Source organism: Crinia signifera, chromosome 2, assembly GCF_055691185.1.
Source record: "Crinia signifera chromosome 2, ASM5569118v1, whole genome shotgun sequence".
Classification (NCBI taxonomy): Eukaryota; Metazoa; Chordata; class Amphibia; order Anura; family Myobatrachidae; genus Crinia; species Crinia signifera.
The window spans coordinates 141,985,181-142,057,269 of NC_139218.1; the positions used below are offsets into that span (position 1 = coordinate 141,985,181).

General features: G+C 43.9%; 1 protein-coding gene across 1 annotated transcript; it reads left to right on the forward strand.

Moving 5' to 3' along the window:
- The first annotated feature begins 9,325 nt into the window (after positions 1–9,325).
- On the forward strand, positions 9,326–40,938 carry DYRK3 (dual specificity tyrosine phosphorylation regulated kinase 3). Its single transcript, XM_083173049.1, has 3 exons — positions 9,326–9,585; positions 14,809–14,924; positions 39,278–40,938. Exons 1-3 carry the CDS (start codon positions 9,543–9,545, stop codon positions 40,823–40,825), a joined length of 1,707 nt encoding a protein of 568 aa, XP_083029175.1. The 5' UTR covers positions 9,326–9,542; the 3' UTR covers positions 40,826–40,938.
- The last annotated feature ends 31,151 nt before the right edge of the window (positions 40,939–72,089 follow it).

A 72,089-nucleotide genomic window follows, 5' to 3' on the forward strand; every position in this document is an offset into this window, starting at 1 on the left:
ATCCTCCTCTTTTCGAATGCAGGGGGAGGAGGAGGTGCCGGGGAAAGCCTGCTTAGGCTTTCGGCGTTGGGGGGAGGAGGAGGCACCTAGTAATGTGCACACCACATCACACGTATCGCGGGGAAGCTCCGATACCGCATTGCGAGATGCTAGTCGAATATGTTAGTACATATGCACTAGCATCGCTGTGGAGGGGCGGCGTTGTATTTTAATACATCCCACACCGTGTATGGGCACCATTAGGAGCACCACAATTATGACAACAAACAGTAGAGCTGCTGATTGGCTATTATCGTTATGATGTCATTTGCAGGTAAAATACAGTTTACCTACAAATAACACAGTTATGGAAGTAGACATTTTCAGCAAGGGAAGTAGTCACTGAGTTTGAGTATTTCTGTGTACTGCTAATATTTACTGACTGGTATTTTTCTTCTTCATGGCAGACAAATAGTTCCCTACATGCCTAGGTCTATTTATAGACAGCTGCCAGTCCTGGTGTTTAGGGGTCACAGAGCAATGACATTGATGTAGTGTTCATGCTAGGTTGTTTATGCAGGGTGCCACGACCTGCTCGAACATTAAAGGAAAACTATCAGCGCCCCACTAAAACAGCCTTACCAGTGCCTCCTCCTTGCCAGAGCCACGTGAATAGATACCATGTACACTTGCACAGAATCTAGTCACATTAAAGAGAGAGCTTATGGGGAAACCCAGCACCTCTGTAAGTGCTGGGCACACCCCCAATAGTGATGTCACTGGCTGGATCACGCCCCAGTAGTGATGTAGAGGGAGGTGGACTGCCCAAATTGTGAAGTCAGCAGGGCCATGCACCGTCACCAGCAGGCCACACCCTGTTTTTACCAGACAATGCAGTGTCCCTGCACCCTAGCAGGAACACTAGAGGCCACAACTTATTAAAAGGTTACATATACAGGACTGTGACCAGAAGCCTGCCCTTACGCCCTGTCTATGCCCTTTGGGTCCACAGATGGCGGTTCCTGGTCTCACGGTACCTGGCCAATAGGGGATTCCCTGTTACCATCAGTAACCGCCTGTTACTGACTCCACCCACTGCGCAGTGGGTGGGGATATCGCTGCCACCACCATGCTCCTTCTATGTGGTGCCTTGAACCACTGTTACCTCCTCAGGCCCAAAGGCTGGCACCTGATTACTACCTGCTGGAGTGTGTGCGTCAACCCACTGCCGACACCCCCCCCCCCCGACTGGCGTTGGTTCCCCACTGGTCACAGACCAGACCTCTGCTTCGGTAGCTGGCAGAGCGGAACTGGGAGGAAGCTGGACCCTTGTACCCTGAACAGCCAGAGAACGGTGTTATTGTAGTAATTCTGTTAGTCGCAAGATGAAAGCGGTCATCTTGAGGCAAGAAGATGTTTTATTTGCTCAAATATAAGCCCTTAAAGGGACCCTCGCCTATCGCTAGGAGGCACAGCATACAGATGATGTTACAGCATTCAAGTCAGGCAGAAGTACAATTTTACACAGGGCAGCAGCCCTCCTTTTATGTTACTCCAATACACATTACCACAGGTAGTAAGCCCACCCTGTGGTCTCCAACCAATCATCTTAAGTGCCAGAGACGTGCATGTGTTGGGCCCATGCACACTCTGCACTGACCCCTATGGACAGAGGGGAGTGGTTACTCCTCTAAACCACAGCCCACCTGGGGGGCCAGGTACCACCCAGGTGCTGGTCTGTCTGGCTAGGGGGAAGTTTTCCCTCCAAAACATACTTCTAGGGGCCTGCCAGGGGACCATCTGAACACCTCTAGCACAGATGTGAGCTCCAGATGGGCAGCCATGATCCCCTGCCTGGGTCTCTTGCCCACTGACTAAGGGCCCCATGGAGCTCCAGGGAATCACTCAGCTTGTTGGAAAGCTGATGTTCCCTGCTACTATCCCTACAGCTCCCAGCTTGGAAAGTATTCGTTTTTTTAAATAAAAACTGGGGGGAATCCAGCAGCCCACACAGGACTCTCGATTCCCCTGGGACACAACAAGTACAGTAAGTGCATTTTACATTCACAATACATTTCATATCAGTGTTTCATATATTTGTAACACAGTACCATGTGTTTTTATACTGTGCCTAGTGCTAGGCTTCCTGAGCCCGGCAGCCCAGAAAAGCAATCCTGGCTGCAGGGTCTCCATTCCACCGAGCTGGCTGTGCAGGGGAGCCGGCTTTGGCTCGCTGGGGCTCCCCCTCCTTGGTTAAAAGGTTACATATACAGGACTGTGACCAGACGCCTGCCCTTACACCCTGTCTATGCCCTTTGGGTCCACAGATGGCGGTTCCTGGTCTCACGGTACCTGGCCAATAGGGGATTCCCTGTTACCATCAGTAACCGCCTGTTACTGACTCCACCCACTGCGCAGTGGGTGGGGATATCGCTGCCACCACCATGCTCCTTCTATGTGGTGCCTTGAACCACTGTTACCTCCTCAGGCCCAAAGGCTGGCACCTGATTACTACCTGCTGGAGTGTGTGCGTCAACCCACTGCCGACACCCCCCCCCCCCCCGACTGGCGTTGGTTGGTTCCCCACTGGTCACAGACCAGACCTCTGCTTCGGTAGCTGGCAGAGCGGAACTGGGAGGACGCTGGACCCTTGTACCCAGAACAGCCAGAGAACGGTGTTATTGTAGTAATTCTGTTAGTCGCAAGATGAAAGCGGTCATCTTGAGGCAAGAAGATGTTTTATTTGCTCAAATATAAGCCCTTAAAGGGACCCTCGCCTATCGCTAGGAGGCACAGCATACAGATGATGTTACAGCATTCAATTCAGGCAGAAGTACAATTGTACACAGGGCAGCAGCCCTCCTTTTATGTTACTCCAATACACATTACCACAGGTAGTAAGCCCACCCTGTGGTCTCCAACCAATCATCTTAAGTGCCAGAGACGTGCATGCGTTGGGCCCATGCACACTCTGCATTGACCCCTATGGACAGAGGGGAGTGGTTACTCCTCTAAACCACAGCCCACCTGGGGGGCCAGGTACCACCCAGGTGCTGGTCTGTCTGGCTAGGGGGAAGGTTTCCCTCCAAAACATACTTCCAGGGGCCTGCCAGGGGACCATCTGATCACCTCTAGCCCAGATGTGAGCTCCAGATGGGCAGCCATGATCCCCTGCCCGGGTCTCTTGCCCACTGACTAAGGGCCCCATGGAGCTCCAGGGAATCACTCAGCTTGTTGGAAAGCTGATGTTCCCTGCTACTATCCCTACAGCTCCCAGCTTGGAAAGTATTCAGTTTTTTAAATAAAAACTGGGGGGAATCCAGCAGCCCACACAGGACTCTCGATTCCCCTGGGACACAACAAGTACAGTAAGTGCATTTTACATTCACAATACATTTCATATCATACTTGCCGACTTTGGCATGCTCCTTTCCGGGAGAAGCCCGGAGAGGAGTGAAAGGGGGCGGGTAGAGGCTTCGTTTTGGGGGCGGGGCACGGGTGATGTCATCAAGCCCCGCCCCCATGATGGGCCGAAGCCTCAATTTGCGGGTCCGTGGGTGGGGGGAGGGGCTAAAAATGCTGCGAAATGCCGCGAATTGCGTCATTTAGCCCCGTCCTCTCCCGCGAAAGTCATAGTTTTTAGACCGCGGGGAGAGGGGGAGCCGGGGCTGTAGGGAAATGTGGGAGACTTGCCCCCCTTGCCGGGGGACCGGGAGGGGGACCCGATTTGCGGGACCCTCCCGGCCATTCCGGGAGGGTAGGCAAGTATGTTTCATATCAGTGTTTCATATATTTGTAACACAGTACCGTGTGTTTTTATACTGTGCCTAGTGCTGAGCTTCCTGAGCCCGGCAGCCCAGAAAAGCAATCCTGGCTGCAGGGTCTCCATTCCACCGAGCTGGCTGTGCTGGGGAGCCGGCTTTGGCTCGCTGGGGCTCCCCCTCCTTGGTGCCGGGAGGCTAGGAGGCACAGCCACTACCTCCTAGACCCCCAGCGCACAACATTATTGCTGCCTCGCCACAGCGTCCAGTCTGGGGCTGTGGCGCACCCAAGCCCCACTGGTGGCCGCTTCCCTTAGCCCCAGCGCACTGGGGGTTAATCTGGTGCTGCCTCACTGCAGCCTCCCACAGTGAGCTGGGGCTGCAGCACACCCACACCCCTGCTGCCGTCATCCTGTCTCCCCCCTGGCACCCGGAGGCAGCGTGGGGCAGTCACCGATTTCTACCCCCGGCACGCCAGGGGTTAACTAGGGATGGCCATCATTGCCATTGTCATCGATGGTTGCCATCGATGGCAATTCGGCAACTGGCCATCGATAGTGCTTAACTATGCAATGGATGACCATCGATATTTTTACATATCGATGGTCATCCATTGTGTTTGATTGATTGGCCTGTGGGCCAATCAAAACACGGGGGCGGGGCTTCGCGGGTGTCGGGGGCGGAGCTATGCTCCGTGTCCCAGCACTTTGAAAAATAAAAAGCAAAACATCGTTTTGCTATTCCATCGATGGAGGGAAACCATCTGGTACTCCCCCATCGATGGCAAAAGTATTCGACATCGGCCATGAACCATTGATTATTTTGAATGGTCGATGGCCATCCCTAGGGTTAACTGCAGCACCTCGCTGCAGCCGCCGGGGCTGCAGCGTAAGCGTGTCCCTGCTCCCCCATGCTAGCACCGCATGCCGGGAGCCAGAGTGTTCAGACTTCCAGCAGCAGTGCTTGTCAGCCTCCCGGCCTCTGACCCTCCGCAACTCCCGGTGGGGGATGCACACAGAGGATGTCCGCGGCCCTCGGAGTGGGATCGGTGCCGCAGCGCCCATGGAAAAAAAGCCTCAATACTTTTTACATTTGAATTTGGAATCAAGCAGCCTTTGTCCATTATGGTGCCATGCAGTGATAAAACAATACAAACAGTGGCGTAAGTTCTTCCATGATGCCCGGAGGCAAGAAAAAATTTGGTGCCCCCCCTACATAGATAGCTAGAGAGAAAGAATGTCAGAGGGGCGTAAGGTATGTGAGGAACTGAGAGGGGAGAGCAAGATAGCATCAGGGATAGATATAATGTCAGGGATAGAAAATGTGGGGAAAGCGAGAGTGTCATGAATAGAGAGAGAGTGTGGTAAGAGAGAGGGGGTCAGGTACAAAGAGAAAGGGGATGAGAGCAGAGGTCAAGCAGAGTTAGTGGGGTCAGGCAAAGAGAGATGGGTGAGAGTGGGGTCAGGCAGGGAAAGGGATAGGGTGAGGGGGGTCATTCAAAGAGAGGGAGAGAGAGAGAGAGGGGTGTCAGGCAGAGAGAGAGAGGGAGGGGTCAGAGAGAGAGGGGTCAGGCAGAGAGAGAGGGGGTGTCAGGCAGAGAGAGAGAGAGGGGGGGTCAGGCAGAGAGAGAGAGAGAGAGAGAGAGAGAGAGAGAGAGGTGTCAGGCAGAGAGATAGAGGGGTGTCAGGCAGAGAGAGAGAGAGAGAGAGAGAGGTCAGACAGAGAGAGAGAGAGAGAGAGAGAAAGAGAGAGGGGTGTCAGGCAAAGAGAGAGAGAGAGATAGAAAGGTGTTATGCAGAGACAGAGAGAGAGGGGTGTCAGGCAAAGAGAGAGAGAGGGGTGTTAGAGCGAGAAAGAGAGAGAGAGAGAGAGAGAGAGAGGGAGAGAGGGGTCAGACAGAGAAAGGGTTGTCAGGCAGAGAGAGAGAGAGAGAGAGAGGGGGGGGGTCAGGCAGAGAGAGAGAGAGAGAGGGTTGTCAGGGAGAGAGAGAGAAAGAGAGAGAGAGAGAGAGGATGGGGGCTGGGGGGGGGGGGGGGGGGGGTCAGGCAGAGAAATGAGAGTGGTGGGTACCAGCCTGGTGCTGCTACAGCCCGGATGCAGGCACCCAGAACTAGAGTGGGAGGATGGGCAGCACAAGGCCCCACGGTGCTGAGCCGTTCTGGGCCACAACGCAGGGGCTGTCTGGGTGTGAGGTGACGGGAGGGATGAGAGGGTGACCGGTACCTTCTCCTTGTCCTCGGCTTGCTACGCTGCAGCTCCCCGGGATTCTGATGATTGCGCTGCTGCGGGCTGGCTGAGCAGGAGCTTGGAGCGGCCCCGGCAGGCTGGGGCTTCCCCGTGGACGGTGGCGCTTCTGGTGGGGGCCGCTAACACCACGCATGGTTGTCGGCTGAGCCAGGTTGCCGGGAGTGGAGCAATACCTTTCTTCTGGGGCGGGGAGTCATCTTCTCCTTCATATCCATCTCTGAGCAGCACTGGCTGCGGAGTCTCCTGGTCGACTCCTATTGCGGCTGTCATTTGCTCAGGCGGCAGCTAATCAGGCGACAAAGAAGGGGGGGGCGGGGTGAACTGCATACGGTAAGGGTACTGCCAGGCAGCACCCTGACCTCTACATATGAGCATATTTAACATAGGGGGCAATGGAGTCAGTGCCCCCTTAAAGGCTGGCGCCCAGCGGCACATGACTCCATTGCCTCCAGGAGTTCCGCCACTGAATACAAACCTGGTTTTGGTGTCAAAATATCAACTAATGCTAAGGTGGGGTACTGTACACACCACACAATGTATTTTTTAGCTGGTGGCACGGTCAATGTACTGACATATCTTGCAGCTGTACACACTGCACGCTATAGCATTACTGTACAACCAACATTCACCTGTTTGCGGCTGTCAGAGTGGTTGTCCCGTCTGACAATGCATGTGCATGAGCAATTCAGCATACACATGGGGTCTGATTCTGGTTCACTCGAAAATGCAAACTCTCTCTAATGGACAAACCATGTGCACTGCAGGTGGGGCTGATGTAGCATGTGCAGAGAGAGTTAAGGTGCCCACAGACGCATCGATCCCGGCGTGCGTTCTGTGCTTAACTAGCACACATAGCAATACATTGTATGCCTTGTGCATACGATGTGCATGCGATGCGATGCGATAAAAAGCTAGTACAAGTATGTGCAGCACATACTTTTTGTACTGTGCGATGAGGTGCCGCGGGAGCGCGCACCCCATCGCATAGCATCGCACCACCGGGATCGGTGCGTGTGTGGGCACCATTAGATTTGAGTGTGGATTGAACTTCAAACTGATATCTATATTGCATTGTGAAAACAAAACTGTTAGTATTTACTCTGATACCCAAACATAACTCTCCCTGCACATGTTACACCAGCCCCATGTGTACTGCACATGGTTTTGTCCATAAGAGAGAGAATGTGCTTTTGCGAGTGAACCTGCCCTGTCCATAAAATTGCAAATGGATCGCTATTCGCTATTATCTGCAAATCCATACGCAATTCATTCACCATCAAATTATTTTTCCAGTCTGTGCAAATGTGAGCATGTCTGACCCTTCCACAACTGTGCGACAGATACAGGATGAGCGAAGCCGGAGCTAACGTCATACAAACTCTCTGTAAATGCTTGTACCCACACCGGTGTTTTTCCTGACACTTCCAGAAAACAGCAGGTTATCACCCAAAAACACTGGCTTCCTGTTTGCCAAATTGCAAGCGGATTGCGAATTCGGGTTGACTTGCAAAGCTGCGAATTTCGCAGCTTTGCGAGTCAAATTAACGTCTGCCCGACGATTTTCCCCACACACATCACTGACCATCAAATGATTTGTAAGACATTCGCAAATCTAAATCTTTCTGTGGTGATTTGCAGTGCTCTTGTATGGGTAGAGGGTGGGCAGCTGACATCCAATGACGTCAGTTGCTGGCCCCCACATCATGGCCAAATCACCATGGGAACTCCCATGAAACGCTGGGCGTTGCCATAGGCGTGACCCATGCCTGCCGCCCCATGCCCTCACTGCTCCGTGCGAACAAGCCGGCGACTACGCAAGGCACCATGTTCGTTCACACAGATGGCCTGCACATGCGCATTAGATAATATGCGCATGCCATCACCATCGCACCCCGTTGCAAATTCGAAACGGGGAGTATAAATTAGAATGACCTCCTGGATCCGATCGGATATCATACATTTGCGATTTGGGCAGATTTCTTGGCCTGATCCAAATGATCCGAAAAATCTGGCCCAAATCACGTAGTGTATGGGGCTTTTATGGTGATCGGTGGAGAGCTTGCCCATAGAAAACTGATTTCCAGGGGGCGGGGGGGGTTAAATAGTTTATCACTCTGGCTGCACGCCTGATGTACAATGAAGCACAATGCAGTTGGGTTTTCTACACATGTTGCAGTCCCGGACGACTCACCGACAGTCGGGATTCCGATAGTCATTACCCCAATGTCCGGATCCTGACTGCTCCCTCGTGGGGTCCACGAATAAAATAGGTGGCGAGCACAGCGAGCCACTTCATTGCGCTCCTTGGGATTCCGACATCGGGCTAATGACTATCATAATCCCGACTGTCGGTGTGTTATACCCAGGGCTATTTTTGTGCAGGCTCTAGCAGGAACTGTGGCCCTTATTCTAGTTTACTCTGACAAAATATTTCTTAGATGGACAAAACCATGTGCACTGCAGGTGAGGCAGGTGTAAAACCCCACCCGAATCTAATTATCTCTGCACAAGTAACACCTGCCTCACCTGCAGTGCTCATGGTTTTGTCCATCTAAGAAATATTTTGTCAGAAAGAGTGAACTAGAATAAGGGCCACAGTTCCTGCTAGAGCCTGCACAAAAATAGCCCTGGTTATACCACACCCGTTGCAGCCAAACAGTCCACATTTAGCCAACCAAGGTTCTGCGTGTGACGTGAAAAGTGACATCTGGGTACAAAAAATTGGGCACTGTGCTCTTTAGTATTAACACATCCAACACTAAAAGCTCATATATGTAGTACATTGTCATAAAAAGTGATACAGTATATATCATTACACAAGTAACCAACACTACTGCTACTTAGGCATCAAGAGCACCGCAACCTCATGCGCAAATGTACCGTATATGCGTGGCCCCGGTATAGTGCTGCACGGTACCGGGTATGGTAGTTGCTAAATTCAAGTGCATAGAGGTGCCAGCAGCAGATACTGTGTAAATAATAGTCTGGCCCCGTAGCTGTGTTGGCAGCTGGGACTCACGCAACATTCCTAGGGGGTCCTACCCTCTGATGTTTTAGCTGCCACACATACCCCCCAGGCATGACCACTCCCTGGCTGGAACTTCTGCCCAATTGTTCCGACTCCCACCACTCCCCCGGACCCCGGCCCCATTAACCACGCCCTCGGCATCCCCCTCATCATCACAGACAGTCACTCCGCCCTTCGAATGCCCCTTCCAAGTTCCATGTACCACCAAAGCTCCTCCCTATCTAGCGCCTCCCCGCAGCCAGTCCCGCCCCCGCTGCATATACACGCCTCTCCCTGTAGCGCTCCTTTACAACCGCTCCGATGTATCTATTGTACCAGCTTTTCCCCGCAGCCCCGCCCCCACCATCCCCTCACACCGCCTACTCCGGCCTCCCTCTCGGGATGTGCATCGCTCTGTAGTCTCCTTGTGTCCGGATACAGCGCTGGCTGCCGGTGAGGGCTGCCCCGTGTCCCGCTTATGATCCCGAGCCGCGCCCGGGGATGGATTGCACCGAGCCCTCACTCCTCTCCTCCCGCGGGCAGCAGCCATGATGCTCCTGACCAGGAAGCCTGAGGGCCCCATCACAGCAGGTATAGCATGCAGCGCATAGTATGTCCCGTGCTCTGCAGCAGAGCCTCTTTCTTCTCATGTACATCCGCTGTACCGAGCTTTCCTGATGTTCTGCCAGCTGCACATCTGTCTGTCTGTGTGTGTTACTGTGAACTCCTGCCTTCAGTTGTCAGCTCACACTCCTGTAATAGGCAGCATTCCTGTGCCCTTCCCTGGCCAGTCTCAGCCTCCATATACCATGTACAGCAGCCATGCTACAGCCTGACTGTAGCATCCTCCCTTACTGTATATTCCTGTGAGGGCAAGCACATGGGGGGGGACGACGACCAGTTAGGTTCCTATGTATGGCAGCCAATACAGTACAGCTGGTAATCCTTTGTTTTATGTATGGATAATTACAATTATCCTGTTATGTTCATTAGAAACAGTGTTTATTACCATAGGACTCTTCTTTTGTACTAACAAAGGGTGGTGATTATTGGATTCTGGAAATGCACTGCATGACTGAGATCTGATTTTAGTAATTTATGCCTTTTTGAAATTACTATTTTAATCTTCCATATAGCCCCTAAAAAGGCAAAGCACCTATTTATTCTTTCTGTAGCGTAATGCATTTTAATTCCAACTCCTATTAGATATACATGACTATACATGACTTGACCTATTAGCCCATATTTGTAGGTTGCATTTAGGCAATGAGATGTGTATAGAATGGTTGTTCTATATAATGCCTTCCTTTGTTTAGCAATACATCAGTTTTTCTTTGTACAGGAACCACTTTATTTTGTGAGATTGCTTTGAAAATGCATATTTTTTTTAAAATAAACTCCTTTAATATAGGAATACGCCCTCTGTTTATTATGATTGTACTATAGATATAATATACTGTCATCACTATCCTGCTTTGGCTGTTGCCCCATGCAAGCTGCTCTTCTGTAGCATTAATATTTTAGTGCTATTGTATTGAGTAGTTAGAAACCTCTTCAAATAATCTGACAGCATTAATTAATCTATGTGTTTCGTGAAACTGAGCTGTCATTTCAATTTACTTGTCACTTGAGCATGCCATTACCTGTATATCCTGTGCATTTTGCCCATTTGTTGCCATTTGCCCCTTCATATTCCTAGGTCAACAAAGTCTTAGACTAATCTGCTCTCATCCGCTCCTCTGAGATGTTCTGTTTTGTCACCTGGTCTTTAGTAATGTTTCCATGGATCATTGTGTTCTTGGATGGATTTGTTAAAGGAAAAGATCCATTTATAAATGTTTCGCCTTTTTAAGGACCGTTTCCAACAGAATTGTAGGCTTTGACTTTACAATACGTAGCATGTGTAGCTGTTGCAGGAACACTGCCAATCTTGTACATGTTAAATAGTTTCTTGAACAATCTGTTCATTAATAGGTTTTCAATATTGTCAACTGTATTGTCAAACTTCAGATACAGTGGGATGAGTACAGAAATAATACGGTTTTAGTCACCCACCACATATGCATTTCTTTCTAGTATTATGCATTACTTTCCCTGTACATCAAAGTAGCAAAAAACCCTATTGCAAAACTACTAGTAAGCCTGCTCAAAACAAAAGCTTTGAAAGCTTATCGGCTACCTTCTGTGTTTGTGCATGTGTGAGAAAGAGATGTAGTTTCACTCTCTGCCGGCAGATGGCACTGTTTCGGAGACTCACGGACAGTAGACATATATAGTACTGTAACAATTCCAGTGCAATATAAACAGTGTGTGTTCTTCCTTATGTTTTGACTGACTAGTTTTTTTTCTTATTTATGAGTGTGCTATCAAGACTCTTGTGTAACCCAATTAATTAAATTAAGTCAAGGTTGGTATTGCTTAAGCCTTGTATGTGAATATAGCATCATTCTCGGATTCCATGTAGTATCTATAAGGAAGTGTAATTCTTGCACTTGATTACAGCACATGACTCTTAAGCTGTGTATACACGGAGCAATATGATCGCTAGCAATATATTGCTCAGTGTTTTCCGGTCGCTAATTAAAATGACACCCTGCCGGGAGAAAAGGCAGGGGAAGTCGCCAGCGACCGTTAGGGGACTAAAAACGGGAGCGCGCACCTGGCGATTTATCGCCGGTGCGCACTCCAATCGCTGGCAATATGGTTGCTCAGCGAGCATATTGCCAGCGATTTTATGCCTGTGTGTACACACCGTGGGAAAGAAATGTGTTTTTCCTGTGTTTTTGTTGCTGACTAGTGAAGGCAAACGTGTTTAGAAAGGAAATACCATCATTAAATAAAAATAAAAAATCTTTGTGCTATGGAAGCCATCTGAAAGTTATATTTGATATATTCTCTTTGGAAACCTATCTATATTATTGGGTGCAGCAAGGTCACGTATGGTGCATGGAAAGTGAAGGATGTTGTCAATAATCCCATTCATTTCCTGGATCGCTGTAGTTTTGGTCACATGGAAAGATTTTATCTGCACCTTGGGGCAAACTTTTATGTAAGTCATGAGTGGGCAAAGTTCTGCTTGCTGCATGCAAGATAAATATCTGCTCCGACACAGTAAATGGGCAAATGGCTCATGTGTTTTTTTTTTTTTTTTTGTAATTCAAAGTACTACAAAAGCTTTGATGCTAGAGGCAAGCTCTTATGCCATCTAGTTCTTACTATTTTATGCCTTTTCCATGCCATCTGTTTTATTTAATATTAAGTCTGCATATGCAGCGCTGATATTTATAGCATGCGCTTAGGTTCAGACTAATGATTGTCCGCATGTTACCTTGACTGTATTGTGAGGGGAAAATTTACAAATATGGGAGTTCTCAGGATGAGATGTTTCCCATAGCAACCAATCGGTTTCTATCCATTATCTTTTAGAAGGTGCTAAATAAAGTAGAAGCTAATTGGCTGCTATGTGTAACATCCCTTCTACAATAGAACTTCCATCTCAGTAAATTTACCCATAAGTGGGCTATTCATTCTGGTCAGGGAAACCTATTCAATTCGGCCATTTAAGGCTATTTTTCACCGATGCTGATTCAACTTTTTTTTATGTCAAATCTGCCTCGATTAAAAAAACGGGCTAAAACTACAGCATTTTCGACTAAAACGCGCAAATCTGCGAGTTTATCACATAAGCACGTGTTTTTCGCCAATCCACGTGTTTTTCATCTATGAATTCAATCAATAATTGTCAGAAATATCAGGATGGATTTAATACCCCCTTAAGATCTGAGCCTTTGAAATACAGACCAGAGTGTGCTAGAACAGCAACAAGAGGAACTACTGTACATGGGTTTTCAGGGTGCTAGAATGAACACTGCTAATGGTTGCACTGAAACTAGAGGGAGGAAGATTTGGGGGAAATTTTAGGAAAAAATTCTTCAAAGAAAGGATAGTGGTTAAGTGGAATAGCCTCCTATCAGAGGTGGTAGAGTCAAATACAGTACTGCAATTTAAACATGCTTGGGATAGGCATATTGATATTAGGGATGGCCATCGTCATCGATGGTTCAATACTTTTGCCATCGACGGAACAGCAAAACGATGTTTGCTTCCCCCCCCCCAAAGTACCGAGACACGGAGCGAAGCCCCACCCCCCGCTGTGTTTTGATTGGCCCACAGGCCAATCGATCAAACACAATGGATGACCATCGATATGTAAAAATATCAATAGTCAGCCATTGTATAATTTAGCACTATCGATGGCCAGATGCAGAATTGGCAACGATGACCATCCCTAATTGATATCCTTACAAAGAAATAATGATCAAATATAGTTTGAGGTAATGTGTAAAAAAGGGGCAGACTAGATCGGCCAAGTGGTTCTTATCTGCCGTCAAATTCTATGTTTCTATGTTTTATATAGTCAAAAGAATGTCTAGCAAGTAGGGTAGACTCCCATTCAGAGAGCCTTAAGTTTGGGGTTAATACACAAAAAAACATCCAGCTACTGTGAAATTACATATACTAGTATGCCCTGCCACAGTTTTGCTATTAGAGCAGTGGTTCCCAAAACTTTTTTTAATCATGGCCCCCATAGTATCAGAATTTTCTTCATGACACCCCTAGACCAAGAGGTTATTTTCAACAATTTTGTTCATATGTCATCCTTAGGGTCAGTTATGTGATGAGGGACAGGATTCACTTCTGGTTGTCTATATATGTTTGGAAGCCATAAGCACTGGTTTTGCATATTTCATTGGCCATAAATAATTTGAATAGGTCCCGGACAATCAACTCAGGGCACCCCTGCAAGTGTCCCGAGGCACCCTACGGCGCACAGTTTGGGAACCACTGTATTAGACCATGCTTATACTGGTTCAGGGCATGTTGGGATTTGTTGTCCCCCAGTTGGTGTGGTACTACATGTTGAATACCCCTGTTTTAAGACCTACAGCATGAACAGTCTTGTGATCTGTCTACCAGGTCCATTTCTCTAGGAAAATATTTTTTCAACAGACTCTTTATATATTATGGTGTGTGTGTGTGTGTGTGTGTGTGTGTGTGTGTGTGTCGAGGGGGGGGGGGGGGTGGGGGGCTCAGGGAGGAGGGGGTCTGGGTGTGGGTGGATTGTTTTATGTTCCTCTTCCGTTTTGTGTTTTGACTTACAGCTGCCTTGACAGCCAGTGTGTATTGTGGATGAGTCTGCTTTAGCCTGGGGATCAGTTTTGGCTGAGAGCTAGTGTATCTATGACTTCATTCTTTGTTTTCAAGAAGACAAAAAGATATATACACAAAAAAAAAAAACCACACCATCCATATTATTATACTTGCGCATAAACATGTTGAGGAGAGCCGGATTAAATTACATAATGCCCTGGGATTGTGTATGGAAATATGTTTCAGCATAGACATTTGACACATAAATAGCAAATCCTTTATCATTTGTTGCCTTAATGGTGTGTGTCTTTCTGCACTGACATTTTCCTTTATCGAATTTATGTCTCCAAAAAAAATAAAATTTAAGGGGTTATTTATGGCTGTCCAGAGAGAGAGAGAGAGAGAGAGAGAGAGAGAAAGTCGTGAGAGATTAAGTACTAGTCAACCAGTATCGGTCTTCCATTTTACAGGCTGGGGTTGAAAAAGAACAGCTTTGAGCTGATTGGTTGGTATTTGCTCTCTCCAAGCATAGATAAATACCCCCCTAATGGCTGAAGTATGAAATGCTTAATTACACTCTCATAGACCTGCAAACTATAGTCCATGTGTGGGGTTCAATGTTTTTATGGCTCCACTGATTACCTGTGTGTTTGCTACTTGCAGTGAGATACGGAGATGGATTGTACGATTCCTACATGAGGCTCGACCAAGCAGCAGCACAGGATGCTGCAGCAGAAAAAGAGAGCCCCTCCACCCTGCCTTCAATTGGAAAATTATCTGTAAGTAACATGTCACTTTACCCTTGCTGTCCTATCATCACTGCCTGAGTTATTTATGTTGTCACTTGTTGGGTGGAGTTAAAGCTCTAACATTACAGGCTGGCATCTGATCTTAAAGTGACCTACAGAAACCATTGGTATTGTCGGCTCAAAACAAATGTCAAGTGAAAATCATGTCACCTTGATGCTTTAATTTTGTAAAAAGTATAAGCTAAAATATACAGTAGAACTATAAACCACTCTCTGCTCCCTTTGCACTTAAAAAACCTGTCAGACATGATCAGGAGTGGTTACATATTGGATTTTCCATCTATTGAAATATTTGTGTAATATAATAAGTTATTGGGGATGGGACTCAAAGCTAAACACCGTATACGTGGGGGATATATAAGGTGTACGCTGAGCCATCACAGAGCAAATGTGTTACTATCTTATTTGAAAAAGCAAGCGATGTGCCAGCGCTGGTGGAATAATTTACTAGATGGTATACTTAAAACAAAGATTTTTTTAAATTAATACTAAAAGAACAAATGTTCTTATTTAAATGTATCACAATACACCTATTACAACATAATACAGGTTGAGTATCCTGTATCCGGACATCCCTTATCCGAATTATTCCAAAAACCGTGGTTTTTGGAATCATTCGAAATTTTTTTTTTCTTTTTTTTTTAACCCCCCTAACCCTCTTTTCATACTTGCCAAGTCCCCGGGCGTTCACAGCAGGCCTCCGGCATCTTCTCCAGGGTCTCCAGCGGTCCCAGGAAAGCATTGCGCGAGTGTGCGCGTGCGCCGGTGACGTCACTGGTGCGCGCGCACACTCGCGCAATGCATTCCTGGGACCGCTGGAGACCCGGAGAAGATGCCGGAGGCCTGCTGTGGACGCCCAGGGACTGCGTGGACGCCGAGGGACCACCGGACACCATCAGGGGACAGGTAAGTATGCTTTAAAAAAAAATATTCCAAAAAACCACAAAATTCCCCTATCCGGAATGCTCGTGGTCCCGAGCATTTCGGATAGGGGATACTCAACCTGTATAAAAAATTAATTATATATAAGTGATCAATGTAAATTTAATTATCTGGAGCTATGTTTGCTAATTATCTGGAGCTATGTCAGCAAGTGGACAATGATGCCATTTGGGGGTGATTGGAAAAGGCTCAACGCGTTTCCCCGGATATTTCTGTCAAGTCTTTGTTTTTCTTAACACTCCCACTAAATGCACCGACCTCAGGGGCCAACTTCCTGTCAGTCACCTTGTGAACAGCTAGCGAAGGATAAAAATTAGCAGGATTTCTTCACTAGCAGGTGTCGAGTGCACATTGCGGCCCATTCGCATGTGAAGTATATCAATAGTTGGCTGCTGTATGTGTTAATTCGTACAGCAGTGATACGTCTGAATAGGTCCCTAGAATACGTCAGATCACTACTGTAGCAGGAGGCATCTGCTTGTAATAGAGGTGTCCTGTTGAGACATCATACAGCACTATCACTGATGTTTCCAGGGAAGCAGCAGTGATAGCTACTCCAAGTGCTCCGGAATGACCGCCACTGTTCCCCAAACAAAGTACTTTTCAGATGACTAGCTGCCAGTGAAATTTTATTTATATATATATATATATATATATATACCGGGACCCAAGGGTCCAGAGAAGAAGGCACCGGGTAACTACCACAAGAGATACTCCGTGGAGTGCCGGGCGACTTTGGAAATATATATATATATATATCCTGGTGACATTGTAGAAACATTGAAAAAACCTTTTAAGTGTCATTGTTTCTATTCCACCACGAGTGCCATGTTTTCTCCGCATATCTACAAACCCCAAGTCTAACGTAGGCGCCGGGTGCAGTATACTCAGTAGAGGGAGTGCCGGACCATTGCAGATATAAGGTTCTGATTTTGTTGTTTTTATCTGTACTTTGTGGAAATAATTTTAAAATGTAATAAAGTATTGAGGTTGATCATCTGCAGTACTGTATTGGTTCATCTGATGACTTGCATGGTTTGTTTTATTTATTTATTTTTTTTTTTTGCATCTTCTGGCACCCCCACCGCCTACTCTAATTCCAATATCCTGAGAAGTCGATTAACACAATGGTATTCTTCTTGTGTCTTTCGGTTTAGTTACGTAATGATGGTAGGGACATCTGGTTTGTATGAGCCAAAATAAAATATGTACGAAACCTGGTAATCGTCCCAGAGGCCATTTTACATCCAACATAAATAGCTCTTTCAGAGAGAAGAGTGGGAATCTTAGGGCATGTTTGTGTACATGTAACACATTAAAGTGCAGTTGCAGAATAAAGAATACATTATATGCATTTTGGCCTTGACTGTGTATGTACACTCATACTTAAGCATATACATAATTAGTTTGTCTATTTCATTGGGTGTTTTGTGGTGCAATGAACAGCTGCTCCCATGACCTCAGTGACCTCAGACCAGGTAGCCATGTCGGGTCACTTATAACTTTCAGTTTCTGCTACAAATTTTGTGCCTGGTATGCACACCTGAATGTGTGCATAGAGATAAACTTACTTGTATTTGGCCTCTCCATGGTCTCTTGACGTTTCTAGATGGTTAAATATGCAGCAATGTTAGCTATTTCACAGGCCATTAACAATAGAACTATGTAGCTGTAACTGACACCACAATGTGTATCTGTGTGCCCATGGAGAGATTGTTTTGTGCCAGAAGCCACATTGTCAAGAACTTCTGTTCAGCACATGTTCCAAGGCAACTCTTTGTGTGTTTGTAATGCAGTAAATTGACTGCAGGTCTAGTTTGTCACCATCTGGGTCCAGTGATGTCATACTGTATGTAGCAAAAACAACTTTCTTTACAAATACCAGTACTGAGTGTTCTCTACCACTGTATGCTACAATGGTTGCATCAATTTAAGGGGTGAAGAAAACCATACAGAATTCAGGACCCAGTCAGGCAAATCTAGAAGGCAGCAGAATTATTAGAGATTTCCTAATACGCTTATTTAATGATCGTAAAACACCCAGCATTGGTCAGACACTGAAAAGCATTGTATGAATGGTTATTTTCATGTGATTTCTGTGTCTTTCAACTGCCACAGTTCATTACTTTCACAACTCTTTTTTATTTTTTTTTTTTTTTTTTTTAAGGTGGGCATATCTTAGCATGCCATTTGTGCACAGCCAGCCATACGAAATGTTTTTAATTCCTCTGCTGCCAGAGGGAACAGAAGCTTACAGCTAATCACATTCCAAATTTGCATGACTTCAGTCTGTAGTAGGGCTTACTGCAGTGGGGCAGACTACTGAGACAGTTTGCACTGTAATGAATACCTGACTTATTTAAAACACGTGTGGGTTGTTCTATCTACGCCAGCTAGGTCGACAAGCATTGGGTCGACATGGGTCTAGGTCAGGCATGTCCAAACTCTGGCCCTCCAGTTGTTGTCAAACTACACACCCCAGCATGCCTTGCAATAGTTTTAGCATTCCTTAATAGCAAAACTGTGGCAAGACATGATGGGACTTGTAGTTTCACAACAGCTGGAGGGCCATAGTTTGGACATGCCTGGTCTAGGTCGACACAAGCATTAGGTCCACATCGCCGAGATCGACAGTCAAAAAGCCGACATGGGGTTTTTCACCGTTTTTTTTACCCGAATGTTGACCGTCGAAATGGACACAGTTTGAAGTGCACCGCATCCCCTCGCATTGCTCGCTTATGCTTCGGGCACGGTGCCTCGCTACGCTCTGCACACTGTTTCATTCTCCCATCATGCCCTAGTGCAGGCATTCCCAACCACGGTCCTCAAGGCACACCAACTGTGCAGGTTTTAGTGATATCCAGGCTTCAGCACAGATGGTTTCATCAGAATCCCTGAGATACTAATTAAGTCACCTGTGCTCAAGCTTGGATATCTAGTAAACCTGCACTGTTGGTGTGCCTTGAGGACCGTGGTTGGGAATGCCTGCCCTATTGGATGGTAGGGCATGAAATGTCGGCTCAAAAAACAGTGAAAAAACCCATGTTGACCTAGCCCAGGTCGACCTAATGCTTGTGTTGACTTAGACCCATGTCGACCTTGCTGCCTGTCGACCTAGTGTTTTCGACCCAATGCGTGTAGACCTAATGACCGTATCCCTTTAAAACTAAAGGTCGGTTACCAAGGAATTGCTTGCTTCCCTTTTTGTTTGCATTTGTAAGATATATTTGGTGGTTTAAAGTTTTTCTTTTGCGTCCTGAACCTAGAGCAGTAATTGCAGCAGCAAAAAATAAAAGTGGTCAGTCATGGGTGTTTCCGCTGTGTTACATGGCTGGGCTGTGATTCAGAATGTTATGTGGCAATAACCTAGATAAGGGTTGGCTGCTGGTATGAAGAGCAGATGTTACAATGAAGTGCAGACTTTGTATTAGAAATATTATGCTAAAGTTGAATACATTGTTCTCACAACAATTTTTATTGGCTTTTTTTTTTTTTTAAATGTAGTATTTCTGCTTAAATGCATATCGCAGCTTCTATCTTACAATTTACGGTTATTGATTGATTTAAAGGGTCGACCGCGTGTGTGTGTGTGTGTGTGTGTGTGTGTGTATATAGACAGTAAATAGGTCTGTATTGACAAAAAGATCGACACATTAAAAGGTCTACATGAGTAATTTTTTGTGTCTCGCTTCACTCAGCGCACTTTACCAGTCCCAGCTGTAGTCCACGTGGATGGTAATGTATGAAAATAATAAAGACTAGGAAATAAACACTGAAAAATTTCACATGTCAACCATTGCCTTGTGGACCTTTTGTCAATGTCAGCCTTGTGCATGTCGACTGTGGAACAAGACACCGTTAAACCGCAGTTTACAAGCTGACTATGAAAAATGACAGTTATGAAGTAATTGGTTGGTATTTTCAATCTCTGCAAGCTTTGATAAATCCCCCCTTGAGCTTAATGTTGCTTGGTGCCTTCTTCTTCATGTTTTTCTGTGTACATAATCATCCTGATACTGTCTGTTTTGTAATTACCCACAAATCTTCGGTTCTTTCAGTTAAATGTCCTCAAGTAACCCCTGAGAGACAACCAGCTGTGTATAACAGTAATATTGAGAGATTTTACTTCTAAACCAGTGTTTCACATCTTTGCGTGCGTGTTTGTGTATGTAAGCTGTTGCTATCTGTTTTCACATAGTTCAGACCGTAGAGAATTTGATGTATTTTTTGGGATTTGCTTACCGGTTTCTGTTTCTAAAATCTGTTTTTTTTTTTTTTCATCTTTGGCAGCATAGAGTATTAGTATTTATTCATGTATCCCCCTAGACCAAAAATCTCTTATTTAGAAGAAAATATAAAATTAAGTTGTGTTTATACAATATGCCATATATAGATTTAGTTCTGTAGCAATGGACAGTATTTGCTGCTGTTTGTCTACATATTTCATGATTGGTAGTCGCAAGCACTACTTTTTGCCTATTACATTTGCCATAAATATTTTCAATTGGTCCTAGACCACCAACCCAGGGTACCCCGAGGAACCCAAGGTTGCCATGTTGTATGTTGGCGAGGTCAGAAGATGATGGCACACAGGCTGATTGTAATATTTTTCTGCCACCTTTAATTGTAACCAGCAACCATTCTATTGTAGTTAGGATAATAATCATATATTGTGGAATATTTTTCATTAACTGGATAATTAATATATCATTTGTGATATTGAAGCTTATGGATAGTTTTGCATATGTATATAAATGTTATCAATGGCTGTTTTTTTTCGAAGACCGCTTCTATCCTTCTTTTCTGGTGTTATTTAAGTATGTATACGTGGCAGGATGTACTTCGCATCCATAGTGCTTCAATGCCTATAGTATTATAGGTGTGGTTCTATGTAGTGGCCATCTCTTTTAGCAGTCATTCGGTCAGTATGAATGAAGAACTAAGCATCTTTCTCCACATAGTCTATTGATTGTACTTGCCCTGCTGCACCTACCACTAACCTTTGTTTTCTGTGCTCTCTGCTTTTTTCACAGTACTATGGCTTTGCATTGTTTTTAAGCTAACATAATGAAATAAGTTTGCTTAAAGATGCTTATCCATTATTTATGTAGTGCTATACGAGAGTATATATACTACAAAACGTTTATTATCTAGTCTACATTGCATTGGCCAGACTGAGTTGGTTGTCCTAGTCTACGTGATTGAACAAGCTGGAGCTTGTCCCAATAGTCACATAAAACTCATACCTGCTTACATTTTGTAACCTGGAGAAGAGGTGGTGCAAACATGCATTGTGTTAAGATGGGTACACACCGAAAGATTTATCGGTACTTATGTATTATCTGGGCTCCCATGTTAAATGCACCCCATTTTTTAATATCCCTACTATCCAACTACGCATGGAGTTGATTTTATATAGTGTGGTGAGCGCAGCGAGCCACCGTACCCGAAGCGTGGCGAGCAGACGCGGTCTCATAAGAAAAACGGGAGCCCAGATATTACATAAGTACCGATTTATCTGTCTGATGGCAGCATATGAAAATCAACCATTTGCAACCAAATGGACAAAATTACTGTTCAACCAAGTTAGCCAATTTTTCTGTAAGACCATTGTCTGTTTTCCAGTATTTTGGAACACATGTTTGATACTTATGTTCTCCCATACAATACTAGATGTTTGCTCCCAACAAATAGATTGGAAAGATACCCAGGTTAAAGCGTTGAGGATGCCACTGACGACACACTGGAGCACACATCAGCAGCATAGCTGGTACACACTGGACGTTGTGTCGTTGTGTCTAGTGTGTAGTCTGCTCTAGAGTTTTCATATGATTACAGCAGACTAGATGGGCAAAGTTGTTGTTGTTGTTGTTTTCTGTGTTTTAATTCTACATTTCTATGTTGTACTTGTTGGAGGTTGGAAGTACAGTAAAGGTTCCCATACACTTATCCGATTTGGGATGATTTTTACCCGATTTCAACAGATAGGGCATAGAAATCGGGCCAAATCATGTGCATCGGGTCGGACCCATCAGTGGCACATTGCGGGTGCTTTTTAGCACCCATGATGTGTTGGTCTGATCCGTAGGTGTATACCAGCAGTGAAGGGGCGGGCAGCTTGGGCTACATGAATTGCTCACGTGCTGTGGGTGCAGCGTTGTGGCGGGGCAGGCAGTCCAACTCCTCTCTCTCAGCCAATTAGCAGCTGCGCTGCCTCACCGCTGATTGGTTGAGAGAGCTCTCATTATATGTGCTATAATGGAGTATATTGCTATAATGAAGTATATTTGTTCTACAAATGACTGTCTTCTGTTCTGCGGATCTGACTAATGTGGTGCTTTTACTGTACACTATTGTTTCAGTTTCCTTTGTTGCTATTGAAAGGTTAAACTAGATGTAATTCTCTTTCTGAAGCTCCTCAGACTTAACATTGCAAATGTTTCTTAATCCAGTTACATAATGTCCAACAATCACACTAATAAATATTGCTGAAGAAAGTACATTTTGTCCAATAGAAAGGGATTCCCAAGCTTCGCACAGTTTGACTGACAGTTTAGCCAAGTAAGTGGAGTGCAGTCAGCACTCCAACAAGGGCAAGAACCGGTTTGTCAGGTCCCATAGATCTGCTTACCTTTTATGTTAATGGTCGCCACCATCTTGCTTACCTATATAGAGTGCACCTGTTTATTGTGTTCCTCCCATACAGGTTTGCTTTTGGCTTATTAGCTTAGCCCATTTTACTAAATGAAACTACTATTGTACAATTTATTTTATACAGAATGTATGACTAAATAAAACGATGGCTGCAAAGATTTCTGTAGAGCCGGACTGGACATTTGGCCTCCCTACACCTGTTAGTTTAGCCCCAAAAGACAGACATTATGTGCAACTTTATCAATAATAACTTTTCATTTAAATCCCCCATTATTTAAAATGCACAATGCTCAACATACAGTACCAAGGACTTGAACTCACAACCTCATGTATTCTGTACTGTTAACACATCAATCATTTCTGCTACTAGCCTGCAGCCTATGTTTATAATTGACCAGGGGTTTGATTTAGATGGTTTTGCTATGCACGTGTGCAGTACATGTCCTGTGTGATTGTTCGCAGTCCCGTCCTCGCCTTTAACTACAGCATGACTGACCTGCTGTTGCATTTATGGGCAGTGACCAGGACTATTCTACAAACCCAAGGGTGTGCTGAGCCCAAGGTTGCATCATCTGATGCAGCCTTAGAAGAACTGGCGGAGAGGTTCCTATGGTCAGTCTGAGTAAGCTTACTCAGACTGACGCTGTGCTCACCACAAGTTCTATTCTCCCTCTATGGAGTTCATGGACCCCCATGAGAGAGAATAGCCCCTGTAAGTCAGGATGCCAACTGACGGGCATTTAACAGTCGGTATTCCAATGTCTGTATAGTGACTGTCAGGAGGTCATCCAGCGCCCAGCTCTCCTGTTAAATGTCTTACTATGACATGTGGTTTGGCGTTGGAATTACCTGCAGGATGAGCTGTGAGTATTTTAATAAATGTAATGTACATTCTTATGTTTTTAAAATGTATAACTGTATTTGTTTTATGAAAGTATAGATTAAGTAGGAGGGGAAGTCAGGAATACAAAGGCCTTGACAGGCTAATGCTGCTTTCCCACTGCCTACACGGGTAATGACCCGTTTTTTTTAAACGGGTCTTTAAACGGGTAAGAGCCATAAAGACTCTTTCCCACTGCAGCTTTTAAACGGTAAATTACCGTTTAAAAGCTGTTTTTGTCACATTCACACTTACCCGTTTAAAAACCCGTTTAAGCAGTGTAAAGATAAGGGGGGGGGGGGAGAATTTAAAAAAAAAAACGGCGTGGGGTCCCCCCCACTGCCGTAACCAGCACCAGGCTGAAAGAGCCGGGGCTGGTAATAAAAAATCAGGAAACCCGACAAATAGGGGATTCCTGATTTTTTACAACCAGCCCCAGGCTCCAGGTCTGGGGCTGGTTCCCAAAATACGGGGGACAAAATGACTAGGGGTCCCCCGTATTTTAAGAACCAGCCCCAGGCACAACCAGCCAGCAGGGTAATGCCACAGCCGGGGGACACTTATGATATAAGTTCCCGCGGCCAAAGCATTAACCCTACCGACCAGTCAGCCTGGCCAGGGGCCCTGGGGGAGTGGGGACCCCCCCAATAAAGGGGTCCCCCCCCCTCCAGGACTTACCTGACCAGGCTGAAGCCTGGTGCTGTCCTCGATGCCCCTGGGCGGTGGGCATCGAGCTGATGGTATGGTGTAAAAAATAGAATAAAAACCATTGTCTTTTACTGGTGAACTATGAGTCCCAGCAAGCCTCCCCCGCAAGCTGGGACTTGGAGAACCACAAGTCCCAGCCTGCGGGGCATTAAAGGGCCCGCTGGGTCTTGTAGTTCCACAGTAAAAGAAAGAGTTAAATAAACACACTGACACACGTGAAAAATAAGTTTAATACATACATAACACATACATACTGATACTTACCTATCTTGAGCCCGTAGGTAGCCCTGGTCCTGATGTCCTGGTCCGTGTCGGCGTCTGTATCCATGTCGGCATCCCTGTCGGCGACGGCGGTCCGGAGTCCGAAGAAATCCATTTGGGAAGCTGTGGAAGGAAACCATACTCACTGTCCCAGCGCGACGTAGTCCAGGTAAGGTCTTTGCAAAAAAAACAAACCGACACCCGAACCAAGTGAACAGGCAGAGAGCCGCACGGTGTTTGTTTACATCGTGCGGCTCCGCCCCCGAATGCTGCTATTGGCCGCTAGGCCGCAAGGCGGCCAATAGCGGCATTCGGGGGCGGAGCCGCACGATGTAAACACACCGTGCGGCTCTCTGCCTGTTCGCTTGGTTCGGGTGTCGGTTTGTTTTTTTTGCAAAGACCTTACCTGGACTACGTCGCGCTGGGACAGGTGAGTATGGTTTCCTTCCACAGCTTCCCAAATGGATTTCTTCGGACTCCGGACCGCCGACGCCGTCGCCGACAGGGATGCCGACATGGATACAGACGCCGACACGGATCAGGACCAGGGCTACCTACGGGCTCAAGATAGGTAAGTATCAGTATGTATGTGTTATGTATGTATTAAACTTTTATTTTTCACGTGTGTCAGTGTGTTTATTTAACTCTTTCTTTTACTGTGGAACTACAAGACCCAGCGGGCCCTTTAATGCCCCGCAGGCTGGGACTTGTGGTTCTCCAAGTCCCAGCTTGTGGGGGAGGCTTGCTGGGACTCATAGTTCACCAGTAAAAGACAATGGTTTTTATTCTATTTTTTACACCATACCATCAGCTCGATGCCCACCGCCCAGGGGCATCGAGGACAGCACCAGGCTTCAGCCTGGTCAGGTAAGTCCTGGAGGGGGGGGACCCCTTTATTGGGGGGGTCCCCACTCCCCCAGGGCCCCTGGCCAGGCTGACTGGTTGGTAGGGTTAATGCTTTGGCCGCGGGAACTTATATCATAAGTGTCCCCCGGCTGTGGCATTACCCTGCTGGCTGGTTGTGCCTGGGGCTGGTTCTTAAAATACGGGGGACCCCTAGTCATTTTGTCCCCCGTATTTTGGGAACCAGCCCCGGACCTGGAGCCTGGGGCTGGTTGTAAAAAATCAGGGAACCCCTATTTGTCGGGTTTCCTGATTTTTTTTAATACCAGCCCCAGCTCCTTCAGCCTGGTGCTGGTTACAGCAGTGGGGGGGGACCCCATGCCGTTTTTTTTTTTTTAACGGGTAAAGGGCTACCCCTTTCCCACTGCCGAAAAAACGGCTTTTACACGGTAAAAACACTGCTTTTTACCCGGTTAACAAATACCGGTATTTGTTAACCGTGTAAAGCAACCTGGAGCTTTCCCACTGCAGCTCTAGCCGTTTAAAAAGGCTAAAAAAACGGCATTTTACCGTGTAAAGCCTGCAGTGGGAAAGGGGTATAAGCTTTTCAAGGGGCAGGATGAAAGACATTGTGACATCATGTTGTGGATACTAGGGGAGACAGGGAGGTGCTTGAGTTGTTATGCACAGAATGTAAGTTGCTCAAGCCGTTTATAGTCCCATCATACATGCTTTTACGTAGAGGTTAATCTAGACCAGAAAAAATTTAAACCCTCCCAGCACTGTTCAATAGGCCAGTAAAAGAGACTTGCATCCTATATGTTAATAAAATACAGATGATTCAGAGCTTTGCAAATATATGGAAAGTCACTGTTCTCTGTAAGGCAGGCATGCCCATTAGTTGTGAAACTACAAGTCCCAGCATGCCTTGCCAAAGGTTTAGCATTCCCTATTAGAAAAAACTGTAGCAAGGCATGATGGGTCTTGTCGTTTCACAACAGCTGGAGGGCCATAGTTCAGACATGCCTGCTGTAAGGAGTCCCTGCTCAGGTGGTCTTGCACGATGCATAATATTAGCCCCACCTTAAATCATATATGCACTTGTTACTAAATTAAGAGGCAACTCCATTGAAGGCACCTTAAGGTCCTCCAATTTGGCACTAAAAGGATCGATCTACCCTCCAGCTGCCTCACACTAATGATACACAGAATGGATTATGCTCAATCATTTTATTGGCCCATCACAGCTGCATGTAAGGGAGGGGTTAATTTAGATGAGAGAAAAAAACAATGAGTCAGCAAATGTCTGGATGCTTATCATGCATTTGCTAATGTTTGTAACCGAGTCCTCTGCATTGTTTGTGTTGCAGTGTGCTGGGTGAATTTGTGTGAATTGGCTAAAGCCCCGTACACACTGGCCGACTTCAAACCGAAAGCCGCTCAGTTTACTTGTTTGAGCAACTTTCAGCTTGAAAGCCGCCCAGTGTGTACGGGGCAGCGATGAGCGCTGATGCACGCGACCGCATCATCACTGCCCCGGCCGCTCATCTGCTGGTTATTACCAGCAGATTAGCGAGGGAGTGGACGGCTTTCCATAGCGTCCTGCTATGGAAAATCGTCCACCCCAGTAAAAATTGCCGAAATAGGTGAAAACGCTCAGTGTGTATGCAGTGTGTATGCCCTGAGCATTTTTCAGCCCAGCGATTTTCTCCCTTAATTGTTATCCATACACGCTGGGCAAAAACGGATTGGATGCCACTGCCAAGGTGGCCATTGTGCTTCAAATACCAGGAATGATTTTTAGTTCCAGTCCAGCTGTGGACTCATGCCAGGGTATGGATCATTAGGTTGACAGTGTCTACGTTAACAGTCAAAAGGTCCACCACTATAGGTCGACGGTCAAAAGGTTATCATGAGGGGGGGTGGGGGGTGGTGTGGTGTGTAACACTTTTTTTTTTTTTGGTGTCTGTCGACTTGGACACCGTATAAGTGAGCGGTGTCCCCTCGCTTGGCTTACTGCACCCGGCACACTATAATATTTTGCCTTTATGCCCAAAGGAACTGTACAGTATAAAGTTGGTTTAAAAATAAAATCATGAAAAATTCATGTCGACTTTTTGACCATGTCGGCCTAATGCATGTCCTTTCTTTATGGGTCAGTCTTTTTTTTTTTTTTTGCCGATTTAGACCCTGTTAATCGAATGACCGCATACCCCCATGCATGATAATGAAACCTGATTTCTAAATGTGTCAACAAACTTTTGTTGACGTTACCAATGTAGAATGGTATACACCAATTCATAACTAAACCAGCAACCTAATTGAGTAATTAATCAACCGACTGCATTCTCTTGAATATTGGCTCGGCCCATGTAATCTTCTCTGCTGGTGTAAATTATCTTTGAGCTATACAAATAATGACATAATATCCATGGCTTTGTTAGTTGCCTCTTTAAACCAGTGATTGCTAACCTTGACACTCCAGCTGTTGTTGACCTACACATCCCAGCATGCCCTGCTACAGGTTTACTATTTGGTCATGCTAAAACTGATGCAGGGGATGCTGGGATGTGTAGTTCAACAACAGCCGAAGAAGGTTAGCCATCACTGCATTAAATGAGCATCCTATGTTCTTTATTTTTTTGTTGTTATGGTTAGTGCATTGAGATAGGAAATTCAAATGTCAAGCAAACCTGTTAGTCACTCCCCCAACCCCCCCCCCTGCATATAGCTAAGGACCACTTTTGATTCTAAATTTTAATTGTCTGGTTTTAATGGTGTTGAATTAATTTAGTGCATCAGGTCTATTACTGCACTTTGACATTGATATTGCGGAAAGAAATAAACGTGTATATAATCATTAAGGGAGCTGTTAGCCGGTAGCTGATATTTTGTGATCTCTGAACCCAATGTTAAGAAGACCTGCTTTCTCACGCGTGTCATGACAGCCAGTTACAGTATTACTGTATTTACCTTCAATCCCTTCCAGGAAACATTTCTCAACTCTTTAGCACTGTCAGTCTGATGTCTTGGCTAGGAACAGCTTCTTCCCATGTGATGTCACTCTGCAATTAGTTTATTAGCACACCATTCAGTAAGGCAGACTCTTTCCCTGCAACCTTGTTCTTGTTGCTGGGTTAGTTCCTTATTGCAGGTTAGTTCCTTATTGCATCAATGTTCTGGGTAGAGTTTTCCCCTGAGCCCAATAAAGTAGTACATAAGAGAGCAGATGCTCCTTCAGTGCTAGAAGAGAGAAAAGCTTCTGGGCCATGAGGATGGGTTCTAGTTCATAGACGCCTCGCTGATTTCGATTTTGCAGAGTTGCAGAAGGTTACAGCCACCGTTATTATTAGGTAATTGCTGCTGTAATTATATTCCTTGTTTTCATTGCTTTATAACACTTTCCCAATTTAAATCTGAATATTACTGCTAAAATCACATGTTTGCTTTATAGGGGATATCATCATTGGCATATAATCAATACCGTGGGCGAGCGGTGACTGCGAGCAGGACTTTTTGCTCGCAGTCACCGCTCACCCTGTCAGTATTCAACTGACCCCCCCCTCATTCGCAAATTCGAATTTGCGAATGTGCCTCCAAAAGCTGCGAGAGCCGAGGCTAATTACAGCGAGTTTGCTGCACTAGCCGCGGCTCTCGCAGTTTAGGGGAATCCTCGCAGTTCTGTGACTGCGAGGATTCCCCCGGAACGTTGCATAGTGCGAGCGGCCGGCGCGGGGGTTAAACTGCGAGGATCACTGGTTTTCTGTGATCCTCGCAGTTTAACCCCCTCGCCGGCCGCTCGCACCGGCATTGAATACTCGCCAGTGTGTGCATATTTTGGTTATATTCAGCAGTTTGGCATGGTCAGCCTAGCTGTGGTAGGGCCATTGGTTACCTCGCCATGCTGTAACACATCTGACGTCACAAGAGATTTCTGTGCATGCATATTGACACATTTGTGTCACTGAAATAAGAGACCTGACTGATCTGTAAATATATTATCTAGAACATTACCAATTTATATGTAATGAGCCTCTAAAATGCTTTTATGTAATAGTTTTTTTTGTTTTGTTTGCTTCCTTATTCTCAGAAATACTAAACGCTCACGCATATCTTGCCATGTTCTTTGGGGAGCCGTGGTAATGTTTACTAACCAATGCAAATGTGCTAGAACATAGCAACCAATAAGATGGCTGCTTTTATTGATTTCACTAGAATTGTAAACCTAACCGCAGATTGCTTACCTATGTTAGTATACAATTCCATATCAATCATACTTTCAGATCTTTCTTTATTATTGTCCAGTTCACCATCTCTTGGGAATATTTATTAAAGCTTATAAAAATGAAAAGAGTTGATGTTGCACATTGCAACCATATTAAATATATCATTTTCTAGGGTGCAATAGAGATGTGATAGAGAGAATCTGATTGGTTGCTATGGGCAACATCACCTTTTTTTTTTTTTAGAAGCTTTAGTAAAATTACCCCTGAGTCCAGATCAGGAACTATATATAGTTATATAATGTTCTCCCTTACATCACATGTCTGGGTAATAGGAGGACACCAAAGATAAAAGATTTCTTCGTTCCAAAGGTCAAACTCCTGTTGTCAGAACTGCTCTTATCCTGTACAACAGCGGTTCCCAACTTTTTGTCTTACACCTGCCTTTTTTTTTTAATTATTATTATTACGTTTACATATTGCAAATTAATAAATGTATAAAATATGTTGTTCATTCTAGCACCCAACATTTTTCAAAAACTGTGCCATTCCTTTTCCCTGCCTGGGGTATATTTAATACAAAACCCAGTATCTGCAAGCAGATCCAAACCCACTTCTCAGTATGTAGCGGCAGTGTCTTACACATTAACCTTGTCATGTCCAACATGTACAGATGGAGCAGCTCCTCTATCACGCCCCGTTCCGACGGAGCCCTCTGCCGCCCACTGCAGTTCCACCGCAGTGCCCCCAGCTCCACCCGATCCCTGCCCGTCACCCTGAAGTGGAGATGGGCGGGGAAAGCGCCCCCCATAGCTGTGTTGACGGGGCCGCGCGTGCATCTGAGACGCATGCGCGTCCCCATCAGATGGAGCACCTCCGCCAGTAAGAGGCGCTCCATCTGTACCATAAATTCCCAGCACAGAACATGAAATTTAATAAGTTAAGAGATTTGGTAAGAAAACTCCAGTTTTTTTAAAGTGGCAATTCTTTACACTTCAAAATCAAACTGGTTTTGCAGTGTAAATAATAGCTGCTTTAAAAACAAAATTGTTACCAAATCTCTCACTTTCTGAATCTCTTATCTCCTATTACAGGGGTGGCCAACCAACCAGAGGCAGTGAGCCCAAAAATAGGTTACGGTACATGCAAAATAAAAAAGGGGGCGTGGCCTATCAAGGCTATGCACCATTTTTGTGTTCACGCAGGCTGCGCAACAAGTAGGAGCCAGGGTCACACAGTTAATGTCAGCGACCCTGCCGCATTAAAGACATTCCCCTGACCCCCAGATCGACCACTATGTATCTTTAACTATTAATATACATACCTTAATTGGCCTCTGCTGGGGCGCAGCCAGGAGAGCTCAGGAAAGGAGGGCAGGCGAGGAGAAGAAAGTGGTTAAAATGGCACCAAAGACACTGGATTATTTTGATTCATATTTTTTTCCTTTTGTAGCCCACTCTATAACTGTAAATGGCTATTTACATGATCATTACATGCCAATAAAATGCAAGTGCTGGCAGTTCCTACATACAGACATACCAGTGATTTATAACAGGTGATAAACCCCTGAACACTGAAGTCTGCAGCACATCTCATGTCACAGGCAATCTGCAGACACTGACTGGCGAAGCTGCACACTCCTGTCTTTACCCAATGCTGCTGCTATTGCCCTGTATGGGTTACTGAGGGGTGTGCAGACACTGGCTAAACTGCTCAGTGCACACAAACAGGACACTGACCTCTGAAAATGGGTGTTGCTTAAGTGTTGTGAGTAGGGGGCTTTTCCTGCAGCTCAGGAGACATGTGAGTAATAGGGATGGCCATCGACCATTCAAAATAATCGATGGTTTATGGCCGATTTCGAATACTTTTACAATCGATGGGGGAGAACCAGATGGTTTCCCTCCATCGATGGAACAGCAAAACAATGTTTTTTTTTTTTTTAAAGTGCCGGGACAGGGAGCATATCTCCACCCCCGACACCTGCGATGCCCCATCCCCATGCTTTGATTGGCCCACAGGCCAATCAATCAAACACAATGGGTGACCATCGATATGTAAAAATATCGGTGGTCAGCCATTGCATAGTTTAGCACTATTGATGGCCAGGCGCAGAATTACCATCAATGGCAACAATGGCCATCCATAGTGAGTAATGCTTTTAAGCAGGCTGGCTGGACTGTAAAGGGACAAAGGGAGGAGGAGGAGCAGGGGTGGAAGGCCAGCTATGATTGGCTGGGACTCAAAAGAGCTCTCTCCTCTCTCTTCACAAGTGCTGCCCATCTCCAGTCCCGTCTCTCAGTCACACCCAGCGGTGTATTTTGCTGTGAAGCAAGAAAATACTAGGCGCTTGTGGGGAGGAGAAGGGAAGGGAAACAATGGTAGATGAAGGAGTTGGGAGATTGGGGTGGAGGAGAGCAATAAGAATCAGCAGAAGGATAATAAGAATTAAAGATAATAGAAGTAGCAACGAAAAATAAATAAAATAAGAACTAAAAAAATTAATAAAATAAAAATAAAAAATTATAAATAAAATAAAATGACAACTTTGCGCTGATATTTACACTCTCTTGAGTGAATGTTTTAGTGAGAGGCAGCAGTCCAGAGCGTCACGCTAACTAAACTAGTCTAACCCTTGCATCTGACCTGATAGACAGGGGAAGGCAGCGGCGTTTCTCCGTTCTGTGGCTTCCGTGTGCGGCGGGCGGCTTCCGGTGACGTCACCCTCGTTCAGACTTGCGGCGTTTAGCTTGGGGTTAGCGATGCAGTACCCCTTTGATCTGATTTTAAATCAGATCATCCTTGAAAAAGCATCCTACTGGATGTGAAACGCGTTGGATTGAGAGAAGGAGCAGGTCAGCTACTAAAGGGGTACTGCATCGCTAACCCCAAGCTAAACGCCGCAAGTCTGAACGAGGGTGACGTCACCGGAAGCCGCCCGCCGCACACGGAAGCCACAGAACGGAGAAACGCCGCTGCCTTCCCCTGTCTATCAGGTCAGATGCAAGGGTTAGACTAGTTTAGTTAGCGTGACGCTCTGGACTGCTGCCTCTCACTAAAACATTCACTCAAGAGAGTGTAAACATCAGCGCAAAGTTGTCATTTTATTTTATTTATAATTTTTTATTTTTATTTTTTATTTTTATTTTATTAATTTTTTTAGTTCTTATTTTATTTATTTTTCGTTGCTACTTCTATTATCTTTAATTCTTATTATCCTTCTGCTGATTCTTATTGCTCTCCTCCACCCCAATCTCCCAACTCCTTCATCTACCATTGTTTCCCTTCCCTTCTCCTCCCCACAAGCGCCTAGTATTTTCTTGCTTCACAGCAAAATACCTCCCTAATCGTTCACTACTACAGGGCTGCTACAACACACCGAGCGCAACATCGTTCATTGGAATCCTTTCCAATACTTTCCCCGGTACTTGTGAGTTATCTGGGCGTCCGATTTTGGTACTAGATCGCATGCGATATCGCATGCGATATCGCATGCGATTTGCATGCGATTTAGCATGCGATTTGCATAAGATTTGCTATTCATTTCATTACCCCACTATCCCCAAAGTGTGTCTATCAACGTGAACCCGAAGCGTGGCGAGCGCAGCGAGCCCGCGAGGGGCGGCGGTACGCGTCCTCCGACCTTTTCATACCCTACTATCCACTAGGGCGTGGAGTGAGAATAGAATAGTGTGGCGAGCGCAGCGAGCCACCGAGCCCGAAGCGTGGCGAGCGCAGCGAGCCCCGCGAGGGGACGCGGACACCTTCACAGGTATCCGCGTGCCCTTGCGGGCTTCACAGGTGTCCGCGTCCCCTCGCGGGGCTCGCTGCGCTCGCCACGCTTCGGGCTCGGTGGCTCGCTGCGCTCGCCACACTATTCTATTCTCACTCCACGCCCTAGTGGATAGTAGGGCATGAAAAGGTCGGAGGACGCGTACCGCCGCCCCTCGCGGGCTCGCTGCGCTCGCCACGCTTCGGGTTCACGTTGATAGACACACTTTGGGGATAGTGGGGTAATGAAATGAATAGCAAATCTTATGCAAATCGCATGCTAAATCGCATGCAAATCGTAAATCGCATGCGATATCGCATGCAAATCGCATGCAAATCGTAAGTACCCAAATCGGACGCCCAGATAACTCACAAGTACCCTTTCCCCACACCCAGCGGTGACTCGCTCTGCTGTGGGAGGGACTTATGCAGATCTCTCCACTCCAGCATTACGCACAGGCAGAGCAGCTTGTGGCTGGGAGATGCCGGTGAAAGGGGTTGATTTGTGCGAGCCGCAGCTTAGTAAGTAAAGAGCCGCGGGTTAGCCACCCTTGTCCTATTAAATTTCACCCAGAGTCTGCTGTATTACCTCTGTGTTATGCTTTCATCCTTTTTACACCATTCATACATCTAGGTACATTGTTACAGGTACCACCTTATTGCTTAGCTATGGGCCTGATTCTGGTTCACTTGCAAAAGCAAATTCTCTTTAATTGACAAAACCATGTGCATTGCAGGGGAGGCAGATGCAACATGTGCAGGGAGATAGATTTGGGTGGGGTTTGTATTTCAAACTGATATCTATATTGCAGTGCAGGGCCATCTTAACGCTTGTCCTTACTGGACCCCACAATTCTAGGGGCCTTTGAGCAGGGGTTTGCTGGTGCCTCAGGAGTTTCTTGTGAGGCTAGTCGAGATTGCCGCCCGGCTGCGTTGGTTGTGAATTAGACAAAATCAGAGCTGATGGGAAACCATTTCTACCGGCCTGCAGCCAAACAGGGAGGCAAATCTGTAGCAGGCGAGTTCCAGTCACAATTGAATACTGATGGCTGCTATTTCCGCCAGGTGGATATAGTGACCTTGATTGAATAACTCACACAGACACTTAAGGCCCCATACACTGTGCAATATGGGCCTGATTTCATCCGATTCCAGCGGATTGGGCAAAGAAACCACGTGAAATTGGCCCCAATTGCATGTGTATGACATCCAATACAATGTCCTGATGTAGGGACCTGCTTCACGCCCGACCTCCGAGTCAGACCCCACTCACGCCGGCGGGGAAAAGGATTGCATGCAGTCTTTCTGCATGTGATGTATCAAGGGGGGTCGGATGCGACCTCTCCCCTCGGATAGCATATCGCTCATATTATGACTGATATACTGTACATATAATCTTTTATAGTAAGGTAATGATGATATCAGATTAACAATGTGCAAAATGTTTGGAACGAACAGACCTATGGCTCCTGGGTTAATATAATGTATTCTAGTTTTTATATATTTAAGGCTCTTTATGTAGCCTTTTGGGGAGGAGAGCAGCTTTAATTTCCTGTCAGGCAGATGTGATTTGCTTTTGATACAGCTTTCTCCTGACAAGGACTTTAAAAGGATGATGCAAAGTACAAATTGGCAAGACCATCCATTCATACATCATATGATATCTGGCCAGTGACTGTATCCAGGCAGCAAAGCAGTAGGCATTACTGTAGCAGTGTCCTCCTGTGTTCCACCCAGCCCCGGTTTATTTATAAGTTGGCTGCTGTAGCTGACTTCTATTTCTAGTTCCTGTTGATGTTTCTTACATAGTCAGCATTTCTGAGTGTGCCACTAGTGACTATAATGGGAAGCAGATGTCATTGCTGGAGGAGTTTCAGTGACCATCTAGCAAGTGTTTACATCCAGCACTTAACTGAAAGGATTCACGCATCAAAGAATAGTCTCCAGAGCTGAAAACATGCAGACTGCAAGTCTTACAGGTATAAATAGCACCATTATATGGATCAGCCTTAATTCATGTCCTGCAAACACATCAGTTACTGTGCACTCACAAGCCAGTGAGGACGTGCAGGCTTGCGTCTTCAGGACTGACATTTATTCATTACCGTTTCTTTTTATAGCACAGCAAATTCTGTTGTGCTTTGCCATTGGAAACCGTGATATAACAAACTGGGTAGTTAGACAACCAAACGGTAGAAGGGTTCTGCTTGCAAGCCTGATGCCCATATACACTCCTGTGACTTTTCTGAATGGCAAGTTGCATATAATTTCCCTTGAATGGCAAGTTGCATATAATTTCCCTTGAACTGCCCCAGTAGCACCACGGGAGTGCTTCCATACAATTCGGCACTTCATGTGCCATTTTTTTTTTCCGATTATCACTTGTAAAAGGACTCCCGGGGAGCTGGATGTGGTACATCACGGTGGTAAAAAGCACCTGCAATGTGCCGCTGATGGGTGTGATTGCCATTTATCCTATGTGCTGCACATAGCACCCCCAGTTTCAATCCGCACAAGACTGCATCGGATCGTACCAGATATCAAACCCTTTGGCCACTTTACACCAATCCATAGGAATTGGGTGAAAAGAGTCTTGGGGGGCCTTTATAATTAATCTATAGGGAAAAGGGCAGTGTTACAGAATTAGGTGTTACATTGATTCACCAGATTGCAAAGTTTCTCGTTGGGCTGTATGGTAGTGTCTCAGCCATGTTGGCCAGGATGAAGTGTGGAAGAGAAAATAAGTCTGTCTGTTGTTACCCAGTTTGTTTTATCTCTGTTAACAATTGTAAAGCGCAATGGAATCTGCTGCACTATATAAGAAATTGTAAATAAATAAATGACTACTAAAACTCTTATCCATGCACTCATTATATCCTGCATTGATTACTGCAATAGTCTCCTAACTGGTCTTCCCAAGAACAGACTCTCAACACTGCAATCCATTTTAAATGCTGCTGCTAGGCTGATCTTCCTTGCAAGACGCTCATCGTCTGCTGATCCGCTCTGCCAGTCCCTCCATTGGTTGCCTGTATCTTACCGTATTCAATACAATATAAAACACTTCTACTTGCATATAAAGCTATTTAACCATGCTGCTATTTAACCATCTCTTTACTTATCACAAAATATCACCCATCTCGACCACTACGCTCTGCACAAGATCTGCGTTTCTCTTCTGCATGGATCACTAGCTCCCATTCACTATTACAGGACTTTCATCGGGCTGCTCCCACCCTATGGAATGCCCTTCCAATAAGACTCTCCACTAGCCTCCAAACTTTCAAATGTTCCCTGAAAACTCACCTCTTCAGGCAAGCCTATCCTATTTAAGTACCACACGCATAACCATCTGAGGCACTTATGTATCATATAGCTTCCCTTCTGGACCTACAAGCTATGCTATTACTGGTGCCTGTCCTTGTGTTTCCCTCCAATGTCCCTATAGATTGTAAGCTTGCAGCAGGGCCCTCCTACCTCCAAGTCTGTCTGTTACCCAGTTTGTTTTATCACTGTCTACAATTGTAAAGCTCAACGGAATCTGCTGCGCTATATAAGAAACTAAATAAATAAACAAATGAGTGACACAAGGTGCAGACTTATTACTGTAAGGCTCATTCTATTAATTATCACTCTTGAGCTGTGTGACTGATGGGTGGGGTGATGAGAATTAATGGACATGAGCCAGGAACATTATAAAATAAAAAAAATCCCCAGTGATCAGATTATTTATGGCAGTGGTGTTGTCACGTGTGGTCAAACAATTGGTTCACGTTTCGTACACCGATGGGGATAAATTTAGCTTTGTTGCCATATTATCTTGTCATGTTATACCTTGTAATGAGTCTTTGAAATACCTACCGATGTGCTTTTACAGATTGTGGTTTTTTATTACCGTATTAATGTAAAATATTACTACACTAAAGAGTTTTGTGCATCCTTTTGAAAGTTAGGTGGCTACTAGGAATGCCAATCCCCGGGCACTTTTTTAGTCCCGAGAATTGGGATTGAAAAATTCTCAATTCCGGGATTGGCATCCCTAAAATAAAATTTCCCCTGTGCCCCACAGTGACTTACTTTTGGGGAACAGCAGATGGGGGCAGGCAGCAGTGGTGCAGAGACAGGTGGCGGGTATGACACGTGTGGCTGAAAGAGGCCCAGGCGGCGAGCGGGTGCTGGTGGCGCATCGCTGCAGCCTACGCAGCACGACCTATGAACGAATCACGCTGCGCAGGCCGCACGCTAGGACGGGAAGAGCTGGGCAGCATCTGAGCGGGTGCTCAGACGCTACCCGGCATTAGACTGCGCAAATACCGGACATTTTGGGGCCAGATCCCGCCAATCCCGGGATTGGCCACCCTGGTGGCTACCCAATGCAACCATTTAAGTGTATTTGGGTGCCTACCGCTGCTCTACATGGAATGTTATCCTGCAATACAAGAAATACATTTAATGAAAAATAAAAATGGTTTATTAAGCTTTAAACCGAGCCACAACTCATAGCTGTAGCACGTTTTTTTCTACATTCTTTGTTGCACCATTTCTACGAACTTGCTCGGGACAAAATACAGCAGAAAAGTTAGGGAACATAATGTTATTCTAACCAGGCGGAATGTTTGCCTGAGAGAGTCCACGTTTCAAGTTCTCTTGGACAAAGGGTCACTGGCAGTGATATTTATACTGTGAGCCTTTACGTGTATACCCAAAGCCTTGCCCTTTTGCAGTATTCTCATTGCCTGCCTGGAGAGATATGAATTCAGAAATTACATTAATCTCCTTTATTTTGGTTTCGTATGATATCATTGCTTTATACAAGCTTGTGCCGTGCTGAGCAGTATTGGGAGGTGAAAAAATAGGAAAACCAGTTTCTATACGGTATTGTTGCAGAGCACATGAACTTAGGTTGACTTCTTAAGCTAACGTCTTTGTGCACCAAGCTATGCTCTTACTTAAAGCCTGTAGTTTATCTAGTTGTTACTTGTAACCAGTCTGAGGATTCTGACCTATTGCCCCGTAAACACGGTGCGATTCAGGGTCTCTTTCGATTTGATTTTAACTATATGTTCAACACCAAATCGAACGGCTTTCAGCCACATTCAATCCCGATTTGATGCCAATGAGTGCTCCCGTTCAGTCTATATCAAATAGACAAATTCTAATGGGCACACTGTGCCGTGCGATTTAATCCCTGTCAAATCGGGATTGAATAGAAAAGTAATTGCATCGTTTGTATGGGGTTTTAGATGCAGGTTGACAAGTTAAATATGTGGTTCAGATAACTTGTAAAGCAGATATCCCACTTTAGTTTAGCCTTTAAATTCCCAGTCTTTAACTTCATTCTGCATTTTTAAAGCCGTAAGCATTTTTAGGCAAAATCCTCAGTCCGGTATATACAGATTTTGTCTTATAATCTTATGAATGCACAATAATAGATCTAGGCATTTAACAGTTGCATGTTTGGCCAGTAAAAGAGGATGATGCTGGATCCAAATCAGATCTAAATCAATAAGACATGCTGGAAATTTGCCTCTAGACCTATGTGTGTAGTTATGCTCTGATTGCACTACCAGGACCCAGGGATGACCAGATATTATTCAGAGGCTCTGTCGCTGCCCCAATTGCAATATCATGCTCCATTACACCACCCCTGTGGCAAGTCCTATTTGAACATCATGTTTTTAAATTATTGATGCTTTACATGTACAGCTTTATCTGCCGCCTTATTAATCTCGTTGATTGCATAGAAATCACACCGTATTACATCTGTCCCTCATTTTAATATCCATAATGATGTCCGTAAACACTTTGTGCTTCTTGGTACTTTTATTCATAGCATCTACTTCAGCTTACTATTGCTCATTTTAAAGTGCTAGTTAATTAGTATTCTGCTCAAATTTACAGATTTATTTTTTTCCTGGACAAAATGTTCTTCTATTTTATAAATGTTGTATTTTATCATTTCTGCACCTAATCATTTCTCTATTGTTGTTGTTTTTTATTCTGCCATGATCATAGTATTTTTTTTTTCATTTTCTCTTTAGATAAGTGGAAATAAATTTGCCATGAAAGATCACCAGCAGGTCAAGGTTCAGCAATTATTTGATGACTCCGGCAATCGCAGAGGTAGTGCTGTAATCCTTGGATCAGACTACGCATTGCCAGTGCTGACCAAAGAGAAGAGCTCAGACAGTTCAGGCACCTCAAAATCCAGTGATGGGTCTACAAAGTCCTCCAAGGCCACATATTTAAGTCCGGAGCAATCGCTTAAACAAAACAAACACCAATTGACCTCTTTTGAAGTGCAAGAAATTAGTAACTTCCCTGAGATCTACTTTGTGGGTCCAAATGCAAAGAAAAGGCAAGGTGTTGTAGGGGGTCCTAACAATGGCGGTTATGATGATGACCAAGGTGGATATACATTGGTGCCCCATGATCATGTGGCTTATAGATATGAGGTGTTGAAGTTGATTGGGAAAGGTAGCTTTGGTCAGGTGGCAAAGGTTTATGACCACAAACTCCATCAGCATTTGGCCCTAAAGATTGTCCGTAATGAGAAAAGGTTCCACCGTCAGGCAGCGGAAGAGATCCGAATCCTGGAACATCTAAAGAAACAAGATAAGACTGGGAGCATGAATGTAATTCACATGCTGGAAAGTTTTACTTTCCGCAGTCACATCTGCATGACCTTTGAGCTTCTGAATATGAACTTGTATGAGCTGATTAAGAGAAACAAATTCCAAGGTTTCAGTCTGCAGCTAGTTCGGAAGTTTGCCCACTCTATCCTGCAATGCCTGGAGGCTCTACACCGGAATAAAATCATCCACTGCGACCTTAAGCCAGAAAACATATTACTTAAACAACAAGGACGCAGTGGAATCAAAGTGATTGACTTTGGTTCCAGTTGCTTTGAGCACCAACGGGTCTACACATACATTCAGTCTCGTTTTTATAGGGCGCCAGAGGTAATTCTTGGAAGTCGTTATGGCATGCCCATTGATATGTGGAGCTTTGGATGCATTTTGGTGGAGCTGTTGACTGGCTACCCACTGTTCCCAGGTGAGGATGAGGGGGATCAGTTAGCATGCATGATGGAGCTTCTTGGGGCTCCACCTCCAAAGATTTTAGAGCAAGCCAAGAGAGCAAAGAATTTTTTCAACTCCAAGGGCTATCCTCGCTATTGTACTATCAACACACTTCCTAATGGGTCTGTAGTCCTAAACGGAAGCCGGTCACGCAGGGGCAAGATGCGTGGTGCTCCTGGTAGCAAGGACTGGTTAGCGGCATTGAAGGGTTGTGAGGATGCTCTTTTTATCGACTTCTTAAAAGGATGTCTGAACTGGGATCCATCTGCACGAATGACCCCAAGTCAGGCACTAAGACACCAGTGGATCTGCAAGCGTTTGCCCAAGCCCCCAGTAACAGATAAGTCCTCAGGAAAAAGGATTACAAGCCATACCAGCTCCTTCCCAGGGATTGTCTCCAAATTACCCCCTGTAGTGGGTGTGGCCAATAAATTACGAGCCAATTTAATGAATGACTCTAATGGGAGCATACCACTGCGAACTGTTTTGCCCAAACTAGTCAGCTAATATTAACTGGTGTTAAGCACAGCAATGACAATATTTTGCTGCCCACAACTTAGCCACGGTAACTGAAGAGTTTTTAGCATGCTAATTATTACACTTAAAAAAGAAAAGAAAAATAAATCCCGACCGATTTTTAGCTATGTATGATCGGGATTAATTGTGTGTCAAGGGCTAAGCATTTCAATTGCCATCTGGTACAAACTTGATTCTTATACGTCAGTATGTTATTCTCATAAATATGCAAAAGCAATAATAACAGAATGAAAGAGTAATAGTAATGACCTCTGTTTACTTGTTCTGCTATCAATTAAGTTTCAGAGAATATAATGAGATACCAGTTAATCGTGCAGTTTTGCCCACATTTGCTGCCTCTTTTGTGAAGATCCGAGAGGACTTTTGTCCAAGAGGGAGAGTTATGAACTATGATACCTTCATTTACAAGGTTATTTGGGAATGCCAACTTTTCAACCACTTCACTTCACTAGGATGTATATATGTACTCATTACTGAGACTGTCATGGGCGCACATAACAGCTATTTATAGGTACCTATACTTGAGTATAAGTCGACCCGAATATAAGCCGAGGCACCTAGTTTTACAACAAAAAACTGGGAAAACAAATTGACTCAAGTGGGACCCTCACTCGAGTATAAGCCGAGGGGGTCTTTTTTCAGCATAAAAAATGTTCTGAAAAAGTAGGCTTATACTCGAGTATATATGGTAATTACCTAAAAATATCTGTAGTCCCATTTTTATTACTGAATTTTAAGTCTGTGAACTCATAAAATTTGCAGTTCTGAGAAATTACCAATCAAATAACAAATGTATGTAACATTGTAATAACAAATAAGAGGTTTACTCTTGTTTTTTTTAATATTATTTCAATATTTATGCAAAATTAGAAGGTTAAACAGTATTTTAATAGTTTCCTTTCATACTCCTAAAATATCTACTGTAAAAATATTTAGAATTGCGCAAGAACAAAAGTGTAATGTATCTTTAACAGTTGGTTAACTTACCCTTTAAACCAAGTGAATGTTGGTTGTGTAAAGCATCAAGCCCACAGTAAAGGTGCAGTGGGCAGCTGGCACCTCGCATTTACTTCTGCCATTGGCAGGATAATGATCTTTCCAACTAGAAAGCTCTGCACTTCTCTATTGTACGAAGACCATCTATGAAATCCTCTTAAAATTTTAATCCACCGCCACTAAGGCTGTAACATTTCCTTTGAGGTGAATAAGACCAGGTTTACCACTTCTATCTTAATAACATTGGTGTACATATATCCCCAATACTTGTTATTTTATTGTCTCTTTCCTTTTAATACAGTACAAGTTGGATGCATAGTAGATATGAACAAATGAGTTAAATGAAAAAAAAAAAAAAAATGACCTGTAGTTAATGACGATCATTCCAGCTTTAATGTTGTCACATTTTCTGATTGCCAACAATTTACTTGCAAATTTATTTACCTTGGTGCTATGTTCATTAAGGGTTCGGTTGTAGGGGTTCATTGCTCAATTTGTGGATCAAATGAGTAATCGGCCATATTCCTACAATGTTTTTATTCAGAGTCACGTTTGATACAATGAGGTGTGTGGGATAGAGTGCTAATGCAGTATGAGTGGCCTGCTGGTTTTTTTTTAGTGGACAATTGTAAATATTTGAAGGCATTCCTGTCAATTGTTCATATCTACTGACGTATGGGCAAGCATATTTCTGATAAAAATTTGGGGTTTTATGTTTTTTTTTCTTTCTTTCTCCGCTTAACTTTTGGACATATAAGATGTCCTCCCCAGACCATCTATCTATCATCTGTTAGAACATGTGTGTCTGCAGCCCTGAAACTCAGTACAGATTATTCATTGATTAAAATCTTTGGATAGCGACCTTTAGTGAATATTTTCCGAAGAGTGGATGCTCCGAGAAAACTCCAGGCCTAGCAGCTGATATAAGAAATTGCTGGTATTGTGATTAAACATTGCAGTTGTTATCAGAATTTTTTTTTTATCAGGCTGATGTACTCTGCTTTGTGTAAACCACAAATGCAACACATTTTATGGATTTTAATTATCAAATCCTGGTAAACAGAGGAACATGCCCAGGAAACGTGGTAAAATTGTGATAGATGTTTTTATTTGGGTGGTCAAAATGTTTAGTCCTGTGTGATCATTTTTTTTTGTGTGTGTGTGTGTGCCACATGTAGCTGCAATTGTAAGAACTAGAATATCATTGCTTTATGTGTACAAATAGTGTGGCAACGTTAGACCAAAGAAACTGATACATACAGATTATAATTCTGCCCATAGTGTTGATCTTAGTAGAACAGTGTTTATAGATGACCCGCAACACGTCTGATACAGATTTAGTTGACCTTGTACGGAAGCAGTAAGTGATTGATCTCTTTGGGTTCCAATGTCTATATTTAACTCTAGCAGTACCCTGTACCCAATAATTTAGGTTATTATTGCAACCTATATTGATGACTAATTTATAATTTATGTCAATGTAATAAAGTTAAATGGTAAATTCCGCAAATGACCTTAAATGTAATGTAAAATATTTATTTAATTATTATAAGAAACCTCCAATAATATAATTAAAAGCCTAGAAACATCGGAACACAGAATTAAGTTAAAAGTAAAAACAATGGTTCATTCTGAATCACATGCACTATGCCACCCACCGCAAACAGGGAGTGAGTTTTTAATGGAATGCTAGTAAATCTATACAAGGGGTGGGCATTAAGCAACCGTCCAGCTGCTGTGGGACTACACATCCCAGCATACTCTTAAGGTAGCACTGGTGGCGGTGTAATGACTAGGATTACTGCGGTTATGGGTTTTATTTCCGTGCTTTCCCTCCCGTTTTCTCCCACAATCCAAAAATATACTGGTAGGTTAACGGTCTCCTGACAGAATTAACCCTGGTGTCACTGGGGAACAATGTGCATGGCCAAATATTCTCTGTAAAGTGCTGTGGAATATGTGTGCGCTATATAAATAACTAGTAATAAATAACTCCCTGCCATCAATTTGCTATCAGGGCATGCTAAAATTGTGACAACACATGCTGGGAAGTGTAGTTCAGCAGCAGTTGGAAAGTCACGTAATGCCCACCTTGGATCTATATGTATGTCCTCATATTTAAACATTTACTTGATCGTACTGCCCCGCTATTGTCTGTGCGAGGTCAGCCATCCGTATTGGCACATACTTACTGCATGTTAGGTGCTGGAGATCTGTCTGAATGCATGTGTTCACATGTGACTCATTTAAGTGAGGGTTATTGTATGCTGGCATGCTTACCACCCAGTTACAATCCAGAAATTACCTTTTTAGTAACCACCCTGAAGCAGCTGAGATGCCGGACTCGTTCCAAAGATGCATTTGCAGCCCACAACGAATGTTCAGTATGGGAAACATTGCACACAAAGTTGCTGCTTGTTAAATCCATAATGCAGCAGTGTGCATAAGCTAGAAGCCACCATCTGGAGGTGGATAGCTGGTTTACACCCCTACTACATTTTCAGTTTACATATGTTTGACCGGTCAAAATGACGTTTAGTTTAAAAAATGTAGGATTTGCAGATGATTAAGAGCATGTGACGAGAGACTAGAAGGAAAGTGAATAGAATGTAATGGAAGTTTTTATATCTGTATTTCTTCAGGACAGGTTTAACCCTTTTACTGCTGGAAAAGTCTTCAGTATGTTGCTCATCCGGTTTAGAAGGGTTATATTTTAAGATTGGGTTACATTCTATGACAGAATGGTGCAGGTTTAGGAGAGCACCTGAAAGAAGGTGGTTTTATCCTTTTGTTGTGATGGACTGCCTGTGTCCATGAATGTACTGGATGAGACTCTGCCATAGTCACGTTCCCACATCACAGGTGTCTCTGGGGACAATGGCAGAGAGATGACAGGAATAATTAAGTCAGATGACTTTCTAGATCAGAGGCAGCAGTGACAAAGCAGGATAAGCAACAATGAAAGACAGTGACACACCCTGACTTTACTTCCCTCTCTTCTGAAATGATTGGGCCTCCTAGGGAGGGAGCACCTATGGAAAATTTACAATAGTGTAAGGACAAATCGCAACAGTAACCAGCACGCTTGTTGCTGAGGTAAACGGGGTCTTCATCCCATCTCTTGGTTGAAAATCTCTGAGCTCTGTCAAGGAAAAGAGGATGCAATCGACCCTCTTGTGTTAGACAGATCTGTTTTTCTGCTGTGTGCCACATACATTTTCTTAGGTCAGGGAGTGTTTCCTGTAAATAGAATACGTACAGGAAATCCTGAATGCGTTGATCGGACATTTGTAAGTTATTGAAATGAAACAGTCACGTCTGTAAGTAACCGGGCATAGATATGTCTGTTATAGAAAAAAATTGTGGAGGAAAGGCAGTGTACTGATGATAAAGATTTCATGTTCACTATATTAGAAAAATGTTCAGAGGAGAAACTATATATGGAAAATGTTACTTCTAAACTCCTGCTTCACCAAGTATCGGACCTGCAGGTATCATGCCACCAGCGCTTCCATAGCCTGCAGGAGTTAAAACACATATAACTTATACTAAATTTATTGTTGTGAATTAATGGGCTGTACCATCCCTTACAGCCCTGCTCATTCATTTATATAGAATGCCTTCATTGTGAGTCTGGAGGACTGTAATAGCAAAAATGGCTACTCCACATCCTCCATTCATGGCATTAATATAGAGTGAAACTGCTGTTTTGCTCAAGTGCGTGCATGGCGGAACCCCTGCATTTCTGCTATGAGGTGGAGAGTGGATGGGAGCAATATTTTATGCATGGCGTAATCCTAGTAAGTTGTGGATTTTTTATGTATTGCAGTTGGAAATGTAAAAGAAATTTGTTAGTTCCTAAGAAGTGGAAATTTTTCCCGTTATTTATGCAACATTTTTTAGATTTTTTTGATTGGTTGACATGTGAATAAAAGTGTTATGGAGTTGTACTTGCTCCAAACATGAGAATTTTATAATTCCCTATTTTATCCCTTATATTTGCAGTGCAGATTTTATTATTGGTTACGCACAGTGGCATTTGGGGAAGGGGTGTAGAATGAGATGTAAATCAGGGCTGCCGACCCTCCCGGAATTACCGGGAGGATCCCGAAAATCGGGTCCTCCTCCCGGCCCCCTGGAAAGGTGGGCAACCCTCCCGGATTCCGGGGGACCCCCACGCCACCCCCCGATTGCGGCGTCTTCCCCATACCTTTGGATTGAAATCCGTCAATCTACGGGTCTCAGGAGGGGGCGGAGCTAAAATCACGTCATTTTAGCCCCGCCCCTTCCACAGAGATCCGTGAATTGGGGTTTTTACCATCATGGGGGCGGGGCTCAATGATGTAAAGCTCAAGCCCCGCCCCCCGAATTGCAGCTGAAGTCTCCTCTCAGGGCTTCTCCCGGAGAGGAGACAGAAAAAGTCGGCAACCCTGATGTAAATGTTTTAGGCAAATGTATTAAAAGATAATATATGCACCTTTTTTTTTATATGACTTTAAAAAAAAAAAAAAAATCTGATAAGAACTGCAATGTTTTGGGTTAATTTACAAAAGAAAAGGGCTCTCAGTACTTTGTAATCACATTTTTACTATCCTCTATGAAGAGTGAGAATTTCATACAGTATAACTACCCATTTATGTTTTTGTTACACATCCATTTACAAATATGGAATGGTGAACGCTCAATGAGCCTGATCGCTAATGTGAAAATGTGCAGTGGACTGCGAGGTGTAAGCCACCGCCCAGACAGAAATAGGAACCGCTCCTTGTAAAATTGTGAGCGAATTATAAAATGATTGGTAATCGCTATAATTTGCAAATTAATACGCAATTCCCGAACCATCAAACCGCTTATGACGCCTGTGCAATTGTAATTGTCTGTGGTTTCCTCTTATCTGTGACTAAGACAGGGTGGAAGTGGTCATCGCTGACATTAGGGTCTCATCAAAAATGCCTGGTCACGCCTGCGCTTTTTGACACACCGAGCCAGAACACGGCAGGTTGCCATCCAACTCCTGTCGGTCAAACTGCGAGAGGATTAGGTTTACAATCCATACACCTTTTCTATTGCTAGTTACCCTTACGCAAATGCAATGTGAACGGTACACAAGCGCAGTCATTTAATAATCGCTTGTTTTTGCTAATTCTCTAATTAGGGGTCAGGTCTGAATCAGGCCCCATGTCATATTCTGTTGCTGTGATTGTTCCCATACAGAGGTTGCATTTGTGAGTCTAAAATATATATATATATATATATATATATATATATATATATATATATATATATATATATGCTATTAAGAATCAGAATGATTTGAGTGGAATCCAATATCCAAATATATTTTTACTCATGTTAGCCTGTAAAATAGAAGGGTCACCTGCAGACCCAATGTCTTTGAATGTTCTAACACATTCTGGCCTTTATTCTGGTTCTCTCACAAAGGCAAATTCCTTCTCAAATGGACAAAACCATGTGCACTGCAGGGGGGCAGATGTAACTTGTGCAGATTTAGATTTGGGCGAGTTATTTTGTTTTTGTGCAGGGAAAATACTGACCGCTTTATTTTTTACACTGCAATATAGATCTCACTTTGAAGTAAAACCCCACCCAAATCTAATTCTCTCTGCACATGTTACATCTGCCCCACCTGCAGTGCACATGGTTTTAAACATTTGAGAAGGAATTTGCCTTTCGAGTGAACCAGAATAAGGACCTCTGTCTGCCTGGTGATGGTTTGCCGGAGAATATGACGTAAGTACAGTATATTAAGAACATTTTGTGAGAATACATATTTGAGCGTAAATCTCTACAAAATGTTCGTCATTGACCTTTTGATAGCTTATAAAAATCCAGTGACGTGTTGCAGATGGCTTTACGGGGTATGTTATTCATCCTAATGTTTCCATGTCACACTCACTTGTTACATCAAACACTGAATCTCACTCTTTGCTGACTCCAGAAATGCCTATGTTTACGTCTCAAGAAAATAGTCCCATCATACATTTTTCTAAAGTCCATGTGCTCCGTTAATTATACATCTTTATACATTTAAATTTCTTGTACCTACTGTGAGCTGTGTTTTGTATATATGTGGCACTATGAAATGTGTGGTTTTTAGACCTTGAATGTGTTTTTTTTTTTTTTTTTTTTTAATGTGACATGTAGGATTTGCAATTCTTTGGATCCAGCATCATATTTCTACCAAATAAGATGTAAAATAAAATATGCAAATAATTTTTACATTTGTAAATTGGGGTCCAATTGTATTATCTGTCCATATTGAAATAAAACTTGTTTTTTTTCTTTTCCAAAATGACTATTAGTGCTTTATTATTTCTTGCATTTGTTTCATTTGTGGTGTACAAAATATAAGTGTGTATTTGTATACAGAAACCTGGGCATAAAGACATACATACAAATATATACACACACACACACACACACACCTGTGTATATATACATTTCTGTACATGTGCCGGGTGGGAGCGGCCAAGGCGAATAGTGTTTGCCGGGCGCTCGCACCCAGCAATGCAGGAGGAGTGTGTTTGAAAATGGTAAATTTACCAAGATGGGAGTTCTATTTCACATGGGATATTGCTATGGGCAACCAATCAGAAACAACATATTTAATTTTCTAGAAGATAATAGTATCTTATTGATTGCCCATAGCAACATCCCATCTGAAATAGAATTCCCATCTCTTTAGTAAATTTCCTTCAAAGCCTTTTATCCATTTTAGCATCAAAGCAGTACTTCATATAACTTTTAATTTTAGTACGTATGTCTGTGTGTCAAAAAAAATTGAAATTGGAGAGAAAGGACAGATTTGTCACGGTAGTGGTGCACCACAATATAATTGGACGACTTAAAAAGTAACCTTTAATAGTTCATTACATAAAAAAAGGAGCTGCGAAAATATGACAAACTACATGTAACATATAACAAGGACATATGAGAATAGTGCAAGTTAAAAACTTGGGCTCATGCGGCGTCCCTTAGCACTTTGTATTCCTAAATAACTTTATTGTATCGTCACGTCTCTTCCCTATGTGTCGGCTGGATCGCCCGTTTACCACTAGGGGAACGTGCTACATTCAATAGTAATTCCATGTCTGTAAATTTAGTCTGACTGGTTACACAGTTGCCATATGAAGATATTACAGATTTGTGTCACAATATCTGTTATCAGTTAAACAGTAAAAAGGTGCAGCGTGGGCCACAAGATAGTGCAGAATTTACATATACGTAGGTAAATGCTAAAGATGTTTCACACTGTGTAGCGTACGGGTCCCATTGGGCGGACCGACACAGTGGTATTGAGGTCGGGCAGTGGGCAACGATTGCCTGGTGTGTACTGCTCCATTTCACATTAATTGTGCAACAATTACTGCATATCAGGTGAGTTCAATTATTGTGCAGCCTTCAATATCAGCAGAGTTAAGGCACTGGGTATATATACCAATTAGTGCAGTATAAGACTATTCCCCGTACATGCAGCGCCGGGATTGCAAGTAGCTCCCTGCACGGCTGATCGGGGCGGCTTGTGTCACGCTGATAACACCTTATGTATGCCAGTATATAAACCGGTAGTATAAGTAGGCAGGCAGTAGGGCGGAACGTGCAGCTAGAACCTCTTGAGTGCTGTATCTGGCTGTACGGGTTAAACCCTGTTACTTTCTTGCACGGCTAAAGAGGGTGGCTGGCATACGTTTTACACTTGTACTGCGCCGACACTGTGACCATACAGACATAAACAATAGTTATGCTAAACAATATGTCTGTGTGGTCACAGTGTCGGCACATTACAAGTGTAGAACGTATGCCAGCCACCCTCTTTAGCCGTGCAAGAAAGTAACAGGGTTTAACCCGTACAGCCAGATACAGCACTCAAGAGGTTCTAGCTGCACGTTCCACCCTACTGCCTGCCTACTTATACTAATGGTTTATATACTGGCATACATAAGGTGTTATCAGCGTGACACAAGCCGCCCTGATCAGCCGTGCAGGGAGCTACTTGCAATCCTGGCGCTGCATGTACGGGGAATAGTCTTATACTGCACTAATTGGTATATATACCCAGTGCCTTAACTCTGCCGATATTGAAGGCTGCACAATAATTGAACTCACCTGATATGCAGTAATTGTTGCACAATTAATGTGAAATGGAGCAGTACACACCAGGCAATCGTTGCCCACTGCCCGACCTCAATACCACTGTGTCGGTCCGCCCAATGGGACCCGTACGCTACACAGTGTGAAACATCTTCAGCATTTACCTACGTATATGTAAATTCTGCACTATCTTGTGGCCCACGCTGCACCTTTTTACTGTTTAACTGATAACAGATATTGTGACACAAATCTGTAATATCTTCATATGGCAACTGTGTAACCAGTCAGACTAAATTTACAGACAGGGAATTACTATTGAATGTAGCACGTTCCCCTCGTGGTAAACGGGCGATCCAGCCGACACATAGGGAAGAGACGTGACGATACAATAAAGTTATTTAGGAATACAAAGTGCTAAGGGACGCCGCATGAGCCCAAGTTTTTAACTTGCACTATTCTCACTTGTCCTTGTTATATGTTACATGTAGTTTGTCATATTTTTTCACAGCTCCTTTTTTTATGTAATGAACTATTAAAGGTTACTTTTAAAGTCGTCCAATTATATTGTGGTGCACCACTACCGTGACAAATCTGTCCTTTCTCTCCAATTTCTACCCAAATAATTTGTCCAGTGGTAGCACACCCCCGGGAATTATAAAAATATCCAATCACAAACCAAACGGGGGGCCTCCCTCCTCATTTTCAATTGTTTAAAACTGAGATTACCTTCCTGTGCGATTGACCCACCAAACAAATTCTACAATGTCAAAAAATATATATATACATCTACACCTGGTCTATTGTATTAGAGGAATCCTGCTAAAGTAGTAGAGGTTTATTGGTACTTGTTTCCTAGCACGGCCACAATCGCATTGATCTTGTGCCCTTAATAGTGGTATGCGATGGCCCCCGACGCGATGGACCCGATTTCCCATTGAAAAATTAAAAAATCGCGTCGGTCGAGTTGCATGCGGCTAAATAAGCATTAAATGGTCCCGACGCGATGCCCCTGATTTCCCATAGGGAACAATGTTAAATGGCTCAATTTACCCAAATCAACAGGGAACAATGTTAAATGTTCCAGAAACCCCCCAAAACACCCCATAACAGTAAAATGGCCCCCCAAAATTAGTTAACGCCACCCCACGATCAATGTGAACCCGAAGCGTGGCGAGCGGCGGCGGTACGCGTCCTCCGACCTTTTCATACCCCCACTATCCACGTCGGCGTGGAGTTGAGAATAGAATAGTGTGGCGAGTGGACGCGGATACCTTCACAGGTAAACGCGTCGCCACGGACACCTGTGAAGCCCGCGAGGGGACGCGTATAACTGTGAAGGTATCCGCGTGCGCTCGCCACACTATTCTATTCTCAACTCCACGCCGACGTGGATAGTGGGGGTATGAAAAGGTCGGAGGACGCGTACCGCCGCCGCTCGCCACGCTTCGGGTTCACATTGATCGTGGGGTGGCGTTAACTAATTTTGGGGGGCCATTTTACTGTTATGGGGTGTTTTTGGGGGTTTCTGGACCATTTAACATTGTTCCCTGTTCATTTGGGTAAATTGAGGCATTTAACATTGTTCCCTATGGGAAATCGGGGGCATCGCGTCGGGACCATCGCATGCGATTTTTTAGCACGCATGCGATGCGACCGATTACATTTTTTTACCTGCGATGCCCCAGATTAGAATCGGTGTGGCCGTGCTAGGAAACAAGTACCGGTTTATTTTTTGGAGGGTTCACATTTGGCGTATATGTATCCTTCATACATCCAACATGCTTAACACTTAGCTTTCCTTAATGGTTTATTGTATGTATTATTTTTCTGTGCTGTCTAGGAAAGCTAATCTGGACCCATTTTTGCAATACCAGGACTGAAAACAAATAAATCTCAATCCCGTGATCGAAAGGTAAACATACACACAGAAGTATAGCCAGCACCACTTCCTAGGCACACACCAACCGTGCTGTTCCTGTACCTGCAGCCCTGAGCAACAACATACTGCATTAAAGTTCTACAATGATCCCAATGGTTCTAGCTGAAATCATCAAGAATGACTGAGTGGTAGCTGAGCATTACGCTTCTGAAGTTTTGGGGCCAGATGTATCAAGCTTCAAAAAGTGATAAAATGGAGAGTGATAAACATCTAGCCAATCAGCTCATACCTGTCATTTTTCAAACCCAGCCTGTCACATGGCAGGTAGGAGCTGATTGGTGGTTTATTTCTCTCCATTTTATCATTTTTTGAAGCTTTATACATCTGGCCCTTAGTGCCACATGCTCTCCGTGGCAGAGTGACGTTCTGTGCGGTGTTGTGGAACTACAGGTACTAGCCATAAGATGTGAGCGGTGTGTAACCTTTTATGTTAAAGTAAAAAAAAAACTAAATGTAGCTACTAGAAGTCCAGCTACCAGTTTTGTTAAATAAAAATTACTTGACAAAAGTCTGATTATCATAATAAAAATGTGCCCCTAATAATGCTTTTCTTTTAAAAAGAAATTCCAAATAGGAAAACAATAGTAACTGTTTATTCACAGGTCCTATAAGGTTGGCTTAATCCTCTTTGTAATTAAACCTGGAAGCTTTTATATTCCGTGAACTTGCTGATTAGCGCACAAGGTTTTAGGTCAGCAAAACAGATGGTACTCTCAGTAGCTCCTGCAGAATTGCAACAATATACATTATAGTCACTTATTGTATTAAGGAAATAATTAGTATTCAGTCCGTATAAGCAGCAATAATCTTTGACTATTGCTCGTCCATCAGCCCATGCAGTTGTTAAATAATTAAGTAAGTAAAGCTGTTAATAAGGTTCTTTTATATTTTGTCTGTTACTGAGTGCTGCTAGTGGGTAGCCAAGAACATGGTATCCACATATCAACAAGACACGAGATACATGTGTAAGCTGGTCTGTCATAATACAAAGCAGCTTCTTGCAGTTTCCCCACCTGCTGTCAACCCTTGGCAGTGTCGCCCAAAACCATATTGGCTGTTTTATGTGGTTTTCAGCTGAAAATGACCTAGTGTGTATAGGCCACTGATGGCAGTTCAGCAATGATGCACGCTCCCGCATCGACGCTAATGAGGTCCCTCATCGGCTGGTTCTACCAGCATGTCTAGCGATTATGGCTGGTTTCTCAGCCAGCAATGTCTATATTGCATCATTGCCACCAATGTATATTTATTTAAGCACCACTGCCCACCAATGTTTTCTAATAGACAGTAACGTATACATTGCTGGTGATGGCCAATACTGCCCCAGTTGATTTCTACTATTATCCCCTCCATACCCCCAGCACTGCCTGTCTCTTACCCCCTCCCTGCCCCCCAGTACTGCTCCAGCTGATATCTACTCCAATCCCATCTCTACCCCTGGCACTGCCTGACCCTTACCCCCTCCGGACCTCCAGTATTGCCCTGGCTGACCTGTACTCTTATCCCCTCCCCAGCACTGCACCTGTTGGCTATGTGAGATCAACACAATGTAATTATAAGCATTATTTGTGCTGTAAAATTAGTAAAACTTCCCATGCTGTATGTGTATGGCATATGGGGGGGTTTCGGTGCTATATGGGGAGCTCAAAAAACTTAATATATCATGGGACCTAGAAACAGTGGAGTAGGACCCACAGTTTTTTGTGCAAAACGCGATCACTAGGCACATGTGCATGTAGTTACAATTCAACAACCTAAAGCCTACCATCCCCGATAACAAACTTTTAACATAATTTCACCCCAGAAAGCAGCTCTTGGCAGTCGGCAGCATACAGATGATTCCTGGTTGCGCGCCCCCCCCCCCCCCCCCCCCCCTCCACCTCCCTGAATCTAATACAACAAAGCTGGAGCTATTATCTTCACTTCCCTGGCATATTTTAGTGATAATCATGGAGGATTGGTGTCTACAGCCTTCAGCCTGGAGATGAGAGATCTGGCTCCCAAGTAGTACATCCCATACTCAGCTTCTCCCTCCCTTAGCAGGACAGAGCCTACTTTCCACCTGGCCCAATCATATGAGCCTGGACTATGGGGTCCATTCACATTCCCCTCCCTACCAATATACCGTGTGGTGTGGTGTGTGTGTGTGTGTGTGTGTATATATATATATATATCACCACCACCTTCTTGAACCCGGCACTCAGACCCCCCCCCCCCTCCCGTGGGGTATCCTGCTCAGTTGCCCTCTGTTCTGGCTGGGAGCCAGGAATGCAGTATACTGGAGGGCACAGCGGCACTCTGAGACTTCAAATAGCGTGGAAAACTTGTGAAACATTTGTCTACAGTTTCGGGGACTTCACCCCTTCATCAGGACAACAAAACAGTGTAAACCGTGCAGAATACAGAGTCTTCTGGTATCCCGGGCAATGGGCCGACGGCTGACTTCAGATGTCTCACTTCCGCCCTGCAACCTGTGTGTCAGAGAGACGTCTAGAGATCCGGGGGAGGTGTCCTGAGTGGTGCGGGAACGCCGGTGGGCGGGGGTAAGTTGAGAGGGGGTTGTTGTCCTGATGAAGGGGTGAAGTCCCCGGAACTGTAGACCAAAAAAGTTTCACAAGTTTTCCACGCTATTTGAAGTCTGAGTGCCGCTGTGTCCTTCAGTATACTATATATATAGATAGATCTATCTATATATATATATATATATATATATATATATATATATATATATATATATATATATATATATATATATCCCCATCCGGATCGGACAGCACTCTTCTGCTTTGTTAGACAACAGCCGGGGTGTCACAGTCCAGAGGGCCCACAAGGTAGGTACTCCATAGATACAAAAGTTGAAAAAGACACACTCACCGGTCTTCTTTTCTGCTTGCAATTTAATACATACCACAACATGACACTTATTACATGACAGTGGGTTAGTGGTCGACGTTTCGGTCTATAACAAGACCCCCTCTCCTGCACACTGATGGTCTTGTTATAGACCAAAACATCGACCACTAACCCCCTGTCATGTAATAAGTGTCTGTCATGTTGTGGTATGTATTAAATTGCAAGCAAAAAAGAAGACCGGTGAGTGCATCTTTTTCAACTTTTGTATATATGGAGTACCTACCATGTGGGCAATGTGTATATTTTGATCCACTCAGCACTCTAGTGTGATGATAAGTAATAGTTTACTGAGTGCCCTCCTAAGGCAGGTATAGATATGGTAAACAGGCGGTGCTCGAATTTTAGAAGAAATGAGTAGTGAGTAGTTCTCATTTCTCAGACCGTTAAGTGCCACCTGGTTACTCTATCTATCCATGTATATTATTTATTTTTATATATATATATATATATATATATATATATATACAGAAAAGATAAGAATGGCACTCACCAGGGCTTCATGAACTTGCAAATTAGGATACTTTAAACCATCAACATAGAAAATACATATAGGTCAGGTCGATGTTTCGGCCACAAAACGTGGCCTTACTCATGACCACAACAAATAGACACACCAACAGATCCCTAACCACAGGGCCATCTCTTATTCCGAAAGGGGTACCTCCCATCGGGGACACAACCAATCAGCAAAGGTATATATCGATCAATTATATAGCCGATACAACAACTAATCAATTCTACTCCTCGTGGAGGAATGGATAATGGTGTTTTGTGGAATTGATTAGTTGTTGGAGGGAGCAAAACATTACATTTTCACCAACCACAAATCTTCTATACCAGAAGACGGGGCGGGTTTGTTGGGGTTAGGTTTAGGTGGCGGGGTACAGGGGTTAGGATCAGGCACTAGTGGGGAGGGTTAGGGTCAGGATGCGGAGGGAAGGGGTGGTTAATGTTAGGCTGCATGAAGCATGGGTTAGAATTAGGAGGGCAGGTGAAAGGTAAATATACTTACCTGACCCATGTTGAGATTCTTTCCTGCCAGTCATTGTGGCAGTTAGATCATAGGGTTCAATTTGTGGCAAGGTTCTACTCTTCCTGTGAAGTTAAAATTTTCATCAGCTTACCACCTGCAAACTAATGGGCAAATGGAAAGGGTAAATCAGAAACTTGAGTCCTTCCTCAGATTGTTTTTACGGGAAGGGGGAATTGGGGGAATACCGGTGCACAAGCATGAGACACGAATGTAAGTTATTGCATACAGGACAATATTATAAATCCACAATAATACAATGGGGTGCCTTAGCAAAGGTATAAAAAATGGCTGGTGGAGGTGCTCCCCTGAGAGTAAATGAACATGTAGGAGAACAAAAGAAAAAGTACTCTCTTTTTCTGGGGGAACTTTTTCTTTTGTTCTCCTTCCTCAGATTGTTACCTCTTCATAAGGGTAAAACAAGGTAGCAGTAAGAGCTACACACTCAACGACCACCTCTCTTCTTACACTCCGGCAGTCATGACAAACGAGCACACAATATTCATCCTGGCAATTCTGAATACCAAAACCTGATAACGAGGAGAAATTAATAGCACGCAGGAGTCACTATTACAGCAGTACTAGAATCTTTTATTTGATCTAAAGAATGGATAGGATGCTGAGTACACAAAAAAATCTTGTACACCTCACAATCTTTGCTTGTGATTTACTTGGTGCTTTCTTGACAATGCCTTCTTTTTAACTCTTTCTCTAAATGGACAAATCTCTCATAACACTGTAGACCTGAAAAAGAAAAGACACACAGTACAATGATTCTCATGCAGGAAAATATATAAATGTTACTCCAGACTTCCTTACCATGTAGAACTGTTCACACACATGTTAAACCTATCTGCCGATCATTGGTGGTTTTGATAAACGAATAGCTATTATTGAAACCCCTTGGTCTTATTCTGACTGCACTTACGTTCTTTTAACCCTTTGAGTGCCAGCTCCTCAAAATAACTGCTAAAAATGCTAGCAGTTCTTTTTTTTTTGGGTGCAAGATTGAACTAAACTTCAGCAAATTGCCTCAGCTGCTTTTGTATTTTTACTAAAAAAAACAGTCGCTGTGAGTGACACGGACATTTTTTAGTGGATATTTTGGGGATTGCCCACAGGAAAGTTGGCATTCAAAGGGTTAATTATGCAACAAATTAACCCTCCTGTATTAATCCGATACTTTCTAGCATCCTTTTTGTCTTTTCCGCACCTCCGTATTTTACCAGAGAGCAGAAGAAAACATTAATGCAGTTTATAAATAACTGACGCATTGTACTAGTCTATCTCCATTAATAGAGCTCTCACTGAGGACAATTGCAGGACCACACAGCTCTACAACACAGATTGTATGGGACTTCTTAAGTCCATTTCAGGTCATCTATTTGTGCTCTTGAAACAACATTTAGACGTTTACGGTCTGATGAAGCAGACGAGGACCTGCAAATACTTTGTTTATTTATATTACTGAACACTCTAATCGCTTTTATGAAGCACTGTCTACTCCAGGGGTGGGGAACCTTTTTTATGCCAAGGGCCGTTTGTATGGGGAAAAAAATCCTTCGGGGGCCATATGTAAAAATGTCTCTTACAAATTGTCCTGCTGCAGCTGTCCCACGCTTCGGCGGCTGCCGCTGAATAGGACTGACAGTCTCCAGTTGCTGTTGATTAAGAGGAATCTTGCGAGAACTACCGACCTCTCTCGAGAATTCCCCTTTACTTGACTCCCGGCAAAGCCGTCTGGTGGGTGGGAGGGCCACTCAGGCGGCTACGGGGGCCGCATACGGCCCCAGGGCCTGAGATTCCCCACCCCTGGTCTACTCCAACACCAAAGATATGAGACTTAAAACTATTACAGTGATGCATTACTTGTATCCAGAAACTCTTGTGGTATTTTAACAAGCAAACCTGTTCAATGGAGTTTGGATCATAGGTTGACAGGTACTAGCTTGACAGTGTCTAGGTGGACTCCAAAAGGTCGATATGCACAAAGTCAACATGGAAAAGAGTCTACACAAGGAACAGGTCGGAACGGAAATGGTCGGCACATGAAAATGTTGACATAAGTGTTTCTCAAATTTTGGTTTGTGAATTTAAAAGATTTCAGCATTTGGTATCCGTAAAGTGCATACACTCACTTCGGTCGTCATGCTGATGTGATGTTCCCAAGCGAAGTCCATGTGAATGGAAAAGTGTCAACCATTGCCACGTTGACCGTTTGTCTATATTGACCTTATCAATGTTGACTATATGGTGTTGGCCTTTCATCTGGATTCCCTACTATGAGATACAGATGGTGCCGGCCTTGTCTATCCCCGGCGCTCGCCAGATCCCTTGCGCTGGCGGCGATAGAGACTGGGACGCGCGTGTGTCTCACACGGCTGGGCAGCATCTCCCAGCGTGTCTCTGCTTTGGGGAGACGCTGCCCAGTTCAGGGGGGGGGGGTGTCTGGGAGGCGAGGGGGACATCAGGAACCCCCGCCGAGCTCCGTTGCCATGGGGTGCGCGGGCGTCTCGTACACGCGCGCCCCCTGGCAGGAGCCGGCCGCCAGGGGCCATCCACAGCAAGGACAAGGTCAGCTCTATCTGTACCTACTTGCATATTGGGTACATAGAAGAAAAGAAATCTATAACAATGTTTATCAAGTCCTTAAAAGTGTTTGTTCTGATTCAGCAGATGGTAAACACAACTAGCAGAGATGCTGGGCAAGCTTTAATTCAGCTGACACATTTTGATTACTCTTCCTCAAAGCAGTTTTTATGTGTGTACACAATCTTTATTTACCTCGGGAATACTAAACAGATTTCTGCCAACTTTTAGAAAATGTTTATGCATTTAACTTTCTTGTCTATTTTTGAAAACAAGTTTCAGGAATATTATAGTTTGTAGTAGAATTTCACACAGTGCCATGTGCAGAACAGTTTGTCTAGTACCATATGTGGGTGTATATGTGCTTAAATGTTTGTTGCAAGATATTTCTTAATAACATTATTAACTATATACATTGGGGAAGTTAGCACGTATTTATAATGACATTGCGTGGATATGAACTGCTACATCTGAGACTGTTATAAAATTGATTACATTCAAATGTAAGATAAGCTCCAAAACAGTTAATCAGTTTTATTGGGCCAAATGTATTAAGCATTAACAAGTAATAAGGGGCCTTATTCTGCTTGGAGCGTCCGGGCCGTACGCGTACGTCCCGGGGTTTTTCACGATCTGCGCATGTGCAAATACGCTAATGCGCCGGCGCGAACACTCCACAACGCTTACGGCCGTTGTCTCAACGTGCGAAAAAACCTGTACGCGAGCGTACGGGTAATGGGGCGGCATAGGGGCGTGTTGATGGGAGCGGCCGAAATAATGAGGGAAAATGGGCGTAAATATAGGCGTACACGGGGGTGTGCACCAGAAATGAGCGGTGCTACTACCGCACGATCGACTAAGGCACCGTTCGTTTCGGACACCAAACAGGCGGCCGCCAACCGCCAGCTAAAACCACTCCTACAGATACCGCTTGCCAGCGTGCGCCTGAGTTGGCTAATTAACGCTGATTAGTACTTAAACACATACACCTGAATGTAATAAGCAATGCTGCAGTCTATTAACTCCAAACCATGATTTCACTGCCTGCAAGCCACACATGCAGCACGCAAACACATTGGAAGCTTATGTTTCTATACTTCTCCACATTTAAAGGTTTGTTTAATTTAAGGTAAGAATCTTTTTATACGCTAAGGTAGGTATTTGATAAACAGACACATTCACTACCTGCTTTCATAGACTTTACGCAGTAGCACACTCAATCTACACAAGTCGACATGTGTCAACGTGTTCACTCTAATAGTAACATAGGTTTTGTATTTAGGATACAATAACATAAACCACATCTAACACCTACAAAGGATGTTTCAGCAATGTTTTAAGCCCATGGCCACTATTTTGCACATTAATTAATTCAATCAATTAATTAATTTTCATAATTATAGTTGAAAGGCAAGATTTGCAGGTCCATATATGTGAAGGGTATGTCAGCGTACACGGACGTACGCTCACTCTCACGAGCGGTGACATAAGCTGACTTTTCTATTGAAAACAATAGGGACCCGTCCGTGCAAGCTGGCGTACGCTCAGATAGCCGCAAGAAGGCGGTGGGGAGACGGAGGAAAGACGGCCGTAGACGGCGCCGTACGCTCAGTCGTACGCCAGTTGTCGGAGTGTAAGGGCTGGGCCGGCCGCGTACGTTGCCGTACGCTCATTTGTACACCACTCCCCTTCTACGTTATTTTTGCCCGTACGCAAGCGGCTGATTTGTGGGTGGGCTTAACCCTAACGGCCGCGTACGGCTAGCGTGCGGTAATTGTGAACGTACGCACGTTTGGCCGCTCCGATCAGAATAAGGCCCAAAGTGTAGAGTGTTAAAGTACCAGTCAATCAGCTCCTAACTCCATGTTACAGGATGGGTTTTGGAAATGATAGTTAGGAGCTGATTGGCTGGAACTTGAACACTCTTTATAGCTTTCCACTTTATTACTTGTTAAGATTTTTGGCCCATTGTTACATATCAGGGATTGTTCATGTATTGTGTTTTATAAGTGGTTCCATGTAAGTAGGCACCAGAAATCTTACTTAAAATGCATGTAAGGGGCCACACCACATTGGAAGGGACTTTCTGCTAATGATAATCAGGGCCAGTGCTAGGGTTTTCAGCGCCCCCTGCAAACTAAAAATGTATGCCCTCAATGCCTGCTGAAGGCGAACAATGAAAAAACACATAATGGGCTTAGTAGCGGCAATACATGTAGATATGCAGACATTTTGGTTCCCTGTGTTAGAAAATGAATTGGTACCCCCCCCCCCCCACACACACACCCACACCCCCCAAAAACCAGTAATAGTGCGCGCCGAAGGCGTGTGTCAAAATTTACACCGTAAATCCTATTACACATGATTGCCACACACCGTAGTGCCCATAACACAGTGTCACACACCATAATTCCTATTACATGTTATAACCCACTGTAATGCCTATTACATATTATGCCACAACCGTAATGCCTATTACATATTATTACACACGCCATAATGCCTACTACTATTATACCACACACCGTAATGCCGGTTATATATTACGCCACATAAGTGTAATAAGCACTCAGCAAGTGTTTATTACCAGACAACCTACCCCTCCCCCCTTTCCCAGCAGTTTTGGGGTTGGTGGCAGCCAGCCCAGTACATCTACCCCAGGCAGTGAAGAGAAAGCAGGGCTGGTCCATACTGTAGCTGCAGCTCCAGGCGTGTCCCGCGCATGTTACACATGCAGCGCAAAGCCCAGCAACATTGCAGCTGCCCCAGCGGTGTCCAGGCTATTGCTGAAAATACTGGTAACTGGTACACTCGCAGTGGGGAGGACCCAATTAAGCGATAGCCGATGCGGTAGTCAGCTCTGCATTGTTGTTGTGCTTCCGGCACCGCTGTCTGTATGAGAGGCGCAGTAAAGGAGGCACCGTGTCCTGGCAGAAGCAGAGTGGTAGTGCAGGGAGAGGCTTGAGTGCCTCTTCAGTCTGGAACCTCCCTGCACCGCAGGAGCTGTTGAGTGGGTAGCGCCAGCCCTGATGATAATCACGGCAAAGCTAAGTGGTGCAAAGCTGGTCTGCCATTATATACTAGATGTGTCAATCCATCCTAAAAGTTCACACCACCAGGCACACAATTTTGATTTTGTTTCAATGCAATTTGTGTAATTCCTGTTATCTATGCATTTGTGAGATGTTTTCAGGCCGCAAATCTAATCCGACACCTCTGGAGTTTCTTCCATTAAACACTGTCTGTCAATCTATCAGAAGTGAATGCATAGATATCTTACTTTATTTTTTCCATTTAAATGCATGTAGCACCCCCCCTCCCCCCTTGCCCTCTGCCTTACCCTACCCCTCCCATCCTACTTTGGGGCCATTTATGGGAAAAACACCCACAGGCTATAGATATTGCTCAAGATTATGTGTGACATTGTATGTTGGTAATCATTTTATGTGGACAGGATACGCTTACCTAGACACGACAGATGTCACTGACCTTGGGTAGCTGGAACATTGGGGGAATCAACTCCCCCAAAAAACGTAAAAATGTACTGATCTATCTAAACAAATTACGTTTAAATATAGCCCTCCTGCAAGAGACCCATCTGACTGAACCTGAATCCCTTAAACTAAATGCCATGGGTTGGAAAATGGCGGCAGCAGCCCCCTACACATCAAAAGCCAGGGGCTTAGTAATCTTAGTTAAATCAAATCTAGCTGTATAAATTTCTAATGTGATAGCTGACCCAGCAGGCCGATACCTGATGTGCCAAATAGAGCATAACTCCCAATTCTTTATATGCATGAATGTCTATGCACCCAATGTATAGTCCAGACCATTTTTCTCAAATATAATCTCACTACTGACACCCCACCTCAATATGGCCCTTATTCTGATTGATGCGTACTTTTCCGCATACTTTCGGATCGCGTCTTTACGGCGTCTGCGCATGCGTGGAGAACGCTACGCGCATGTGCCACGCCTTGACTCCGTACCTGTTCGGGCAAATCCCGTACAAAACTGGTCCCCGCAATCATTCGGGAAATATGGGCGTATTATGGGCGTCATGCGGAATGACACATGGGCGTAGTTTCAAAGTGGGCAAAACGGGGCGGAAACATGGGCGGACACGGGGGAGTACACTTATGTTGGGGGGCGTACATTCGGATAGCACTCCGAATGCACGCGAACAAAAAGGGAAGAAATGTGCGGTGTCCAAAAGGCCACTATTGCTTTGCGGACACCACTCGTTCCTGCGGGAGGCGAACGGACCGCCTAATGACTACAAGCATTAACACCTGAACCCAATAGAATCGACTCCTTTACTCATTACTCACTAATAGGACGCTTGTCAGTGCTTTAATTGAAACCATTGCACTTAAATTGCTGTAAGGGTTAATGTGTGCAATGCATGTGTTAGGCATGCTTGTAAGGATATATTGGCATCTAATTGATTCCAATTCCAAATAAGCAGTTTTTTATGAGGATAGGTAATTGATTAAGTGGGTCATGTGATGTATTGCAGAAGATACATAATAGTGGGTTGTTTGGCGTAAATACTCCGCTTACGGGCGGTAGCACCGCTTGGCTCCCGTTCGGATGCGGTATTCCCGAGCATACTCTGTAATACTCTGTAATACCGTGCAGAATCGGAGTGTTTCTCCCGCACACGCATGGTTTGTATGTCGTCCGTAAACACGCCCTGTTCTTAAAGAGTGAGTCCGTCCGAATGCGGAGGACCCGTGGGCGTTTCTACGGACGATGGCCGCACGCGGCAGAACACCGTGGCGTGCGGACCGCTCCGTAAGAATGCGGGAATATCCGCACCGATCAGAATAAGGGCCTATGCCGGTGATATTGGGTGGAGACCTCAATCTAATATCATCTCTAGTACTTGACAGGCAAATCCCCAACAAAAACAGGCAGAAACTGCCAAAATTTGGAATACAAGCCCTAGCATCCCACCTACAATTAATAGACCTATGGAGAGTTCTAAATCCCACAGAGAGGGACTTTACCTGCTCATCTGCTTCCACAGGACAGCTATCTAGAATAGATTATATTCTCTTGTCACACACTCTCCTTCCACAGGTTGAAAATGTTAACATAGAACCGATCACGATCTCAGATCACGCAGTAGTACGATTCACACTGAAACTAACCCGAGAAAAATCCTCTTACATCTCATGGCGATGCCCATCCGCCCTCTCCACCTCCCCAAAATTAAAAGAAAAAATTATAACCTCATGGGACCACTACCACAACGACAATAGGGCCACTATTGCAACGGACCCAGCCCTTTTCTGGCAGGCATCGAAAGCCACGATAAGAGGAGAGATAATCTCCTTCTCCTCGTCACAAAAACGAGGTCTCACTGATAATTATGTAAAATCCCAACGTCTACTCACAGAGGCATACCAGGACTATAAAGTCTCACCTAACCCCACGACCAAAACTCAATACACCACAGCCCGCACTAATCATGAGGCCATAGTGTCACAATTGGAGTCCTGGCATTCTTTCAAAAAAGAGGCAAGATACCACAAATATGGAAATAAATCCAGTCGACTCCTCACTAATTTAGTAAAAGGACAGAGACCCCCATCTGTCATCCACCCCCTTAAAAAATCAAACGGCATCATGACATCGTCAAATGCAGAAATAGCCCAAGAATTACAAAAATTTTACCTTAACCTATACTCCCAACCAGTGTCAGATACGCACCAGTTACAAGCTTTTTGGGCTGACCTACAGCTCCCCCAACTACAAACAGAGATGGGAGTTGCACTGACCTCGGACATCACCCAAAGAGAGGTGCAGGAGGCAATTTCCTCACTAAAACCCAATAAAGCTCCGGGACCTGATGGACTCACATCAGAATACTATAAATTACTGAAAAACAAAATTGCCCCATGTCTGACGTCAGTGTTCAACTCGATACTCCGTGCCCCCTCAACACCCCCACATTTTAATTTAGCTAATATTAGAGTCCTACCCAAACCAGACAGGGACCTGTCTGATCCCGCGTCCTACAGGCCCATCTCACTCTTAAATATAGATTACAAACTGCTTACTAAAATCCTGGCTGAGAGACTCAAAGTGGTAGTTCCTAAACTGGTGCATAAGGACCAGACGGGCTTTGTAATGGAGCGACAGCCGGTAACGAATATCAGGCGTGTCCTGGCAGCTGTCTGTGACTCCCAGTGTGCCATGTCGAACTCCACAAAAGCAATATTATCACTAGACGCCGAAAAGGCCTTCGACATGGTACACTGGGACCACCTCTTCCTCACATTAAAAAAACTTGGCATCCCAGCCACTTTTGTGGGTTGGCTCCGGACACTTTATGTTAATTCCTCGTCCAGAATTTTGTGTAATGGCAGTATATCAGAACCCTTCCCAATCCTACGAGGCACAAGACAAGGATGCCCTATGTCACCACTCTTGTTTGCCCTCGCACTAGAACCCTTAGCAGTGACCCTACGAGACTCGCCCCTATATCAGGGAATTAACATCAGAGGTATTGATTTGAGAATAGCCCTATTCGCAGACGATATGCTGCTGTTCTTGTCTCACCCCCGAACACTCCCTGCCAATAGCCATGAAAATCATAAAACAATATGGCAGCTTTTCAGGATATAAAGTTAACGTGACAAAGTCTGAGCTTCTTATGCTTAAGGGACAAAAGCCCTCCTTTACCCTGGACCCCGACTTAAACACTATCAAATTTCAACACTCACACATTAAATACTTAGGCATTCAAATCCCCCACACACCGAATATGCTATATAAACTAAACATTCACCCAAATATCCTAAAGGCTAAACAAACAATGGAGGCTTGGAGTGACCTCCCCCTATCCCTTCTAGGCAGAAAGTCATTAAAACCATTATTTTACCTAGGTTGCAATACATGCTACAACTTCTACCCCTGAAACTTACTACCCAAGACACCCACCAATTCATGCAGTCATGTATTAAGTTTGTCTGGAAATCCGGGAAGCCAAGAATATCAATGGCAAAATTACAGTTGCCTAGACCGGTGGGCGGGTTGGGTCTTCCCAGCCTGCCACAATACTCCAGAGCACTCCATTCTAGATACGCTATGGATTGGCTTCACGAATCCAGTAAATTTGTTGTATATGAACTAGATTGTGCTTTATTTTACCCTTTCTCCCCAGGAGCTCTCCTTCATACACCGACCCCTAAGATCCCAAAACATATTGCCCAACACCTACTATTTAAAGACACGAACCTGGCATGGAAGGCCTAATGCAAATCCCTGAAAACGCCCCCACACACATCCAAATGGTTGCCTATATGGGGAAACCCCATGTTTACCCCCGGTATGGATAACCCGGTCTTCAAACACTTTTTTAACAGAGGTCTAAAACTAATAGCACAAGTGTTTGACCCTGGAGGCACACAACTCACGTCAGCTCAACTAAAACTACAATATAATCTATACCCCCTAAGTACATTCCCCCTTATTCAACTATCACACTATGCAGCATCCCTCCAAGATAGATCTCACATCATCTCACAAACAAACACACTCCACAAACTTACACTCCGATTTGAAAGGCCAGGATATAAAATGAAAACTCTCTACAAAGAACTTATAGCACTATCAGCCCCTAAGATAACAGAACAGACGAGGAGATAGTGGCTTGGAGATATACCTTTATTACTGTCATGTGACACCCTTTTCAAGTATTATGACTCCACATTACGCATTCTAAAGTCTGCCCTACTGCAGGAAACACATGTGAAAATTCTACAAAGAGCATATATATCCCCTGCTCAAAGGACACATTTTGTCCCTGAAGAGTCAGGAGCTTGCAAGAAATGTGGGTTGTCTCCGGCCACCTTCTTCCACAACGTCTGGTCCTGTGGAAAAATAAAAAAGTTTTGGCATAAAGTAATCAATTATATCTCATCCACACTAACCACAAAGATACACATACACCCGTTCCCTATACTTTTCGCCAATTTTGATGTGTGGGATCTGCAAAAAAACGATACCAAACTCATCCCCTTTCTGACTTTGACTGTCACGGCAGCAAAAATGCTTATAATGAAAAATTGGCTGAACAAGTCATCACCTTCGCTAGAATCCCTCATTGCTTTTTTAACACGCACAATGAACTACGAATTATATGATGCTCAATTGCAAGCTACTATACGACCAACACCGACTGCAAGGTGGGGACCACTTCAGGCGGAGGAGCCACCTAAGGATGCCACAGATACCACAACTGAACCACCCACAGTGAATGTATAGTGATTATATAAGTAATATTATCCCAATGTAATTGTGCCTCAAACTGAAGCATCAGGTTTAAGTCTAACTTACTAATACATCCCGTTACTATAGGGTGAAGCCATACAAAAATGAGGTGTACTTCCTTTCACATATAAGGTCTGACACAGACCAACTGGATAAGGTACCCCCAAAAATCCCCTTCCCCCCCTCCACCCTCTGTCTCCCCCCCCCCCTTTTTCCCAAGGGGGCGAGGAGCCAACGATCACATATGCTAAACTGCTGCAAGCCTTATTACTGAATTAGGTCCAGTGTCTGCAGTCACAGTGCCAAATATGTTAGAGGCAAGCTTTGCACAGCCTCTGTTTACAACAGTAGCTGGCAGGCACTAGGACCTGGCGTGGGCCTAAATAGAGGCCCGACTTTTAACATTTGTCTTCTGCACATGCATGACACCTCGCCAAGGTTTTCCTCTTGTATATAGAGATGCACAACTGAGTATCTCCTTGTATGGGAGAAGTCACAGTGACCCCATCCACACTATATCACCATTGTTGTGTAGATATACATAAACCCTGCTGCCAGCACTGACTAGAGTAACAGTGCAGTTCGTGCATTTGTGCACCAAAATGCCCTGCATAACCCTAATACTCCTCGCTACATACTGGGATATTCTTGTTAGTTTGTACCCACTGTTCACCTGTTCCTGTAACCGTGTTATCTGTTCCTGTTTCTACCTGGCTAGTAAAACACCCTTTACATTTCCATAAGTACCAGAGGGCCAGTTTGGCCCTAACCACATGCCACACACGACAGTGCAGTACACAATGAATGATTTGCTAAAGCTGCCACTGAGTTAGATGGAGGGGGCGAGGAGCCAGCCTACCCTTCAAGTTCTGCAACATGTACCAAAGCCAGTAGGGGAACTAGCAGTTTATATTTATATTTTTGTGTATTTTTGCATATTTTTCTATTTTTTATTTTTATTATATGTAAAAAATTGTAACACTAAAAATATGTAAATATATGTAAAATCAAAGCCTCCTTTTTCAAATGGAAGTATACATTTTCCAAATAGAAGGATGGGTAGTAAAACTATAATACTCACTGTATTCACAATGGGTGAAAAATTTATATGGCTATTTCATAGCTGTATCTTAAATAACCACAAACACTAATTATATAATCCCTTAAAATAAATATTTATCGCCACTGATGCGCCCCATTCATAATTAAAGAAGTTAACTTTACCTAATTACTTATTTGCACTATTAGTATATAGCGATATATTCAGCGCTAATATCGGCACTTCCGCATTAAATAATGTGCGCTCCAACTACATTTAAGTTGGAACGCAACAGACAGGGAGGTTTACTTCCTGATACAGCACGGAGGCACGTAGTATGATGCGTGCCGGCTGTGATAACCTGAAAGCAGCTCCCAGCACTTCCTTGTCGGACAAAAACAAAATGGCGGTGCGTTCCACCTCGGCTGAGGTGGAACGCAAACGAGCCTATTAAGGCTTTAAACACATTTTTATGCACTTTAACTTTACCTAATTTGGTCAATACTTTATATATATATCGCACTAACAATAGATGGAATCACTATTAGATTAATAAGTAACCTATTCACTATAAGATATAAGATGAATATACTAACTATAAATACCATCAACGGGACTATTCTTAGTAACGATTATGGACAACAGATGGATTATTACATTACCATTAAGAATTTAATATCAAAAATATCAGAATTTGTGGATTTATAAATTAATATAAATTAATTAAAAAATTTGTGTTAGAGAGGAAGTGACATCATAGACAGGCCCTATATATAGAGAGGCCAGGTCCACTTTCAAATCACTTGCAATTTGGATCCCAATGAGCACACACCTTCCTCTGACACAGGGTAAGACATTTATTTTGTACTGGTAACTTTTTCTCTAGTTTGAAAAAGATGGCTTTGGTTACTAAAAAACTGTTATGTAACAATTGGTTTGATAGAAAGAAAAAAGATCTTATTCTGTTGGACACATTGGGACAAGTGTAGAAATTGCCTCAATTAGGTATGCCAATTTTCATTTATTTATTTTCTCTTAGAAAAATGTAATTATGCCCAAATAGGAATATAGAATGATGATACATACATGTATTATGTATATTTTCTTCATTAGGTTCATCAATTGAACTTTTAATATATTGTCAAAGACATCTGATTATTTAAACAACCTATAATTATAAGAAGGTATGTACCTTAAAACTCCTTGAAGGGATAATATAGGATATGCTTTGTGTATATAACAATGATTAGCAGGAAATTAAAATATCCCATCTTTACCACATCAATAGGTTCAAAAATTGTTTCCAATGGTACCAAAAAATTGGACCCTAACCACGCTTCTTTCGTGTTAACTTTACCTCATGACCTAGAAGGGTATATATAAAAACGTGTTTTTTCTAAGGTATGTACCTCTAAGAAAAATATCTTCATATCCTCCTCTATCCAAGTCTCTCCATTTTTTACTTTTATGTACTTTTATGAATATCATTTTTAATGTAATGTCCAAACAAATGTCATGTTTCTTATAAAATGTATGTTATATTTTAGATCATGTACCCCTGATGAAGTCTCTAACGAGACGAAACGCGTTGGGTGTTGGTCAGATGTACTGAAAATAAAAGAAAAGTCTCTTACATAAAAAAGAACCACTTCAAGTGTTTTTGACAATATTTTATTGAAAAAAATTTTTTATGGAAATTATTTTATTGTAATATTGGTTGGACATTACCTGTCTAGGGCGCTGAAGACACTACTGTTGTTGTATTTGTTTTTGTCTATCTCTACTAGTAGGGGATAGAGTGTCAACAGCGACCATATATTGCATAATAATAGCGCAATTTTGGGGATTTTTGTCTTTATATATATATATATATATATATATATATATATATATATCTTTCTGCTATGTCTTGTAATGTATTAAGTTATGCCAAAATGCAAGTGCCCATTTATAAGAATGTTGGTGCACGGGAATGACGGCGGTGGACATGGACAACCCCGAAGACACTCCCCCCCCCCCCTTTTTGTGGGGACCATGGACTATACCATGTCTTTATTGTCGTTATTGAGGACACTTCTCCCGGCGCTGTTATTGTCAGGTGAGCCAAAAATTCATTTCTTGCACAGTAACTTTTTGTAATACTTGCTGAAAAACCCAATAAATATATTAAAAAAATGCATGTAGCCATAGGAATCAATGCGCTTTTTAACCAATGCAGGGAAATGACACTGATGATTCCTTTTCAATCTGTATATTTCTGATTCATCAATGGCCATCCCTACTAGAGATATTAGCACAGCAGCAGCATGGGCAGGACACCAGCGCACAGCATTAGAGACCCCAGCCACTGACTGCTGTTGGCAAAACCTTTTTTATCCCCAAAGTGTCATGCTAGGCAGGGGTCCGGAGGGGTCTTTGGAGGCAACATAACAGTTTAAAGACATTTAGGATATCATTTATTTTAGAATTATTACAGATTGCTTGTGAGTAGTGATCCATGTATCTAGATATGTTTTCTGCTGCAAAATTATGTATTTTATGTCTCTCTCCCTATTGCTGTCACTCTCTCACCATCACTGTTGATGTCTCTCCTTGCTGTCACTGTCTCTCCTCTCTCTCCCCATCACTGTCTCTCTCTCCTTCCATTGTTGTCTCTCCTCTATCTTTCCATCTTTGTCTCTACTTCGCGCTCTCCCCAAAGCGGCCTCTCCTCTCTCTTCCCAATGCTCTCTCCTTCGCTCTCTCCCAGTCAGTGTCTCTCATTTGCCTTCTCCCCATTGTTGTCTCTCCTTCTCGTTTTCTTCGTCACTGTGTCTCCCCAATGCTGTCTGCATAACGATCACATATGCTAAACTGCTGCAAGCCTTATTACTGAATTAGGTCCAGTGTCTGCAGTCACAGTGCCAAATATGTTAGAGGCAAGCTTTGCACAGCCTCTGTTTACAACAGTAGCTGGCAGGCACTAGGACCTGGCGTGGGCCTAAATAGAGGCCCGACTTTTAACATTTGTCTTCTGCACATGCATGACACCTCGCCAAGGTTTTCCTCTTGTATATAGAGATGCACAACTGAGTATCTCCTTGTATGGGAGAAGTCACAGTGACCCCATCCACACTATATCACCATTGTTGTGTAGATATACATAAACCCTGCTGCCAGCACTGACTAGAGTAACAGTGCAGTTCGTGCATTTGTGCACCAAAATGCCCTGCATAACCCTAATACTCCTCGCTACATACTGGGATATTCTTGTTAGTTTGTACCCACTGTTCACCTGTTCCTGTAACCGTGTTATCTGTTCCTGTTTCTACCTGGCTAGTAAAACACCCTTTACATTTCCATAAGTACCAGAGGGCCAGTTTGGCCCTAACCACATGCCACACACGACAGTGCAGTACACAATGAATGATTTGCTAAAGCTGCCACTGAGTTAGATGGAGGGGGCGAGGAGCCAGCCTACCCTTCAAGTTCTGCAACATGTACCAAAGCCAGTAGGGGAACTAGCAGTTGCACAGCAGGTACCACCTTTGAGTTTTCCCCTGGCCAATAGCCCTACCATTTTGATCAGTGAACTACTGGCCCAGCACTGGGAGCAGGGTTGGTACAGTCTGTCTGAGGGACCTGCCCCTTACCGTAGGAACGCAGGCTGAACTTTGTATTTAACCAGCTGTATCAGTCTGCTATCTGAGATGCACTGATATGGGAGTCATTCTCCTTATCAACACCAACGATTACAGCCATGTACTGCCTCTAATTCACAGATAACTGATGGGGCCACAATGTGCCTACCATTCACAAGTTTTGTCACTGTCCACAAAATCACTGTCAGACCAACTTAATGGCAAGGAATGTGTCTTTTTCTTATTTCCATGTGCGTTTTTTTTGTTTGTGTGGGAGCCAATGTGTAATTTTTTTTTAATCTGCGGGAGCCAATGTGGGACTATTTCTGTGTCAAACACAGCTGTCTCCATATCTGCATTTTTTCCCACTCGCACATCTTTGACTTCAAATGCTGCTACAAATCCATCACTGATGTACTTCTGAATCTGTGAGGAATGTATTTACCTGTGATATTAGGATTGAATGCAGTGTCAAGATTTATTTTAACCACCTCAAAATTTTTAAGAGCCTTAGTAGCAGTGTAAATACATTTCTAAAGGTTTTTATATAGATGGTATACTTACAAAAGAGAAGTACAGAGCTTTCTATGTGCAAAGGATAAGCATAAACATCATCCTGCCAATGGCAGAAGTAAATGTGAGGTGCCAGCTGCCCACTGCAGCTTTACTGTGGGCTTTTTACTTCACACAACCAACATTCTCTGAACCAACTG

Excerpts from the sequence above, each read along its gene's own strand:
- DYRK3 (XM_083173049.1), top strand. The coding sequence starts at position 9,543 with ATGATGCTCCTGACCAGGAAGCCTGAGGGCCCCATCACAGCAG. Across the intron at positions 9,586-14,808 it reads TGAGGGCCCCATCACAGCAG|TGAGATACGGAGATGGATTG; the intron begins GTATAGCATGCA and ends TGCTACTTGCAG. Across the intron at positions 14,925-39,277 it reads CTTCAATTGGAAAATTATCT|ATAAGTGGAAATAAATTTGC; the intron begins GTAAGTAACATG and ends TTTTCTCTTTAG.